Genomic DNA, 70,775 nt, shown 5'->3' with positions numbered 1-70,775 from the left:
GCTGGACTTGCGGATCTCCTGAGCGGAGCGTTCAGCAGCTTCTGAGGCCACAGCCTCCTCAATGGCTTTCTGTAGCGTGAGGTCTGGCTTGGCTAGGAGACGCCGTTGCAGATGGATGTCCCGGACCCCGCAGACGATTCGATCCATCAGGGCATCGTCTAAGTCTCGGAACTCACAGTGCATTGCAGCCTGTCGCAGGGCGGTGGTGTAGTTGTTGATTGACTCCCCCTCTGCCTGGTTCCTGTGGTAGAACGCATGGCGGGCAGCAATCTTGGACGGCTTTGGTGCGTAGTGGTTGCGGAGCTTCTCTTGGATCGTGTCCCATGGTGATGCCTGGACTGCTTCAGGCGCAACCAACGCTCGGGCCGTCTCAAACACCTCAGGCCCACAGAGGCTGAGGAATAGGCCCCGCTTCCGATCCTGTGATACTGCTGTCAGTTCGTTGGCTTGGAGGTAGCAGTCGAACCGAGCGAGGTAGGAGTCCCATGATTCAGAGGCTGGCGCAAACGGCGGTAGAGGCACAAGTGAAGCCATGATTCCGATGCCGGCGTGAAGGGCGATGGATGGAACACAGTGCTCTAGCCAGAACAGTCAGCTCTGAACTGGTTCTGCCCAGTGATTTCGCTCAGTGATTTCGCTCTGTGATTCAGCTCAGTGATTCAGCTCAGTTCAGAGGCTGGCCGCATCTGGCTGTGCTCTGATGTCCATCAATCCCATCCTCGTCGCCAGTGTTAAGTCGTGGGTTGACATAGCAGCCGGCACAGCGATCTCTTCAAGTAGCTCTTTATTATGGTAAGCTGGAATAGAACTGACAGTGAACAGCTCAGCCGGCCTGTATTTATAGGCAGCCGGCTGTCACATTGTAACCACAACAGCCCAGAGTTCCCGCCTAAAATAACTGCCGCGGACCTGAGTGAAAACTATCTACAGACCTGAGTGAAAACTATATACAGTATCCCCCTGTTGGCCCAGGGTGAAACTACACTACATAACACAAACCATAATAAAGCATTAAACATTAAAAAGTTTCCCTAGACAGGGCTTCCTTCAGATGTCTTCTAAAGGTGCTATAGAAGAGCTTGATCCAGCAGGTGCTGCTTATGTTCTTCAAGTAGGTGGTCCTCCATTGTGACGTCTTTTCCGGTTGCTCTGAGACAGCATCATGTGCCGTGTGTAACTCACATTTCCCTGACATGATCTAAATGAAGCCATGCCGGGAGGCAGACTGTGGAGCAGGCAGTGGCCAGGCAGGCACGGGGCTTAGCTGCCTTCCCGCTGCTCTTTCCCTCTCTCATCTGCTTGACGAAACTTGCCTTGCCAGAGGCCACCCTTCCCTGGAATTGCAAGTGTTGTTCAAGGCTGCTTGATCTTGGTGGCCATCTTTTCTTTTTCTTGGACAGCTGGTTTAAGTTAAGGTTACCAGATTTTTTTTCCAGTGAATCCGGGGACACTTTTCAACTTCAATGGATTTTGTATGGGGACTGGTCTGCAAATCCGGGGACTGTCCCTGGGAAACGGGGACGTCTGGTAACCTTAGTTTAAGTACAACAGAGGAGAAACAGCAGAAGCTTTGGTTCCCGGTCTGCATGCCACTAATCCTCAAGTTGGGGCAGTTCATGCGATTCTGCTTCTTTCCAAGGGTACCCAAAACCACCCTAGTCCCCCCCCCCATTTCGAATGCTCATCTCTCATCTCACCTCAGCTAAGAATGCCTGAGCTTGCCATGAGGAGCCAATGTTGCCTCAACTCCTCCATGTACAGCCTGGAAAATGGGGAGCATTTTAGGCATGTCCATTTTGGGCAGATGATGCACAGAGGCCCTTGTGTCCTGGAACTGCTCTAAGCTGCCCCTCCAAGGAGACACCACCTGGCCCACCCATGCTTGAGGGAGCCCCTGTTGCTTCTCTTCGACTTGCACAAGCTTCCTTTCCTTGACTTCTAAACATTTTTCTTCTGAAAGGGAAAAATCAAAGCTTATCCTAGCCTCAGGTTATTATTTTATTAGTAATATTTATTGCATTTATTACAGGTTGCCATAATTTTTCCCATTTGCTGATTAGATTAGGACTTCCACTCACCTGTAAAGTGATTATGATAAACTGGCTGATATACTACCACAAAGTGATTAAATTGCAATAAAAAGTTTAGTTAAGAGGTTGCCAGGTCCAAATGTTCTGTTTAAAATGCCCATAAACTATCATGTTGTTTTAGAGTTGTGGTCCAGCAGCCTGCAGGTGGTCATTTTGGGACCTGCGCTCCTCAGGCAACCAAGCTTAAAACTGGCCAAGGATGCCATCTGGGAAGGACATTTCCATGGCATGGAAAAAGTAGATAAAAAGTAGATAAAAACTTTTCTCCCTCTCTCTTAACACTAGAACTCATGGACACCTAATGAAGCCAGATGTTGGAAGATTCAGGACAGGTAAAATAAAGTACAGTCATACCTTGGAAGTCAAACAGCTGAGTTCCCAAACATTTTGGCTCCCGAATGTCACAACCCTGAAAGTGACTGTTCCAGTTTGTGAACTGTTTTTGGAAGCCAAACGTCCGATGGGGCTTCCACGGCTTCCGATTGTGTCCTGGAACACAATAAGAAGCCATGCTTTGGTTTTCGAACATTTTGGAAGTCGAACAGACTTCTGGAACAGATCGCATTTGACTTCCAAGGAACGACTGTACTTTTTCACACAGAGCATACAGGGAAGTAGCGCTGTCTGCAGGTGCCTGGGGCGGGCGCATGCATGCGCCCCCCCCAGGCGGAGCCGGAGCATGTTACCCCAGGCCATGCTGCTGCCACTGGGTGGGGGTAGGGCGTGGAGGGTGCTCTTCAGGCAGGCAGGAGTGGGGAGAGCATGGAGGGTGAAGAGCACCCTCTGCGCTCTTTGGGCGGTTGCATGTCAGGTGCATGTGGGAGGGTGCCTGGTTTGTGGCTCCCCAAGGTTCTGCACCCAGGCCTATAAGCCCCCCCCCCCCCGGGGCCCCACTATGCCACTGAGTGCATAGTTTAACTTCCCTGCTTGCCTCTTCTGCCCTTTGGCGAGTGACTGTGCCGTTGGGGTGGCGATGAGATCGCACTGGCCTATCTATTCTGAATGTATTCTGAATGTTCTTATGTGATGCCAATAGAGGTTACTTGACTTGACTTGACTTCCCTGCCCTACTCTAGTCCAGGCTTCCTCAACCTTGGTCCTCCAGATGTTTTCAGACTACAATTCCCATCATCCCTGACCACTGGTCCTGCTAGCTAGGGATCATGGGAGTTGTAGGCCAAAAACATCTGGAGGACCGAGGTTGAGCAAGCCTGCTCTAGTCCATAAGAACCTAGAAGATCCTGCTGGATCAGCCAATGGCCCATCTAGTCCAGCATCTTGTTCCCACCATGGCCAGCTACATGCATGTAGGAAACACACAAGCAGGATTTGTGCACAAGAGCACTCTCCTCTCCTGCCATTTCCAGCAACTGATGCTTAGAAGTATTGTGGAGGCAGAACAGAGCCACTGGGGCTAGGAGCCACCAAGAGCCCTGTCTCCTCTGTGAATTTGCCCAACCCTCTTTCAAAGCCATCTTTAAAAGTGGCTGTCACTGCCTCCTGTAGAAGTGAGTTCCATAGGTTAATTCTGCGCTGCGTGAAGAAGTGCTTCCTTTTATCCACCCGGAGTCTTGCAGGATTCTGAATCATTGGATTACCACCAGTTCTCGTGTTATGCTGCAGGGAGCAACACTTTCCCCTATCCACTTTCTCCAGGCCATGCAGAATTTTATACGCCTCTATTATGTTGCCTCTTAGCCTTTTTTGTCTACACTAAAAAGTCCCGAACACTGTTTCATATAACCGCCGTATCCTTCTCCAGGGGGCCTCTCTGGTCCTTGCAGGCCCCTTTAGCCACAGAGGTTCAGCAGCGTCACTTCAGCTGCTGAGACCCACAGGCTACCCAGCTGGTATGACGCTTGTGCCCTCTATGGGAGGTCGTTTTGGGACAAAGCCCTATTTTCTGTGTTGCTGTTCCCGCTGCTTGCAGTGGTGGCAGTCTATAGAGCCTCCCTCTGGCTGAATTAACAGTGCACCATCACCGCTGCTTTAAACCTCTTTTCTTTTCGCTGCCCATTCCGTTGCAACACAAGGAGGAAGCCGCCAGGCTTGTGCGTGTGTGTGTGCCTGGGATCACGTACTTAGCAGAGTGAATGAAAGGCAAATGGACTCAGCTGGGGTGTTGCCAAGAAACCCAGGCAGCATCACTGCTGCTGCTTGCTCTCTCTTTCTTCTGTTGGCATTGCTCCCCCCCCCCCCGTCTGCTTCTGCTGATGGGTAAGCCAGGAGAGAGAGAGAGAGAGAGAGAGAGAGAGAGAGAGAGAGAGAGAGACTCTGCATAAGCTGTCATGTGAGATCCAGAGCTGATGATCCTGCTTTAGAGGGCACCCAGTTAGGGAACCATCCACATGTCCACACACGTGGGTCAGGCACACATACCCTTCCCACTCCCCCCTGCCACATGGCCATGAGATGGCAAGAGAATCGGAATGGCAGATCAAGGCTTGGCCAAGGGTGCGTATTCGACACAACTGTGCATGTGTGTGTGCATGCATGTTAGGTGCGGATGGGAAGAGCATGCAGCCAACAAAGGTCCTTAGCCAGGACACTGTAGTGGTGAGATGGGAGTTGTAGTTCAAAATGTCTGGAGAGTCCCAGGCTGGGCAAGGCTGGTCTGACACATCTGCAAAAGAAGAACCATCTATAGAATTACATAAGTGAACATAGGGGCACAGTTAAAAAGCAACAACAACACATTCAGAGCCTTCATTGTTGCCAAAATTCTAGTTATGTCTATTTCAGAGCCCAGTCAGCTGGCTCAGCTATTAAAATGTGCCTTATTCAAGGTTGATTCTGATCCTGAAAGAGCCCAGAGCAGCATCATACAACATAATTAAAAACATTACGAAAATGCAAAACAAACAAAAACTCCTATATATATACACACACACACATCAGTTTCCAAACTGCTAAAAATACCCCACCCCGCAAGGACTGGACACAGGGGTCAACAGGGAAGCTTTCATGCTACATCTAAGTGCTAGTGACATAGTGACGCACTTCATGGGGGTGTGTGTGTCCCAAAATTGGAGTGCTGCTGCAGAGAAGCCCTGCTGCAGGTCTCCACTACAGCCCCACCCCCCAGATCATTCCCCTTGGTACAACCACAGCAAGGAGAAAGGTGGTGAACACTCCTTCGCTGGAGGTTTTAAAACAGAATTTGGGTGGCCTCATCTCAGGGATTCTTTAGCTGGGATTCCTGCACTGAAGGGGGTTGGACTAGATGACTCTTGGGGTCCCTTCCAACTTGAAAACACCATGACTCTATGCTTCTTAAGGGCTGGTCAGTAATGGGAGAGACCATCTTTTAAGTACTTGGGCCCCAAATTCTTTAGGGTTTTATGCACTAGTGCCAGCACCTTGAAGGTCCCAGGCCCTGCAGTGCTCTTGGGAGCAGGGACACATGGCCTCACCTTGCTGTCCCCTTCAACAGCCTGGCAGCCGGCTGCAGCTTCCAGAAAGTCTTCAAGGGCAGCCCCAGATAACGAGTCCATCTATTACTGCCTTATGCTTAGTCGGATCATTAGTCCTGTCCCAGGCAGAGATAGGTTCCTTCCCAGGTCTGCTAGGTGAGACCCTTTTAACTGGAGACACCAGAGATTGAGCTTGAAAACTTCATCATGCAAGGCAGGTGCTGCAGCAGTGAGCTGTGGACTCAGAACTATCTACTCCTTTTAGTAAGACAGAGATAATAGTATTGGCCTTTCTTAATGCCTAGATGTTGTAAAATGACAGAGATAAGGTTTGTGAAGCCTTCTGATATGCTTATCAAAGGATGAGCAGTTGGAAGGGGCAGTCAAGCAACTTACTCAAGACTGCCTTTTGTTAGTGAGTAGCATATAAACTTTGGAATTAGACAGATTTTTTAAATTGGGTTTCCACCTTCTGCTGGCAGAAGAGGCAAAGTAAAAGTGCTCTCCTTCCTCCTCTCTTAAACTCTGGAAGCAGTTGCAGATATAGAAGCCAATTCCTAGGCCTTCTCTGTGGAATGAGAACTGCTGTGAACAGAAACTTATACGCACAGAAAATGAGCATCCACAACACCACTGCTGTGTGCTTTATTTTGGGCTATTTGCACTTAAGAACATATAGTTTGGCAGTGATTCCTGTACTGGACTAGATGAGCCTTGTGGTCCTTTCCAACTATAATTCTATGATCTTGTTACCAACTCTGCTGGTCAGTAATGAGGAGCTGCTACCAGTGGCGTAGCTCGCGCTCGCAGCTCTCTGCCCCTACCTGGCTCACTCTCTCTCTCTCTCTCTCTCTCTCTCTCACTGCAGTGCTGGCTGTGCGAATCCGATCCAAGCCGCCGGGTCGCTGCCCACTGTGGGGGGGGGGGAGTGCCAGGCATGCCGTGCGGTGCGGAGAGAGAGCGAGGGTTAGGGGGCACAAATTACTTGCCTTGCCCCGGGTGCTGACAACCCATGCTACGCCACTGGCTGCTACCAAGGAAAAAACTGGCAGGCTCCCTCTGTTCTTTGTTACCAGCACCTGCTACTCAGAGGTAGACTGCTTCCTGAAGGGAAGTTCCATCTAGTAACTGACTAATAGCCAATAGAGCAAATCCAGTTCTTTGGGGGATCTGTTTCACTGAATTACAGGGACAATAAGAACAGGAGAAAAGCCTGGCTCCTGGATCAGGCCAAAGGCTGATCTAATCCAGCATTAGGTTCTCACAGTGGCCAACTAAATGCCTCGGGGAACTCTGCAAGCAGGACCAGAGGGTGCCTTTGAGTTGTCGTGATTTTCGGATGGGGTTCAATCCCTTACTGAACATAAGGCAAGCCTGCTGGCTCCGGCCAATGGTCCATCTAGTCCAGGATTCTGATCTCACAGTGCCTATGGGAAGCCTGCAAGCAGGACAGGAGGACAGCAGCACCCTACTCACTGGAGATTACCACCAACTGGTATTCAGAGGCATGCACCCGCTACTAGCCCGTGTTGCCAGTAGCCATCGATAGCCCTTTCCTCCATGAATTTGTCTAATCCTCTTTTAAAGCACCCATGTTGGTGCCTCCTGTCTCAGTGAGTTCCATAGTTTGTGATGTGAAGAAGCTTCCAACCTTCAGCTTCACTGGGTGTCCACAAGTTTCAGTGTTAGGAGAGAGGGGGAAGAAAACTTTTCTCTGTCCACTTCCTCCATGCCATGCCTGCATGCATCATCTTGGAAACTTCCATCATGTACTCACCTTTTCCCTAGGCCTATAAATGCTGCAACCTCTCTTCATACGTGAGCCACTCCATCCCCTTGTTCATTTTGCCAGCCCTTTCTCAACCTTTTCCAACTCTACAATATCCTTTCAGAGCTGAGGCGACCAGCGCTTGTACACAGCATTCAAACTGCAGTTGCACCATAGACTTGTATAACAGAATTATTGCATTGCATTCTTTGCATTCATATCCCACCTTTTCTCCAATGAGCTCAAGGTGGGGTACATGATTCTCCTCTTCCTCATTTAATCTCCACAACTACCCTGTGAGGTACTGTATTTTTCGCTCTATAAGACGCACCTTTTCCCTCCTAAAAAGTAAGGGGAAATGTGTGTGCATCTTATGGAGTGAATGCAGGCTGCACAGCTATCCCAGAAGCCAGAACAGCAAGAGGGATCGCTGCGCAGCAATCCCTCTTGCTGTTCTGGCTTCTGGGATTCAGAATATTTCTTCCCTTGTTTTCCTCCTCCAAAAACTAGGTGCGTCTTATGGTCTGGTGCATCTTATATAGCGAAAAAAGGTAGTTTAGGCTGGGAGGCAGTGACTGGCCCAAGGTCACTCAGTGACCTTCATGGCTGAGTAGGGATTTGAACCGTGGTCTCCCAGGTCCTGGTCTGACACTCTAACCACTACACCACACTGATTATGGTACTGGCAAATTCATGTCACACTGTTATAGCTGGTTTGCTTTCCTTGCCCTGTCTGCCACCCTGCTTCCCCAAAAGACTAGAACCTTTGCAAATTTTGCAAATGCCTTGGGAAGTCTGGGGAAAGCCTCGTTTTGACACGTCATCCAAGCTCCCTGCAGACAAATAAAGGGAAATGCTCAGCGTATACTTGGTCTGGAAGCAACTTGACTTTGTTTAACACTGCCCCGAAAAGCTCTTTAGTGCTTCAGCGTGTTTAATTGTAACTATTGAGTCCTTATCTGATAACACAATGAGGAAAACCTTCTGGTTTCAGGGCAACTGAGCTTGTTCCGGCTTGGCTCCTGCTCAGGTCAGCCAAGGGGAAATGTAAATGCCAGTCACACTAATTTGTATATTTGCATAGGCAAGGAGTGGTTCATATGACTACAACAATCGACCTTTTCAGGCACTCTATCCTCTCCTGCAGTTAGGGTTCCCTCAGAAGTTGGTAGATTCTCCTTCATTGTTTTTGTTTTTTAAAAAAGAGAGGTTGGATGGCCATCTGTCAGTGATTCTTAAGATGTGATTGAAAAGAGGGCTGGACTAGATGACCCTTGGAGATCCCTTCCAGCTCTACGATCTATGATCACATGAGGGGAAGGGGGGGCATTCTCCTCGCTTGCTCCAAACCCTTAGGCATGCTCTGATCATCCAGCCCCACCCTTTCCACCCTTGGAGGCCCCCGGGCGCTTTCACAGGGAGCCTGGGGCTGTATGGTGGCTCCCGGTGCCATCTAGAACCCAGATTGTGCAGGGTTCCCAATTGTGGGGTGACCCTAATTGTCCAGAGTTGGCTCCCTGCTCCAGACCTTCCACACCTGTGGATGGTGGAGGGCTGACATGACAGCAGGGGTCATTAATGAAATTCTATTTTACGGTGGGTTGCCAGTTACTAGAAACTGTGTTGAAAATCTTTGCCAGTGAAGTGGTCTCCCAGATGCTTCATGGAGTAGCGATATGGGGCATGGATCCAAATGCTAACAAAGCCTTAGAAATAGTGCAGAGCAAATTCCTCAGGAAAGTGAAGCGGACGTGACAACAATACGGGCTAGAACTGACTATCTGTGTCTAAACTATGTGAAAAGACTTCAATCTCTCTCGGAGGAGAGATTCCCCACTTATGGCCCACACAGAAGGGGAACAGACCAAATGTTGGAAGGATGGCACCCAATGCCTCTTGACCCAATATCAATTACAAGATCTCCAGGTGATCATGAAGATGGATAAGAGGCACTTAAGAGATTGTCTCTTCAGGTCTGGTGCAGAAAGGGATTTAACCATGATTGCCTCTACCAAACGTTCACCATGGTTCCCACTTATCAAAACAGAGCACACCCAAGCTAGTTATTTGACAAAACTCCCACTTGCCGTACTAAGAATCGCTTTTACAGAATTACGATTCCAATTGATGGAATCCACGCCACCAATTGGTGGTGGATGGTCAGTACGGCAAAGTACAGTACAAGGAGAGACTTTGCCTGTGTGGGCAACCTTGCGTAGAGGACCTGCACCACTATTTATTGCAATGCCCGCTATATATAGAACCAAGAGACCGATTTATAAAACCCCTGCTCACGAATGGACCACACTCGAACAGGGCGGAAAAGGTGAAATGGCTGCTGAGTGATACTGATGACTTTGTAACTTATAAAGTAGCACTATATGCGTTGACAGCTAAGAAGATCAGGAGAAAAGAACTACAGTGGTGCCCCGCAAGACGAATGCCTCGCAAGACGGAAAACCCGCTAAATGAAAGGGTTTTCCGTTTTGGAGGTGCTTCGCAAAACGAATTTCCTATGGGCTTGCTTCGCAAGACGAAAATGTCTTGCGAGTTCCTGCAGGGTTCCCCCCCCCTTTTTCCCAAGCCGCTAAGCCGCTTATCAGCTGATCCGCTAAGCCACTAAGCCGCTTAACAGCTGATCCGCTAAGCCGCTTAACAGCTGATCGCTAAGCCGCTTATCAGCTGACCCGCTAAGCCGCTTAACAGCTGATCCGCTAAGCCGCTAAGCCGCTTATCAGCTGATCTGCTAAGCCGCTAAGCCGCTTATCAGCTGATCCGCTAAGCCCGCTAAGCCACGAATAGCGCTAATCCGCTAAACTGCTAATGGGCTTGCTTCGCAAGACGAAAAAACCGCAAGACGAAGAGGGACTGAGCAACAGGAGCTCACCCTGTCGCGGGGATTCGAACCGCCAACCTTCTGATTGGCAAGCCCTAGATTCTGTGGTTTAACCCATAGCGCTACCCGCATCCCTAAACAACCATGGCTTTGCCCAAAGAATCCTGGGCTGTAGTTTGTTAAGGGTGCTGAGAACTGTTAGGAGACTCCTGTTCCCCTCCCAGAACTACTATTCCCAGAGTGGCTTAACAGTTAATCCCTCTTCCCAGGGAACTCCAGGAATCGCAGCTCTGGGAGAACAACTCTCAGCACCCGTAGCAAACTACAGTTCCCAGGATTCTGTGCAGTTTACAGTGGTTTCATGCTGTGTACAGGGGCCACAGTCTTAATACCAGATAATTTTCTAGTATTCAAACTAGCAATGTTTAAATGCACCTAAATGGATGAATAAGCAAGCCTCCCTCCCCATCCCCAGTCTGATGTCCTCCAGATGTTTTGAATTATGACCTCCATCAGCACAGCTGTGTCATGCCAGCACTGGTGGGAGCCCAGCTGTTCTGGCTGAGACTGATGGGAGTTGTAGTCCAAACCATCCTGAAGGGACATCGCGGAATGGCAGAAACTCTCCAGGGTCTCACAGACAGACAGACAGACACACACACACACATACACACACACACACACACACACACACACAGAGAGAGAGAGAGAGAGAGAGAGAGAGAGCTTTTCTAACAGAGAGAACCTTAAGAAAAACTGGAGATTGAACCTGGCTGGGACCCCCCACACACACCTCTGCACACAAAAGGGGATTCAGTGACTGAGCTGCTGCCCCCATGTTTTCAGCGCAGTTGCAGGAATGTCCCTCAGCTGCTTTGTGAAATCAAAATGAATAAGTTGCATTGAACCTCCTGCGTTACTCCCTCCTGCCTGCCACGTGCCAGTTTTACCCTGGAGCAGAGCAGAGCAGGGCTGCGAGCAAAACTCTCAGCGCCCCAAAGATTCTGGCTTTTTACATCCACAGACAAGCCTTTTGACAGCAGAGGGGTGAATTATTTATTTATTTGGCTGCTCATCATCGCTCAGCTCTGGGATTAAACTGCTTCCTGCTACAATCCCGTATTTCTCTGCCTCAAGCCCAGGCAGTGACCTCCCTCCGTGAGTCTCGTAGATGCTAGCGCTCTCTCTCTCTCTCTCTCTCTCTCTCTCTCTCTCTCTCTCTCTCTCTCCCCACCCACTCAGTCCGTGTTGAGCAAGTCTTTAAAGAGGGAACTCCAGAGCAGGCACCACATCGTTCTAAGTTGCTTCCACACAACTGAGAGAGAGGATGGCTGGCAGGGACCTTGATGCCATGGACCAGGAAATCTTCAACCAGGTAAGAGCACTCTCTTTTCACTTCTAAGCACCTCACCTTATCTGTTTTGGCGAGAGGGAGAAGCAAGCCAGGCTTCAGTTTTTACAGCCCACTTCAAAATAAGGTATCTTTAATAGGAATACACCTTAGGCAGGTGTGTAATTTTCAGCTTCCTCGAGCAAACAGGTAGCTCATCCTTCAGATGAACTGGGTGCAACCCTTTTCACCACAGGTTTAAATACTAACGTTCCAATCTAGTGTTTCCTAGTCACTTGCAGTGTTTATAATCCTGAAAAGTTCAGGATGAACACAGCTTGCCTTGCTCCATGGTGAATTTTCAGCTGGTGTGTTTTTCTCTGTGTGTCTTCTCTGTCTGATTCCTCCAAAGCCTGATAGGAAGGAAACACTGTATAGAAAACATAGCGATCAGGGAAGGGAGATGTTCAGCAACAGGAAAGATAAAATCTAGATGGACAATGCAAATATCTTGCTTTGTCCGGGATGTATGTTGACACCCCTTATGTTGAAACTAGTTTCTTATTATGCATGATTCTGTTGACTTTACAGGGCAACATAAACTGATAAACTAGAGTTGTGCAGATAATTGAGGCTGGAAGCAGAGAATGGTTTTTAAAGAAAGCAGAGTGTGATTGGACTATATGCAAGGATGGGGAAGATGTAGACCTCCAGAAACTGGAGGTCCATTGACCATGGTGGTCATGACTGATGGGAGTTCATGACTGATGGGAGGTCATGACTGATGGGAGTCCAATGACACCTGCAGGACATCTGGAACTGTATTCCTGGAGTAAATATATTAAGTGGGCATAAGGCCTCTAGGAAGAAGACTTAGAGAAGCATCTTCTGTTAACAGAACCCAGTGTCAAACCCATTATGTTTTCTGGTTGGATTTTGCTTCCAGTGTAACTGAACTGGCTTGGTTCTGGTTGAAGTTTGCTGCCCTTAGTTTAATTCTACAGGCAGGTGTTTCCCCAAAAATCTTGCTGTTGGTAGTAAGTGATGCAAGGTTCAGAACAGCATTTTCCCCACAAACACTGAGGTTTAAAATAAGCATGTAGCTCTGTCTGGAGGAAGAGAGCACTCAGACAACAGACAAGATTTTATTAAATATGACCATGGCACACATTTACTGGTTGCTGGGAAAGGAATAACATGTTCTCCCTTTTTTGGAAAAAAAAATGCCTGCAAAAGAAACAGTTCAGAAGTTTAAGCAGAAAGATGTATTGGTAATAATTAGCTTTGATTGCAAGATTGATTGGTTAATTAACTAATATACATGTTACCGGTGGACTTTTAAATTGGAGCTGCCCCCATGAAAGAGGGATCAGGGCTAATTGCATTGTTCTGTTACAAGTCATTCTGCTTCAACTCTTGATTCGAGCCAAGTATTGAAGAGGGTTTGCCAAAGAATGCATTAATTGTCTCTGTGTTAATTAACTAAATCTACATGAAATCGTTTCAGAATCTTCTCTTTACTGAGATACAACAATATTTGTTTTAATTGTGTGATTGAGCATTTAGATAAAAATGAGAAGAGTCAGTCAAGCAAACACATCCGACCTGATGGGCAAACTGAGCTTTCTCTCTGCTCAGTGCAGACTGCTTGGGTTCAGCCAGAGAGTAAATGCCTACAGTTCAACACTGTTCCTCCTATCTGTATGTGTTCAGGTTCAGGCTCAGCCCTGGCATTTACCTGAGCAAGGCCCCCTGCCCCCACTTCCCCCCCATGAGTCCTGTAACCTGCCCTGCTGCCCTCAGGAATGGGGGTGAATGTGGCTCCATTGCTGCAATTGCAATAGGATTCACCTGCCAAGCTGGTTGGGTTCTGTCTGGTGGGAGCATCACCTTTTACTTTGCCTTCATTGATTTGTTTCATAAAATTTATATACTGCTGGTTTGTTGAAGGTCTCAAAGTGGACCAAATGCCTTGGTCCAGCCCTGTGTGTGTGTGTGTGTGTTTTGATTTCAAAACACTTAAAGCACTTAAGTGTTTCACTTAAAGCACATTACTTCTGCCAAAGAATCCTGGGAACTGTAGTTTTCCCATAACAGAGTTACAACTCCAAGCATCCTTAGCATTCCACAGTTCTCAGATGGACGAAGGGCTTTCCTATTGGGGCTGACGTAGTGACAGCCCAGTCAATCACATGCATTTTCTTCTTAGAGACCTCTTTGCCATAGCTAGTCTTTTGGAACGGCTGAGTTGCGCAGAGATTGGCAGAAATGCCTCTGTAGGTTCAAGGAAGAATAATGTGTGAGAGAGACGGGAGAGAGTGTGTGGCTTTGAAATTTTGAGCGGGTAATGTTAATGGGGCTCGTGGCTGGTGACATGCTCTGAGGAGGGAGATCCCCAGCTCGGGTGCCACCAGCGAAAAGGCCCTGCCTATAGCCTCCATGCTCAGTACCTCCACGAGTGGAGCATTCAGAACAGAGCCTCTATAGGCACATGACAATCAGGCAGATTCCTAAGGGATCAGACCATACCATGGTGAGTCTAGCACTTTGAGCTAGGCTTGGAAACAAACCTGTACAGGTATTTTAGCATTGGTGAAAATGCTCAATCCTGCTTGTTTAATGTTTCTCTAGGAAGGGGAGCTGCTGGTGCAACATCTGTAGTTGATGGGGGGGGGGTATGAACCAGGTGGACATTTATTCGAGGCTGCATTTAAAAATACTCCCAAGCTACAAATCTAGAGTTAAAGAATGGGATAGTGGTCTTGTAGGCCATTTCATCAAACCTGTTGCTCAGTGCAAGGGATCCAGATCTAACAGCATTCCAAGCAGAGGGCTGCCTAAAGACCTCCATTGAGGGAGGGCCCACCACTCACCTCCTGCAGCCCCACCCAGAAGCCTCCATCCTGACATGCTAGCTTTTTCTGAACAGCTTTGAACACGGTTTGTCATTAGCACGGAACTCGCTTCCTGACGGTGATGTTGTGTGACGATAACAGACGTGTACATAATTGAAACAAAACCCCCAAAATGAAAATGCATTTACTGCGTTGAAGAGAACTATAAATAACTGAGCTCTAGTGATTCAACTAGACTCCACAAAAGTGGGACGTGCTTTTCCCACCTGCTGGGGGAAGGAACATGCAGAAGTCCCAGGTTCAGCCCCTGCTAACATCTCCAGGTATTGCTGGGAGAGGTACAGCTAGGAGCCACTGCCAGTCAGAGCAGACAATACTGAGCTTGGTGGGTTCATGATCTGACTCAATATGTCACAGTTTCCTGCAGTGCACCATTAATATGGCAAGAGAGGGGGAGGAGATAGATATGCTACTTTGACAGCATAGGAAGCTGCCTTATATTGAATCAGACCTTGAATCCAACTAGCTCAGTGTTGTCTGTTCTGACTGGCAGTCGCTCTCCAGCACTTCTTGCAGGAGTTTTCCCCAGCCCTACCTGCAAGCTTTGAGGGTATTGAACCTGGAAACTTCTGCAAGCAAGGCATGTGCATCAAGGCGGGTGGCCATTCCCTGACCTGTTCTCCTAAGTGGGGTATGTGGAATGCACATGTGTGGCAGTTTGGGGTCCAGCTTTTGACAGAGCCTTGGGCAAAACACCTTCCCTAGCCCCACACTCAGTGTGCCTACCTCCTCATTGAAGCAGAACCAGGGGACTCTTATCTGCACCCCCCCCCCACAGCAGGAGCCCCACCTGGCATCTAGGCCTGGTGACACAAGACCTGGTGTGCTCTGTTATGTGTGCAACCCAGATTTGCCACCTGACTGTCTTGGGTCCTTTCTCAACGTATTTTCATTTTCAAAGAACTGACACAATTTAGCTTCCCTTCTTGCATAGTGTCAGTTTCAACATGCTGCAACAAATCATTTAGAAACCACCACATATTGCACTAGCCGCTGTTCAGGTAATCGTGTTGCATCCATTATGCTCTACAGAGGACAGTCCTCTATTTAAAGTGCTTTTCCAGTCCAAGTTTGTTTTGAAGAGAAAGAACCATAAAGACGAAGATCAGTGGGCCTTGAAGTTGCCCATTAGCAGTGAACAGCTGAGGTCACCTGGTCTTTATGATGAGATGCATTTTATTTAAAAATTGTAGCAATTATTTCTAAATTTGCACCTGTGCCTATAAACTTCTAGCACATGCAAAGTTTATGCATATGTCTCTTTTGCCCGCTTCCTTTTTGGAGCAATGCATCTCCTCTGTTTCGATAAGGCATAAGTGGTCATTCTGTGGAGCTCTCAGTGTGCAAATGGTACTTCAGAAAGTGTGCATTGGGATGTCTGGAGAGACAGGAGGGGCTGCATCTGGGTACGGACAGGAAGCCTGTATGTATATGTAGCTCAGGAGAGGCATTGCATGATCAGAGGGATGAGAGAGTTGCAGCAGAGTTCTGGACAGAGGTGATGGGGGCTGACATAAGGCCCTGGAGGTGGACACTGCATTATCTTTATTTGCTGTTTTCTATCGATCATTTGACATATTGCTTTGTGGGCTGCTATTCTGCCACTATTGCACTATGCTGTGTGGGGAATGTGGGTTGCAAATATTAAATGAAATTAAACAAAAACAAGGCAACAACAGGGCACAGAATTGTATGCCAAGGGGGCAGAGAGGAAGGGACATGTTTTTGCCATGCTGGAATGGGAGACGTAACATGACTCTTGAGGAGGAAGATAATAATTTCGGTGGTCTTGGGCCCATTGAGTTTAGATCAGCCTTCCCTAGCCTGGTGCCCTCCAGATGTTTTGGCCTAACAACTGTAATCAGTCCTAGCCAGCACAGCAATGGACCTGGGAGACCAGGGTTTGAATTCTGCCACTCAGCCATGAAGCTCACCTTGAGCTAGTCACTGCCTCTCAGTCTAACCTAGCTCACAGGGTTGTTGTGGGGATTAAATTGAGGGGGAATACCATGTATGCTAAAAAGCAGAGACATCACCTTGTCAACAAAGGTCCGTATAGTTAAGCTATGGTTTTCCCAGTAGTGATGTATGGAAGTGAGAGCTGGACCATAAAGAAGGCTGATCGCTGAAGAATTGATGCTTTTGAATTATGGTGCTGGAGAAGACTCTTGAGAGTCCCATGGACTGCAAGAAGATCCAACCTTTCCATTCTTAAGGAAATCAGCCCTGAGTGCTCGCTGGAAGGACAGATCGTGAAGCTGAGGCTCCAAGACTTTGGCCACCTCATGAGAAGAGAAGACTCCCTGGAAAAGACCCTGATGTTGGGAAAGATGGAGAGCACAAGGAGAAGGGGACGACAGAGGACGAGATGGTTGGACAGTGTTCTCGAAGCTACCAGCATGAGTTTGACCAAACTGCGGGAGGCAGTGGAAGACAGGAGTGCCTGGCGTGCTCTGGTCCATGGGGTCACGAAGAGTCGGACACGACTAAATGACTAAGCAACAACACCATGTACCCTACCTTGAGCTTCTGGGAGAAAAAGATGGGCTAGAAATGCATAAACAAACAAGTAAGAGGGTTGCTCAGCCTCACAACACTTCAGGCAAAACTCATCATCGGCAACAACAAATGTGTTTACACATTCCAAATCAGTGGGGTATGTATAGTAAATATGAGCCAAGTACATTTTCCATCCAGGATCCCTTGTAAATCACTGCTATGAATTGCTGGACTGTCACCTTAATCTCCTGGATTCTTCTTGGCAGAAACACAGCTCAAGTCCAGCTCTATGATATCAGTTTGGAAGACTTTTTTATTTATTTAAAGTAACTAGCAAGAAGCAATCCATGTAAGTGATGCCGACAGATGAATATATGCTATTATGAATGACATTCATATCCTTTGCTCTGTGCTTTATATATCCTGCTTGCAATGCAAACTGCCCTCTGGATGAAGAAGCCAGCTTTTGACAGCTCTGGTTGTGACAAGCACACTTGAGTAGCACTTGAGGAGGAGGAAAGTGGAAAATAAGCAACATAGGGGAGAGGAGAGGAGAGGAGAGGCAGTCACTCAAAATCTGCATTTCTCCGGATGTTGTGATGCAGTATTCCAACTTGCAAAGGATCCATTGGAATGAGTACATTAGTGTACTTACTCCATCTTTTGACATGTCATGATGCAGCCATGGGTAATACGAACCCAACGACTTCTTGCCATCAGAAAGCTCTTCCTAAGGTTTAATCAGAATGTCCTTTCTTGTCATTTGAATCCATTGGCTCCATCTTCCATGTAAACAGGTACTGTCTCTGTGTCTCTCTCTCTCTCTGTGTAGGGGAAAGACTTTCAGTGGGACAGTGGGATCTTAAGTACCACCTCCTCCCTTGCAAATCGTTTCTTCCTGAGGAGGTGCTTTGCAGCCGTGCCTGGGCTAAAGTTATGCTTGGCTGGGTCAACCTGGAGCATATGGTTCTGCAAGGCAGGAGCTTAGATGGAAAAAGGCAAGTGGAGGTCACTGGAGGAGTGAAGAGCGGTGGGTTTGAAGTAGAAGCACCAAGACCCCTGAACCTTCTTCCTTTGTGGCAGTGTGGCAGCTGGCACATGGGGAGAATGGCTGGCCAGAGCTTCCTGCTCCCCTGATATGGCCAGAAATGGGATCTTAAGGATCCAGGAGGGGCCCCTCTGGTCTTATGTAGCTGCTGCACCTCTTATGTGCACCTCTCACCTTTCATTCTACATCATAGGTGTAGCACCCCTGGTTGCAACCATAGGTTGTGCTCCCCTAAATCTGCCTCTGGCTGCTGCCTCTTGCTTGGCTCTTGCGGACTCTGCATGGAGGGCGGTGGGGAGCTTTGTGCATTACTTCAGTTGCAAAGCACACAAATCACACTTCTCTCCCATTCAGCCATTATATGCTTTGCAACTGCATCTGCCTTCCTGATAATCTGGAGCAAAAAGCAAGAAAACAGCTGGCCAACACAGACTGCAAAAAGAAATACTCTGAGCATATGCAGTTTCACATTGATAAAAAACTCACAGCATCAACATGACTATGGGAATAAAATGGAGTTTTCTGCTGCTGTATTGTTTCCTGCTGCCAAACATTTGGGAATAAGTACTAGAAAAGCTTTAATAAAATGAGCATTTGCAACCATGTTCATGTCTCCTTGGCCATTCCTCGGCTACATGGTTTTTAAAAAAAGAAGAAGGAAGGAGCGATGCTGCAGCAACCAGCATCTGACCTGGTGGACCCTGGTATGTGTAGAACACCTCAGGTGCTGATGCTGGGCCTGTCTACTGATGCCTCCTCCAATCCCTGCTGCTTTCTTGGTCATTGGGGGCCACAGGACCCTGCACTTTGAGGTTCAACCCAAGCTGGAGCACCGGGGTCTGACCAGTGGTCAGTCTCAGAGGACAAATGTTTCCACACCATTTTGATGGGGCATCTTGGCAGGCATGTGGCAGCTTCTATTCCAGACCAGCATGCTCAGGTTACAAGGGACAGGGAGGTTTCTGACCCGGCCTTGCAGTTCTGCCCACGTGCTCTTTCAGGGAGGCCTCCTGCACAACCAATGGTTGGTGTGGTGCACAAATCCCAGGTGAATTGCATTATAGGGTATAGGGTGTGTTATGTACTGAGTTGAATAGGATCCAAACTGCAGCAGTCTGATTGGTCCTAGAACAATAGGATCCAAATTGCAGCAGTCTGATTGGTCCTAGAACAATGCAGCAGTATGATTGGTTGGCAGGAACCACCCAATCATGCTCCAGATATAAGGGAATCCACAACCTGATTGGCTTACAGTAGAATTCCAGAATTAGCCAATCATGTGCAGCCCGTTGTGTAAATAATGTATATAAAGCAGATACTCTGAGGGGACTTTCATTCATTCCTCCTCACCACTATGAGCTGAATAAAGAGCATGAAATCACTTTGCGACTCTGAGTATATTTCAGGGTGTGAAGGAGCAAGACTGGATGGTTTTAAAAGTCACTCCAGTCCTCTTCTCTCAAATACGAAGCCATTGTGGGCAACCGCGAGTCCTTTTCACACAGCTGAGCCCCTGGAAAGGGGCCTCTACCCACTCACTTGCTCTGAAATGCAAGCACGGCTCTTCCGCTCACCCACATTTGCACCCTCTCACCTGGGTGCAAAAGGGCTGTCACATGGAAGATGGAGCAGGGTTGATTTTGCTGCTACGAAGGGTTGGACCAAAACCACTGGATTCATATTACAAGGAAGGGGAATCCCACTAAACTTTTGGACATCCTCAGAAGCTGAATGTTGGAAGATTCAGGGCAGATAAAACAAGGTTTTTCTTCACACAGCGCATATTAAGCTGTGAAACTCCTCGCACAGGAGGCAGTGATGGCCACTAATCTGGATGGCTTTAAAAGAGGTGCAGACAGATTCATGAAGGACAAGGCTGTTAATGGTGGCTACTACTACTACTACTACTACTACTACTAATTTATTATTTGTACCCCGCCCATCTGGCTGGATTTCCCCAGCCACTCTGGGCGGCTTCCAACAAAGATGAAAGATACACTAAAATGTCACATATTAAAAACTTCCCTGAACAGGGCTGCTTTCAGATGTCTTCTGAATGTCAGGTAGATGTTTATCGCTTTGACATCTGATGGGAGGGTGTTCCACAGGGCGGGTGCCACTACTGAGAAGGCCCTCTGCCTGGTTCCCTGTAACTTGGCCTCTCGCAGTGAGGGAACCGCCAGAAGGCCCTCGGAGCTGGACCTCAGTGTCCGGGCAGTGTGGTGTAGTGGTTAAGAGCGGTAGTCTCGTAATCTGGGGAACTGGGTTCGATTCCCCGCTCCTCCACATGCAGCTGCTGGGTGACCTTGGGCCAGTCACACTTCTCTGAAGTCTCTCAGCCCCACTCACCTCACAGAGTGTTTGTTGTGGGGGAGGAAGGGAAAGGAGAACGTTAGCCGCTTTGAGACTCCTTAAAGGGAGTGAAAGGCGGGATATCAAATCCAAATCCAAACGATGGGGGAGGAGACGCTCCTTCAGATATACTGGACCGAGGCCGTTTAGGGCTTTAAAGGTCAGCACCAACACTTTGAATTGTGCTCGGAAACGTACTGGGAGCCAATGTAGGTCTTTCAAGACCGGTGTTATATGGTCTCGGCGGCTGCTCCCAGTCACCAGTCTAGCTGCCGCATTCTGGATTAGTTGTAGTTTCCAGGTCACCTTCAAAGGTAGCCCCACGTAGAGCGCATTGCAGTAGTCCAAGCGGGAGATAACCAGAGCATGTACCACTCCGGCGAGACAGTCTGCAGGCAGATAGGGTCTCAGCCTACGTACCAGATGGAGCTGGTAGACAGCTGCCCTGGATACAGATTTGACCTGTGCCTCCATGGACAGCTGTGAGTCCAAAATGACTCCCAGGCTGTGCACCTGGTCCTTCAGGGGCACAGTTACCCCATTCAGGACCAGGGAATCCTCCACACCTGCTCGCCTCCTATCCCCCAAAACAGTACTTCTGTCTTGTCAGGATTCAACCTCAATCTGTTAGCCGCCATCCATCCTCCAACCACTTCCAGATACTCACACAGGACCTTCACCACCTTCACTGGTTCTGATTTAAAAGAGAGGTAGAGCTGGTACTAGCCATGAAGGCTACATTGTCCACGGCTGGAGGCAGCAATGCTTTTGAATACCAGTCTCTGGAAATCACAGAAGGAGAGAGTTCATCTTGCACCCTGTTTATGGGGTCTTCCACAGGCATCTGGTTGGCCACTGTGATGTGAGGATGCTGGACTAGATGGGCCATTGGCCTGATCCAGCCATCTCTTATGTTCTTAGTGGGTACTGCAGTCAGGGTGTGTAGGGGGCCACTGCTGTGTGCTTAGTTTCAGGTCATTCTTGCCCTGATGATTCAAGTGGGCTTTCGTTTTTTTACTGGCTTATCCCTTTGCACACACAGACACGCACTGTCGAAAAAACACATTTTGTCTACTTCTCTGTGGAAAGGGGGAAGTAACTTTCTGACTGATGCAAAGTCCAGCCAAGTGACACTGTCCACAGCCATCCTCCCAGAAAAGGGAGAGCCCTCATGACTGACACAAAGGATAGGCAGTCAGCTGTGTGCAAAGCTGGAAAAACCGGCTCCCTCTGAGCCCTGTATGGGCAAGGAAATGTTGGGTGTGTTTTCACGCCAAGATTGCTGGCATCTGGATTCACGTTTATGTAAGTGCCTCTTGTCCGAGCCTTTCTCCCATCTGCAACAAGGGAGATCATAATATTAGCCTACCTTACAAGGCTGTTGTAAAATAATTATGGAGACAAATGCCTGTGAAAATGCTATAGTGTGGTAAATGCTAAAAGGCAGTAGCAGGAGCCAATGATGGAAGTTGCCTTGTATCAAGTCAGACTATTCGTTCATCCGGATTCTTGTTGAGTATTCTCTATGGTTCTCCAGGGACTCGGACAGAGAAGCACCTTCTCCATCACTAGCTGGATGGACTGGAAATGCTTGGGACCTTCTTGGGACATATGCAACATATGTGCTCTGCCAGTGAGCTGTGATCCCTAGTTTTGTCCCTAGTTGTCAGTATTCTTCATCATGAACCCCTGCAGCAATATTGATCTGTCATATATATGTGTACACACACACACACACACACACACACTGCTGTGTCCTTGCTCACTCTACTCACCAATCCCCCACCATTTCCCCCACATTAACCCTCTAGAACTTCCCCTCCCCACCCCAGTGCAACTACTAAGTGCCCCTTTCATTTTCCCAACACCATTTCCAAGATTGTGATGTGACACTGCAAATCCTCCAACGGGGGCTGCGTGTGATGAGAGCATTACACTTTTATGTCTATAGGCAGATACCTATACATTGAAATGCTGCCCTCAGATATGAGGGTGGTAGGACTGCTTGTGTTCCTGGAGCCTAGAGCTCTGTCTTCCTGAGCAGCCGAGCAGCAGGAATGCTTTCCTGTGCCCACATCCAGCCCCACGTGCTCTGCCTCTTCTCTACCCTTTGGAAACTGGCCTGACTAACATTGTTTCTATTTCAAGAAACTGTAAAATGACCAGGACACATTCTGTTTCACTGCCTGAGGCGATATGCAAAGGTGCCGTTCTCTCACTGCCGCTGCAGTCCTGCTTACTGGAGTCACACAGCTTCGGCTTCCGGTGAGATCTCGTCAGAACACACAAGCCACTTCTTCTTGCTTCTCTAGTGGCAGCAGTGATGGGGCGGCTCATTGCCATGGGAAAAGTGAGGTGAAGCTGCAGCAGCAGCAGCAGCAGCAGCAGCAGCAGCAGCGAAATCTCACAAGAGTTCAGTTGCCACTACTTCTTCCTGCTTCTCTGGCAGTGGGGTGCATGTGTGTGGTGCCACGCTCGCAGGATTCTACCACCTGAGGCACCTTCAGAGGTTTCTCTGAAGGGATTCTGGGAATTGTGGGCAGACTCTTTTAGTAAAAACATCTCGCTTTCCAACCACAGAACCACAAGTCCCACAGATCCTCAGGTGGAAGCCACAATGAGGCTGCTTTTTATCAAGGGCACGGCAGCCAGAGCTGCCACTGAGATCAGCCACGGGCTGCTGCTCTTACCCATGGCCAGAATGTGCAAAGGCAAAGCTGTATTACAACGGCTGTCACTCTGAGGTTGCTTCCCCTCTTCCCAACTCTCCCCTTTCCCTCCTGCATCATGTCTTTCGAATGTGAGCCTGAGAGGAGGAACCATCTTAGTGCTGGCAAAGCAAAAGGTTGGGCAGCTGGCTTGCTTCGTTAACAATAACACATCCAGATTTGGGGATGGATAAAAGATAGCACGTCTTCATATCATGCATAGCTATGCTATGGAGCTCACTCCCACCATCCTAGGTGGCTTTAAGAGAGGATGAGACAAATTCATGGAGGAGAAGGCTATCAGGGGCTACTAGCCAGGACAGCTCTTCTCTGCCTTCATGCTCAGGGGCAGCAATGCCCCTGAATCCCAGTTGCTGGAAACCAGAGGAAGGGAGAGTTGCTCTTGTGCTCACCTCCTACTTGTGGGCCTCCCATTTGGGCATCTGGTTGGCCAAGGTGAGAACAGGATGCTGGGCTAGATGGACCGGGAGTGAGAATGCCGTTCATATTTTATCTGTGCAAACCTACCAAGATGCTCACCTCCTGACCACTGGTCCCATCACCTCCTGGCAAATAGATGGGGAAGAAATGGAGGCAGTGAGAGATTTTACTTTCTTGGGCTCCATGATCACTGCAGATGGTGACAGCAGCCACGAAATTAAAAGACGCCTGCTTCTTGGGAGAAGGGCAATGACAGGCCTAGACAGCATCTTGAGAAGTAGAGACGTCACCTTGCCAACAAAGGTCCGTATAGTTAAAGCCATGGTTTTCCCAGTAGTGATGTATGGAAGTGAGAGCTGGACCATCAAGAAGGCTGATCGCCGAAGAATCGATGCTTTTGAATTCTGGTGCTGGAGGAGACTCTTGAGAGTCCCATGGACTGCAAGAAGATCAAACGCATCCATTCTTAAGGAAATCAGCCCTGAGTGCTCACTGGAAGGACAGATCGTGAAGTTGAGGCTCCAATACTTTGGCCACCTCATGAGAAGAGAAGACTCCCTGGAAAAGACCCTGATGTTGGGAAAGATGGAGGGCACAAGGAGAAGGGGACGACAGAGGATGAGATGGTTGGATAGTGTTCTCGAAGCTACAAACATGAGCCTGACCAAACTGCGGGAGGCGGTGGAAGACAGGAGTGCCTGGCATGCTCTGGTCCATGGGGTCACGAAGAGTCGGACACGACTAAACGACTAAACAACAACAACAACCAAGATGCTTGAGGAAAGGGCTTAGCTATCCACTGTTTGCATGTATCTTATTTGAAATGGGTTTTTAAAAAGTCATTTACAAGCAAAGGGCAGATGTTCTCCATTCTATTGAGCCTGAGTCACGCATTCATTTTGCCTGGGGTTTAGCAGGAGTCAGTGAATGACGTAGTGTCATGCTGAAAAGATTAAACAGCACCAGCATCTGTGACAGTAGCAGGCTTGACTTCCAAGGTTCCTTCCCTATATAAGGGCTAGATAAGTATCTGGATCATCTAAGAACAGGATGCTGAACTGAATGGACCACTGTCTGGTGCTCTTCTGGCAATAAATCTCTGCTTGGATTTGGCCCACATTAGATTCTGAGGAACTTCACATAAGAACGTGCCTCTTTCCACATCAAAAAGGGTTCCAGCCTAGAACCTTTTTATTTAAAAAAATGTGGCAATAACTCCCACTCCCAACTCTTCTCCTAAATAGTTTTTTTTGGGCAGGGGTCTTGTTTTTTCGTGGAGTGGCTTCCAACCGTATCAGCCCACCCCTGTACCTGTGTGGTTCAGACACACCTCTAATGTCCTCTGGGAGAACAAAGTCTCCCTCTCAGTTCTGTGCTAAATGACTTGCCTTAGAGAGCGATTGCGAGGGATTGTAAAACCCAGTCAAGGTGCTGTTGTACAGAAGGCTCCCCAGGAAGTATTAATTCTTCCGTGCCCTTTACAGCATTCAATAAAACTACATTGAGGCTATATTTAGACAGGACAGATGCCCTGGGAGGGGCTTTTAGATTTGCAGGGCACAGTTCAAGGGAGAGGAAGAAGGCCCTTTAAAAGGGGAGAGCTATAAAATTACAAAGTGAATCTCTATGAAGAAACTAAATATTTATTTCTCTGAAAGCAATCAGGGTGGAAAACGTTTGTTTTTTAAAGCACAAAACACAATTTAACATTTGTAGAAAGAGGCACTTGAACCTTCCAGTGCACACTTTCCAGTTTACAGTGGATCAGGTGTTGCAGAACTTCCTGCCCATGGCCCAAAATTGGTTCACAAGGTCATTTTGTCCAAATCAATGGAAAGTGGCAGCAGTAACGGCCGTGGCCCGTGAGGCCTTGCGTCAGTGATAGAGAGTGCTGGCAGGAGCGGTGGTGGATTGTGAGGACTTGCAGAAGTAGTTGCCAGGACATTGTCCTGTTTGCCTCTGTGTAGTTTCTTATTTCATGATATATATCATATCATGATATATCACAATATATCCTGGACTTCCTAATTTTAAAATGCTGCTTCTTGCCAGCTGCACTTTCCATAGGCACTTGTCTTACTAATAAGCTCTGAGACATTTGCTTTCCAATTAATCGGCACCAGTTATATAAGGTAATTCTATGTTTATTCTGAAACAAGCTCCATTGAGTTCAATGGGGCTTACTCCCATGCAGCTGTGTACAGAACCACAGCCTTAATCAACTAACTAACTGGTTAAACATTGTGGCCCTAGGATATAGTGAAACCACACTCGAGCTCCACCTTCCATGGTATTTTTAACATCTTAAATTGCTGCTAGCTTCTTGTTCCCTAATTAAATGCATCCATCTTTGTAGATTATTTCCATAGGTCAAAACCCCATAACTGGCCATCAAAATTGGGTAATCATTTCAAAGTACTGCAGCTGCTGATTTAGCTGGGCTGGTTTCATCCTCTTCAACCCCCCCCCCCAAAAAAAACCCACCCTAACACATTTTATTTATTTATTTCATTTCTACCCCAGCTCTTCCTCCAAGGAGCTCAAAGTGACGCATGTGGTTGCCCCCCCTCCTTGCTTAATCCCCCACAACCAGCCCTGAGAGGCAGGCTAGGCTGAGAGGCAGTGACTGGTCCAGGGTGACACCCGGTGAGCTTCATGGCTGAGTGGGGGATTTGAACCTCAGTTTCCCAGGACCTGGCCCAACACTCTAACCACTATCTCTCTTGCCCAAGAGTGGTAGGATGTTACACAGATGAGCAGAGCAGGTTTACGCTCAGAATTTCAAAGTCTTGCGGCTACACCACCTGTACCTATTCAGCTTTGCAGGGAAGGAAGAAAACACAGTGACTGGCCACAGTGGCTGGCACCCATCTGGACTCACGGGGCGGAAGGCAGGGAGCCGAAACAGTAATTAGAGCCAGTCAGTGCCAAGAGGAGAGGCAGAGCCAACTAGTTTTGTCCCCATCTCCCCCTCCCTGCTGACTTTCCAAGGGCAACCCCAGGAGCAGACACCCTTGGCCAGTGCCACCCCCTAGGCTGGTTGAAGTAAGAAGGCAGGCAGATAGGTGGGGGCTGGATGAGGGCGATGCTGCAATGGACCAGCCACCACGGCCAGCAATACTTTAGATCAGATTCTTTAAATAATAGCACATAGTTAGAATTATGGATCTCGCTCCCACAAGAGGTAATGTGGCCACCAACCACAAAGATGACTTTAAAAGAGAATTGGCTCCCTCCTCCAAGAATTTGTCTATCGATGGCTGCTAGCCATGTGACTTCACAGTCGCATGTGACTTCACAGTCGCAGGCAGAAATGCTTCTGAATATCAGTTGCTGGAAACTGCAAGAGTGCTCCAGTGCTCGAATCCCGCTTGTGGGTTCTCCACGGGGCTCTGGGTGGCCTGATCCAGCATGCTCCCTTCATGTTCATAATATTGCATGGTGTTATTGGGGGTTCAATGTGATAAAGCACTTTGTGAAGCATGTTATGTAAGAAGCAATTGCATAATATTTTAAATGGATATATACATACAAATAAGAAACGACGTAAAAACAGCAGCTGTGTCCCTGGCATTACTTGAACCTATGCCATGGTTTCCCAGTCAGGGACTACACTGTCCACAAACACTGCATGTGGAGGCAGCCAATGACATTGCCATGATCAACTTATGAGCCACCAGCTGCAGATCCACTGTAAAGAGCCACTGTTATTGCTGGCATGCTGCTGGTGTGATAGAGATTAGAGTGTGGCAAAACTAGGCTGTGCCCACTCTCTGCCCTGTGGGCGCAACTTGCCAGCATAAATCTACATTGGGGGAGTTTAGCATCAGCATGGGGCAGGGTGTCCAGTAGTGTAAATGGAGTTATTTTGGTAGAATGACACATGGCTTCTTAATGCTACTCAGCTAGTAGATCTTCAGTTTCCTCCTTCGTTTCATTGGAGGAGAGACTACAGGCAATGCCGTAGAATCACTTCCGGACAACCTGTTTGTTCAGCATTCACTCTGAATTGATTGTACAAAGAATGCAGGGTGGGAGGTTCTACAATGTTGTGTGTCTAATAATAATAATAATAATAATAATAATAATAATTTATTATTTGTACCCCGCCCATCTGGCTGGGTTTCCCCAGCCACTCTGGGCGGCTTCCAACAAAGATGAAAGATACACTAAAATGTCACATATTAAAAACTTCCCTGAACAGGGCTGCCTTCAGATGTCTTCTGAATGTCAGGTAGATGTTTATCGCTTTGACATCTGATGGGAGGGCGTTCCACAGGGCGGGCGCCACTACCGAGAAGGCCCTCTGCCTGGTTCCCTGTAACTTGGCCTCTTGCAGTGAGGGAACTGCCAGAAGGCCCTCGGAGCTGGACCTCAGTGTCCGGGCAGAATGATGGGGGAGGAGACGCTCCTTCAGATATACTGGACCGAGGCCGTTTAGGGCTTTAAAGGTCAGCACCAACACTTTGAATTGTGCTCGGAAACGTACTGTGAGCCAATGTAGGTCTTTCAAGACCGGTGTTATATGGTCTCGGCGGCAGCTCCCAGTCACCAGTCTAGCTGCCGCATTCTGGATTAGTTGTAGTTTCCGGGTCACCTTCAAAGGTAGCCCCACGTAGAGCGCATTGCAGTAGTCCAAGCGGGAGATAACCAGAGCATGTACCACTCTGGCGAGACAGTCTGCAGGCAGATAGGGTCTCAGCCTACGTACCAGATGGAGCTGGTAAACAGCTGCCCTGGATACAGATTTGACCTGTGCCTCCATGGACAGCTGTGAGTCCAAAATGACTCCCAGGCTGCGCACCTGGTCCTTCAGGGGCACAGTTACCCCATTCAGGACCAGGGAATCCTCCACACCTGCCCACCTCCTGTCCCCCCAAAACAGTACTTCTGTCTTGTCAGGATTCAACCTCAATCTGTTAGCCGCCATCCATCCTCCAACTGCTTCCAGACACTGATTTGTTAGTTTAGAAGCTAAGGTGGCATACATATTTCTCTGCCACAATAACCCTACGGGGGCAGGTTAGGCTGAGAGGCAGCGACCGGCCCAGGCAGTCACATCCAGTGGGCTAAGTGGGGGATTTGAACCCTGGTCTCCCAGGTACCAGTCCAGCATGCTATCCACTACACCGTACTGGTTCTCAATTATACAACTGTGACTATACAATGAGGTTATACGACATTACTTCAAGCAATCATTATTTCAGATATTCAGTGCATCTTCCCCTTCACGGTCCTTACTGCAAACTGTCTGGGGTGGAGGGGTTTTTTGGATATAGGTTTTGTTGCACAAGAAGGCCAAATATGCTATTGTTGTTGCTATTATTAAAATTTGTATACCACCCTTCAACTGTAGATCTCAGGGTGGTTCGCAACATAAAAATACAATATAAAAAAATACAAAATACATGATAAAAATAAAAATCACACAACCTGCATTTGACAGCATGTGAATGAATCCACCCTGGAATGTATTGGTGGTGTGGAAGTCTTCTGTGTCTCTGACTGAATCTGCCAGGTATGTGGTTCAATCCCACTTGCAAAATAACTGACAGCCTAATTGACAGCTCTGTTTGAGTGGATTGCTTGTCCATCCTGTAGAAGAGGAGTGGGAAATTTGTGGGGGTCCCCAAATACTACGCTTGATTGCACGCAAGCTCCTCTGGGCTTGCAGGACAGGGCACAAATGCCCTGACCATCATCCCTGACCACCAGCCATGCTGTTGGAGTCCAACAATCTCTGCAGGGCCACAGGTTCCCCATCTTTGCCAAAGAACGTGACAGCATCATAAAGCTTTCTATTTGGAAGTCTTTTCTCAAAGGGCAGCAAAAGCACTTTCAGCTTTCCTTATATAAGCCATTTTTAATGGAGAATCCATCACGACCCTCAGGGTGCATACTGGAATTTAAAATGGCTTTCTGTCCCGATAAGAACTATTTCGCTCGTCCGCCCTTTGGGCTCCGCAGGGTAGTAAGCTTCGCGTCCCCTTCAGTGTTCTGCCCGCGCCTGCCTGCCGCCAACTCAGAAGCAGCGCGTCTAGCCCCGGCGCCGCACTCCGCACGCGCTCAGGAACCCGACGTCGCAGCGCGTCTCCGGCAGGCGGCGATCCTTGCGCCAGCCCCTCCCGGTTCAGGCGAGCGTCGTGCGGTTCTGCACGCCCGCCAGCCCGCGGCGGAGTGACGACGCCGGCGGAGGCGGGGCAGCGCAGGGCAGGGCGGCGCGTCGAAGTCCTCAGCTCAACCTGGGAGCCGGAGCGCCATGTGCGCGGCGCGTCAGAGCGGGATGCGGTGCCTGGAGGGGCGCCGACTCCATGCACAACGGGGGCGCAGCTAGTTTCCGATGTTGCACTTGCAGGACAATAAAGAGCCCCAACCCCCAAACTGGCCTCTCTTTAGGGCTCCTTTTGCTCAGCCCAGATGCCCAGACCGAGAAAGCGCCCTCGTGGCCAGGGAGGTGCAAAGGGAAGGGCCGGATGGGGCATTGGACCCATTCGGATACCCGAGGCTATGCCCAGGCGGGCGCTTGTGTTGTTTTCAGAGCCTGGGCACGGATCCTTGGACTTGGGTCCGAGCAGTGGCGTAGCGTGGGTTGTCAGCACCCGGGGCAAGGCAAGTAATTTGCACCCCCTAACCCGTGGATTTGCGCCCCCTAACCCTAACCCCCAGATGTTGCGCCCGTGCGGCTGGCCCCCACTGCACCCCCCACGCTACGCCACTGGGTCCGAGTAGAAGCGCCTCGCGTGGGGGACAAACAGAGCCACAACCTCCCGGGCGCGTTTTTCCTTGGGGAGCCTCGGCTGTGGGCGGGGCGGGCGCTGCACTCTGCACTCGCTCAGGAGCCTGCTGCCGCCTGGGTGGGCCGCTGAGATTTCCGAGCAGCCGCCTTCCTCCTCCTCCTGCTTCGAGGCTGAGGCTCCACACACCCTCCGGCCGGGGCCAATGGGAGGCGCCGGGCAGGGCACGTCACGCGGGAGCCGGCAGGGGAGGATGGCATCGCTGGCGAGCCTCAAGAAGCCACTTTGTTTCCGCGCCGGGTAGCCAGGCAGGGCCGCCTCCGCCTCGTCCTCGTCCTCGCCGCCCTCTCCCGGCTCCGGGGCTCCGGGCCCCCGTCTCGCCGCGCCATGATCGCCTCCCACTTGCTGGCGTACTTCTTCACCGAGCTCAACCACAGCCAAGTGCAGCGGGTGAGGGCGCGCCGGGGCCACGCCGAGGGACCGGCCGGGCTGGGCGAGGGAGCGGGGCGAGCACGTGGGGGCAGCTCGGGGCCCTTTCGGGAAACGGGGGCGCGATTATGGGGTGGGGGGCGCCGCTCTGCACGCGCTCAGAGGGACGCGCAAGGAACGTTTGCGTGCTTTTTAAGTTGGAGCTTAAAAGCGGGGAATTCCCTTCTGCGCAGGAGACGCGGAGATCTCGTGAAAGGGAACCCAGGGACCCTCTCGTCTTAGGTGGGTTGGGCGGCGCTGGGCGCCCCGTTTCCCGGGACAGGGGGAAGAAGGGGCGGCGGCGCCTGCCGCCAAGATCTGACCACTGCCCGGGGAGAAATAGGATTATATTAGCTGCAGTAGGAGATGCGAGGCGCTCTTTTCCGCTTCCACGTGGAATGCAGATGGGACCTTTTCTCCCCTCCCGTTTGTGGGGGCTGGACTATGGCCTCCCCCCCCCCCCAATACTCAAGTCTTTTCCGTTCTCCAAACTTTCCCTGTATTGCAGAGGAGAGCGCCGCCCCCCTCCATGACTATCTGGAAGAGATGGGGTCCCAATCCTGCTTTTTCCTTCTCGATAGTTGCTCCCTTCAGTGGTTCAGGACGGAGGGGGGAAAGTCCATGCCGTGATACGATTGGAAGAAAGCCGCCCCCCCCCCCCGACAGCATTTTGGGGCTGCTCCTTCCCCGGCCTCTTCCAGCCTTTATGATGCCATGAGCGGGTAGTGGTGATGGAGGGATCCCGGATGATCTCCCCCCCCCCCCCCCCGCAGACAACAAAGGAATGTTTTCACTTAAAAATTACGCCCCGCCTCCTTGTGGCATCCGCTTCCGTGGACCTCAGCCTCGAGGCAGTGACTTTTTTAAACCTACTTTTTTAGAAGCTTGCTTAGTTCTGAGAACTTTAGGCATTGGGAAAACTTCTTTTTTTAGCCTAGCAACTCTGTGGGAGAGACTGGTGTGTGTGGCTGGAGCCTCAGGAGCAAGATTAATTGTATTTAAATACAGATGACTTGAGTTTGCAGTAGCTTAAAATAATAACATGCCACATGAAGATTTATAGATGTGGGCATGCTTCTGCAGAGCCTATTCTGATGCAAAGCTTTTGTGTGGTATTTCTTGAGTAAAGCTGCACAGGATTGCCACCTGGTTCTGTGCTGGCTTTTCGTTTCCAATGCCCAGGCTTAATCTTGGCAAGGGGCATGTGCAGAGTGGAGTGCAGCTGCCTGCAATGATGCAATATGCATCCATTTGGGGGTTTTAGGTGCCTTTAAGGTTCCATGTCAGCCGGATCGTGACCTCTTGGCTATCAAATCTTGCAAATGCCTTTCTGACACTGAGCAGCAGATGGCCACAGAAGGCAACCTCTTTCATTATAGCTTGCTAGTGGCTTCAATGTGCCAACACTGTGAGTGCCCAGAGCAGCAGCGCTTGGACGTGGGTGACCTGCTGCTGCCAGCAGGACCAGCCCAAACCCTCTGATCCTCAAGGCAGAACATCCAAATGGCCTCTTTGACCAAGCAGCGTAGAGTGACTGCTGTGCATGCAGAAGGTGCCAGGTGCAATCTCTGGCATCTCCCAGTCTGAGGCCCTGAATAGTCACTGCCAATCAGTGTCCACAGTGATCTGATTGCTATTTTGCAGGGAGACATTTTCCTCAGCCTCTTCCCCATCAAGTAAGTGGGGGGGGGGACTTGTATGCAGGAGGATGTCCTGTGGGGGTTGTGCTCAGATCGGCCTGCCCCCCACGACTCTACTTCACAGTGTCCCAGATGTGCTGCCTGCAGAAGCCACTTTGTCCTACCTGCTGGCAAGCCTTGCTGGCTTGTGTGCAAACAGAGCTGAAGCAAAGCAGCTGCTGCCTCCCAACAGGAACTGATGCAAGTGGGACACTTCTGCTTTTGGATGGATTACTATCTAGATCAGGGCAGTCTTAACTTTTCATACCAAATGAGAGTACTTGGATACAAAACCCACGGCCGCACTCTGCCTTGTTGCATGGTGGTGGTGGTGGTGGGGAAGCAAGGCCAGAATTTGATGCCTGCATGCTGCCTTCCCAAAGCTGGGGAAGCACTAACTAGGCTTTGGGAAGGTGGCCTGAGGGCTAGGAGGGGCATAAGATGTGCTGAGGACTGCCAAAAAATGCCTCTGCTGCATGGACTACCATGATCTAGATGATCCCTCAGACACACACACACACACAGCCTGTCAAAGTCACACAGGGAAAGGGCTGCCTCTGCTGCGCTTTTGATCTCGGGGAAAACCTTTCCCACTCCTCTCTGCTCCATTCCCTTCATTCCAGCTGTTGGACTGTTCCAGCTTTCCTCCTTCCTGTGACTCCAGAGTTGCAGAGGGGAAAAAGAGCTGCTGGCATCTCCCTTTTTTCCTTGTGGCCCAGGGCTGACTTAAGTTACGAAATCTTAGTGAGAATTACAGTAGTACCTCTGGTTACGTACTTAATTCGTTCCGGAGGTCCGTTCTTAACCTGAAACTGTTCTTAACCTGAAGCACCACTTTAGCTAATGGGGCCTCCCACTGCTGCCACGCCGCTGCTGCACAATTTCTGTTCTCATCCTGAAGCAAAGTTCTTAACCCGAGGTACTATTTCTGGGTTAGCGGAGTCTGTAACCTGAAGCGTATGTAACCCGAGGTACCACTGTATCAGGGTTTCTGAGGAGGAAAAGATCCTTTTTGCAAAGCAAGGGGCAGGGCAGCGAAGGTTTGCCCTCTGTGCCAGGGACTTCCGAAAAGCTGTTTTGATATTTTCTTCCCTCTTCTCTAGGTTTGGGGTGTGGGAACGGCCTGCCGTGATGGGAGGGGAAGCTCCATCCCTCCACATGTGCAGAAGGTTATTTGACACCAGGCTAAAGGGGTTCCTCTGCTTCCTTTCATTATTTGCTCTAATTCTTTCTCTCCTCCCTTTTCTTGTGCAAGTCTCTAAAATGTTACGCTGGTTTTAATTTCTGTCTCTGGAGGAATGTGACTGCAAATATGCCAACACTGCATAACTCGTGTCTCCTTTTCTGACCTTGGGTTGAGAAATAACAAATGGAGATCTCATGTGATCTCTTTCTATTGCTATGAAAGTCCCTGCTGTTATGACAAAGATCACAGATAGCATCAGAGTTGGCTCCCTCTCATTACAGCGCCCTTTGCCCACCTGCTGACCTCCAGATGTTTCAGACTGCAACTTGCATCAGCACCAGGGGACACATCAACATCATGCAACCATGTTGACTGGTGGGAATTGTATTCTGACCAGGAGGTTGGGGAACCCTCGAACCTTATCAAGAGACGATGCCTTCTGCTTTGGTTGAGTGCTCATTGACTCCCTCCTCCCTCCTCCCTCCTCATCTGCCCATCCAAACCTGCACAGGCCCTACATGTGGATGAGGTTGATGGGAATTATAGTCCAAGAGCATTTGGAGGTCACCAGTTGGTGAAGGATGTTCTATGCAGATGAAGATGTAACAGAGGGAATGTAGCACAATTGGCATTCTTCTTTTTGATGGTTTACTTAGTTGCAACCTGGGAACAGCCTGTATGCCACAGCCTGGCCATTCCTTTGATCTTGTTAATTGCTGCTCCCTGTGAAATAATAGTTTGTCCCTCCTTGTGGAGAAGAGAAGGGTCTGAGCTCTTAACTATTTTCTGTCCAAAGTGGGTCACTTTTGGAAGTGATTCTTCCACTTAAAATGGACCATGCCTGCAGCAACCAGATCTCATTTGGATAGGTGTAGTTTGGGACCCAGAAAATAAGGAGGCAGGAAAGAATTGGGGGCGGGAAGGTTGGGGGAAGACACCCCCTTTCTTTTTCTTCAGGACACACCCTGGCAAACCAAACTGCTTGGACCTCCGTGGTGTTGCCTACCTTCCATGCAGCACACGGTGTGGAAGAAACTTTGGAAAAGTATTGCATGCACTTTGTAGAGCCCTTAGTGCAGTCAGAGACATAGTACCCCCAAAGGGCATCCTTTTGAGGTAGCCCCTGCATCCTTGTTGGTGCATTAGAAAAGGTTGGAGAGCACTTGATGATGTCAAGTGAGTAACTGTTCTTATGTAATGTGGGATGAAAAATCCCAGATTCTTAAAATTCTAATCCATTGGGTTAGGAATGTGGGTGGCACTGTGATCTAAACCACTGAGCCTCTTGGGCTTGCCGATCAGAAGGTAGGTGGTTTAAATCCCTGTGATGGGGTGAGCTCCCGTTGCTCTGTCCCAGCTCCTTCCAGCCTAGCAGTTTGAAAGCACGCCAGTGCAAGTAGATAAATAGGTATCGCTGTGGCAGGAAGGTAAACAGTGTTTCTGTGCACTCTGCTTTCTGTCATGGTGTTCTTTTGTGCCAGAAGCGGTTTAGTCATGCTGGCCACATGACCCGGAAAGCTGTCTGTGGACAAACGTCGGCTCCCTCGGCCGGAAAGTGAGATGAGTGCCGCAACCCCATAGTCGCCTTTGACTGGACTTAGCCGTCCAGGGGTCCTTTACCTTACCTTTTACCTTAATCCATTGTGTTATTCAGACTTGACCTAGAAGCATCTTGGAAGTATGAGAAATGGGTGAGGCTATTCCATAGGGACCTGATTGGCCAATTGCAGTTTTATTGTGGTTGGTGGAAACCAGCAATGTGCTGCTTCCAAAGAAAGAGGTGGGCAGGTAAAAATCTCCAGAGGGTTCCAAAGCTGTAAACACAAATCTCAGCTCAGTTGGTGGAACATGAGACTCTTAATCCCAGGGTCCTGAGTTCGAGCCCCAGGTTGGGTAAAAATGCCCTTCATTGCAGGGGGTTGGGCTAGATGACCCTCATGGCCTCTTCCAATTCTATGATTCTATTTTCCAGCTTTCCCCAGGATCTTTCCAGTTCAGAATCCCAGCTCCTCATGAACTGCCCTTGGGACATGCCTGTTGAAACACTGCAGCCATGTTATATAAGTCACTGACTTTTGTTGTTGAGCTATAAACTCAGTTTTTCTGTAATCAAGGGATTCTGTAATGTTTTCCCTCTTTTCTTAATACTTGCCAGCGTTTAGGAAAAGGAACTTCCCCAGCCCTTACTTATGAATGTGACTCATGGACATTTATGCTCTTGCAGAAGTTGCACCGTAAACTGAAGCAATTTGAGGTGGAGGAGATGCAAAGGAAAGTCAGTGGGAGAGCTCCTTTGGCTTATAATTTCTAGCAATTCAGGGCATCCATTTGTGTTTACATTGCTGGGATATTCCCAAAGAGGGCACTTGCATTGGCATACCTTGATCACTCTCAAAGTTGAGTTTCATTGCCAAGAACTTTAGCATCATTGAGCAGAGTCTGCGGAAAGGGCCTGTGAATGAAGTCATCTATCCACAGAATAGTTTCCATAATTAGAAGCACACTTACTAGTGAGTAAACCCCTGAACTTTGTGTGAATTTGAGGGTAAATGTGCATAGGGTTGTGCAGTGAAGCAGCAATCGTATGCAGACTTAGCTTTGGAGCAAGCCCAATTGAACTCAGTGATATTTACTTCTGAGTAAACGTGCATAGAGGTGGACAATAATAGATCCTTGCTGTGCCTCAATCTTTGCCTGTTCTCTCTAAAGCTAGTGATTTTGGTTGAGGGAATCAAGCAAGCCAGCAAGTTGAAACAGGATCGGAATCCAAGTCTTTCAAAATCTAAACCCTTCCTGGCAGAACCCAACCAAAACCTACAAAGATGCTGACTAAGATGATGTTTGTGGGTCTATAGCAGGTTGATTAGTTTGTCAGGGTAGTTCTTAAGTTCAAATCTGCTACAGTGGTACCTCGGGTTAAGTACTTAATTCGTTCCGGAGGTCCGTACTTAACCTGAAACTGTTCTTCACCTGAAGCACCACTTTAGCTAATGGGGCTTCCTGCTGCTGCCACGCCGCCGGAGCACGATTTCTGTTCTCATCCTGAAGCAAAGTTCTTAACCTGAAGCACTATTTCTGGGTTAGCGGAGTCTGTAACCTGAAGCGTATGTAACCTGAAGCGTATGTAACCTGAGGTACCACTGTACTTAACTTGGTAAGTCTATCTACGTTTGATAAAGAAGCACATAAACTTATTTTTGGAAAACCAAAGAATTTTAATTTTACCTTCTGGAAATATTAGGTAATGCTAAACAACAACAACAACAACTGCATGTAATTAACAATCATTTTTAATGATTTCTATGCAATTTTACACACATTGCACCTACCAAGCAAAACTAAATTATATTAATTGAACCAAAATATCTTTTGAATTCCCAAGTCATGTTACAACTTTTTAGCACCCCTCATTTCTGGAAGCTGAAAAATTCCACATGCCCTATTCATGCAGGGTTGTCTCCTGGGCTGACCTGGAGATGATGGGGACCTGCATGCAGAGCAGATGCTCTGCTGCTGAGCTACAGCCCTTCCCCTTTCATTATTGGCAGTGGCTGCTCTCCCTGCCGAAGGTGTGTCTGAATGTCATGAGGCTGCAGCAGGAGGGCACAGGCTTCTGCTTGGTAATTGGTTGCTAACTCTGTCCCAGCTAAGAGTTCAGACACAGGCTGTGGTGCTAACTGAGGGTGGAGATGAACCAGGGGAGGGAGGAACCCGATATGCAGGAAAGTGACTCATGTTCTGCTGTGAAAGGGCTTTGGGTAACTGTCATGCTTCATTCATGAAGCCACAAGCAGGCCCAGTTTCTTCAGCCCTTGCTGCAGTAGGAAGTGATCTAAAGGCCTGTGGCTCCCCCTCCAAGGCTCTCTGTGCTTCTTGGGATTGATCCTAAATCTTAGCTTGCTCACCTATGCTTAATGTGTGGACCGTGGTGGGGCAACCGCCAGGAAAGTACCGTAACTGTCAGAGCTCCTCCTCTTTAGCATTTTAAGGATAGTGTGAAACATTAATATGCCAGGATATATTGGTTGTTTGGGGTCAATTTATCTTTCAGAGGGTGCAGAGGATTACTACTACTACTACTATTATTATTATTATTATTATTATTATTATTATTATTATTATTATTTTATTATATGAGGCTCCAGAGAGCTCAAATTAACCTGAAGCCAAAGAGCTGTGTGGCTCTCCAAGCAACAGCAGTTCTCAGATGGGGTTTTAGCTGTGACTACAACTGTGCCAGCCCCACTTTTACCAGCCCACAATATCGAATGTTGATTGGGCTGCAGTCAGCTTTCAGCCACATGGGACACATGGCTCTGGGATCCAGTTGTTCTCAGGGTGTGGGTGTGCAATGTGTTTCTCCACATGGTTTCCCTAATTGCTGGCCACTGACTTCTGCAGGACAGTGGGTTGGTGGCTGCATCCGAAGGACCGGGCGAGTGACGCATGGCTTGTTTTGCCGTCTTTCTCCATACTTATCCCATGAGCATTTCTGCGGCGTTTCCAAATGGGTATTCTTACATAAGGGCTTTGGGAGGTTGCTCCGCAAACCTGGGATGCATTTGAGAGGCGGCAGCACAAAGTTAACAAGCACACTATTGTTCATCTTTGCCGTTTAATAGCAGAGCCACAAGCACCACATGTGATTCCTGTGTTTTTAATTTGGCAATGTTTCCTTGATTTTGCACAGAACAGCAGAAGGCCAGATTTACAAGAAGAATATGACACACTTCTTCCCCCTTGAGTTGGCACTGTGGAAATACTCTATAACTCCTAGCATGGGACAGGCTGGTTGCCTTGAAAGATATGTGAATGGGAGGAGGCAAGACTTACAGGAAGCAGCCTGTCTTCCAATAGGTGTACAACCCCTTCATACTCAAACCGGCAGAGGATTGTGAAAGCCACGCCCAAAGTTCCTGTTCTGTGTCATTTTTGCTCCTACATGTGTAGAGAAATGTGGGTTGTTCTGCAAGCACGTCTTGCCCTGCCCCTCGGTTGTTTGCGTCATCACTGAGATGGGGTGGCAGCAGCTGTGCATTTGGAATTTTTGCATTGTATTGCGTAGAGAAAGTAGAGGAAAGTTTTTCTCCCTCTCATAACAGTAGCATCTGACTAGCCCCTCCAGCTTTCTTAGGCAGTTAAGCAGAAGAATTTGTTTATTGCATTTATAGCCCTCCTTTTTCTCCAAGGAGTACATGGTTCACCCCCTCCACATTTAATCCCTACAACAACCCAGTGAGGTAGATTAAGAGGCTGTAACTGGCCCAGGGCCACTCAGTGAGTTTCATGACTGAGTAGGGATTTGAACCCTGATCTCCCAGGTCCTAGTCTGACACTCTAACCACTACTCCACACTGGCTTCCTGGAGTACCTCTGCTATGGGGCAGCTATATGAATTAATTAAGTAAATAAATATCGGAAAAGCAAAATGTAACTCAGAGAAGGATCTGAAATATTTTCCTTGAAGCTTGAATTTGTTTTATTCTGGATTGCTTTGTTGGTGTTTCAATGTGTTGTGAACCACTTTGAGATTCTTTCCTGAAAACATAAAGCAGTATAGAAATTAAATGAATAAAAATAACAATAATAAATATCACGGGGGGGGGGGGGAATGGTGCCTTGAGATTCCTAGGTTTAAGGTGCTATTTGGCAACTAGATTATATATCTGAGTTTCTAACACTGCTTATGTTCTTATGGAAGCCTCAGGTGCTGGTGGGCTGCTCTTCCAGCTCACACCAGTGTGATGCCCTCTCATTGCTTCAACTTGTGTGCTATGACACACACTTGTGGCCGAGAAGGCTCTCTAAGAGGCAGCCATTGCACAGGCTGCACCTGTTCGAATTTCTTCCTTGGGAGAGGGAGACTTTCCGCTCCCTGGGTGTCAGTTGACCATTCATGTCTCCCTTTCCCTCCTGCGCAGGGCAGCTTTTTCTAAGCCTTGCCTTGTGTTTGCTTAACCTGGCAGGCTCCGGGGTTTTTCTGCGTTCAATAATTTCCTCCTTGGAAGTTGCCCAGACTAAGCCGCAGCAAGGACAGAGTTTCCCCTTTCATTGACATATATTGTGTCTCTGTGGAGTTGCAGCATATGGAATTTGAGATCTGGATGACCTCAACCTCTAGCTTAGCTTTGAGCTCTTTCAGCGGTGGGGATCTTTTCTGTAAAACTAAACATTGCTACCTTGTGTCATGAGGGAGGAATTCAGAAGCCGAGGCCTGGGCAAGATCTGGCATTCCTTGACCCGCCTTCCCTGTGAGTCCTGCTTTCTGGACTCTTGCCTCGTAGCCCTCCAACTTCCATGCTCTTGCCCTCATCTTCTGCCCTGACTCGTGATCCCCAATGGCTCTCTTTTGTGGAAACCCGGATCTGTGAGGCAGAATGCACGGTGCAATTATTAAGCAAATATTTGCACGGCTGTTTAATGACTAGCCCTGATATGAAATCAGACAAGCAAGCTGGATCAGTTCCTCTGTGAACCACATGCAGTGGTGCGGTCATTAATTTCCATGAATCTATACTGAATAGGAGGGACGCGGGTGGCGCTGTGGGTTAAACCTCAGCGCCTAGGACTTGCCGATCGCATGGTCGGCGGTTCGAATCCCCGCGGCGGGGTGCGCTCCCGTTGCTCGGTCCCAGCGCCTGCCAACCTGGCAGTTCGAAAGCACCCCCGGGTGCAAGTAGATAAATAGGGATCGCTTACTAGCGGGAAGGTAAACGGTGTTTCCGTGTGCTGCGCTGGCTCGCCAGATGCAGCTTGTCACGCTGGCCACGTGACCTGGAAGTGTCTGCGGACAGCGTTGGCTCCTGGCCTCTAGAGTGAGATGAGCACACAACCCTAGAGTCTGTCAAGACTGGCCCGTATGGGCAGGGGTACCTTTACCTTTACCTATACTGAATAGAGCCTAGCTGTATGCAACAAAGGCAATCTGCACCTGCCTTCTGCAACCTGGCGCCCTCCAGATACTTTGAACTACAACTCCCATCCGCCCCAGTGCTATATGGCCCTGCTAACTTGTAGTGGCTTTCTGGGTGCCCTCCGGATGCTGTTTGTTACTTCCCATCATCCTTGAGCACTGGCCATGCTAGATGAGATTGGACCTGGGACCTTCTACATGCGAAGCAGGTGTTCTGCCACTGAGCTACAGCCCTTCCTCTCATACTTCTGTTCCTTTACCCGCTTCTGTTCCCCACTCAGCCTCTGCCAAGCTGGTGGGCCAGACAAGATGTGGCCAATTGTCCACATTGCCCAATACCTTTTGTAAGAAGAACAGTTTGTTTTTCAATGTTTTGTTGTTAGAACAGGAAAAATTCTCAGTGCTCAACAGGCTCTTTTGCTAACTGTAGAGACAAATGGATCAACACTCGCCCCTACTGCTGAGACTTCAGATGGTGCAGATAGGCATGGTTTTATTCTGAGGGCTCACTTTAAAAACACAAGCCTGTCTAGTGCAGAACCCTGCTGTTGCAGTGTGCAACCACTTGCTGTTTCTGGGAAGCCAGAGTCAAGCCCCACAGCAGCGTTTGCCCCTGCTGTGCTTGTCGGCAGCTGGTCTTCAAAGACATGCCGCCTCCTCCAGTAAGGGAGGCAGAATGTAGTTGTGTAAAACATTGGCCACTTTCCTAGAGGCATATACGGTAGATCCCATTCTCAGCTTTCCAGCTTCCACTATCTTTTGACGTGGGCAATAAAATGCATCGTGCCCTTTTCTCCTCAGGCAAGATGGCCCCTGGCACACCCAGAGGCTCCCAACCAGATTCCAACCAAGCAGCGGCTTCTTGCAGAGCTGATGGGCAGCTCTAGGTTTCGTCAGTCTCTGAAAGGTTCCGTCTTTATAGCGTAGCACATAAAAGGACAAGCTCATTGGAAACACAGGCCCATGTATAACAGCAGACCTGTTGCAACAAGCTTTCCTTGGATTCGGGGAAAAGGGTCAGACTTGCCTTGTGGCTCTCTCACGGCATCTCTGAGGGGGGGGTCTGTGGTGGACTGAGATCACCCAAGACTCGAGGATTAGTGCTGTCGAGATGTCTCTTTCAAATGCCAAACTGACTTGGCTTTCCCCTCTCCTCCCCCAGATTGACAAATACCTCTACCACATGCGGCTTTCAGATGAAACCCTGCAGGAGATCTCAAATCGGTTCCGGAAAGACATGGAGAAGGGCCTTGGGGCGGATACCAACCCTACAGCCTCCGTGAAAATGCTGCCGACGTTTGTGAGGTCTACCCCAGATGGAACAGGTAAACAGCCACCACCCAGGAAAGGGTTAAATTCCTGAGCTCTGGGACCCGTCTTGATTGACAACGCTCAGCTATGAAAGATCATAGAACCATGGCCTTGGAAAGGACCCACAGGGTCATCTAGTCCAACTCCCTGCAATGCAATGGGAGGTGACGATTAAACAGGAGAGTGTCTCTGAGCACGTGCCAAGTGTTTTTTCTTCCCTGTAACTGAGATGGTTGGCAGACAGGCTTCTCTGCAACCACTGGCCACTTTCTAAAGAGACAAGCCTGACCTTCAGCATCTGAAGCCTGCTGTCCACAGAGGGTGGCGTGAGCTTCCAAATAACTCTCTTCCTTTCCGGCCTCCATTGCTGGTCTCTTGGCTCTCGTCCACTTAATAGTTTCAAGTTCAAGAAAGAAAACAGTTTTTAGGGAACTAAAAGTAATTTAGGAGGTTTTTATTGATGTGTTTGTTTTATGCCCCACCTTTCCTCAAGTTCAAGGTGGCAGACATGGTTTCCCCCTCCCCATTTTTTCCTCACAACAATCCTGCAAGGTAGGTTAGGGTAAGAGAAGGGGACTGGCTCAGGGTCAGCTGGTAAGTAGGGGAATTCCCAAACCGCGGTGTCTCCCAAGTCTTAGCCTAACACTCTAACCACTACACCATGTCTTTTGCCTATGTGTTTGTGTATGCACACATATATTATACATAGACACACTGGATTTGCTCACTGTTGCCTCTGGTCTGACAGGTTTTGCAAGTTTTTGAAACGATGGGGAAATGTGCAGAGCCTCTTCACCTAGAGGCGAGAGGGCAGTGAGCCTGCGCAGTCTGAGCAGATGTCCTACTATTCTGTGTCCCCTTCAGCCCTGCAGAAAAGCCCCCCGCCTCCCCCCCCCCCGCCATGGTCTCTCGTGGACTGCACCTCTGGGATGTTAGGTCTGAATTACTCTCAGGCAACAGGGGAACAGAAAGCCTTTCAGTCAGCACCAAAGCTGGCTTCAGTCAGGGAAGTTGGATTGTTTGATGGTTAGCAGCCAAACTGACCCCCTGAAGTTCAGGAAGTCATGGGCTGGGAGCCTCCAGCTTATCTGCCAGCTCTTTAGTGGGACGTTTCCTGTAAACATCCTTTCTTGGCTTTCTGCTGTTTCCTCAACCTGGTGTCTTCCCAATGCTTTGGGCTTCCATTCCCATCAGCCCTGGCAGTGTTGCTGTGCTTCCCAAGTCATAGGATTGTAGAGTCGGAAGGGAGCCCCAGGTCATGTAATTGAACCCCCCTGCAATGCAGGAATCACAGCTGGTCACTCCTTGTTTTCATGGCTGGGGTGGGAGAGATTTGTCACTCAATACTTCAAAGGTTTGCACATGCGCTTAGGTCCAGTAAAGAGACCATTAGGGACCTTTGCCCGTCTCACAAGGACAGAGAGCAGAAATAAAAACTGTTAAAGCAGGTTGAATGTGGTATGAGGCAGGGCGCGATCACTGAACTTGTTAGAATCAAAGAATTGTTGAGTTGGAAGAGACCTCGAGGACAAACCGATTTCTGGCTTATATGTATTCTTTTGTAGTAAGTTAGCTTAATCATTGTTACTGGGGACCAGATATACAGCGGACGCTTGGGTTGTGAACGTGATCCGTGCGGAAAGCATGTTTGCAACCCGCAGCACCGCATCTGCGCATGTGTGGGTTGCGATTCAGCACTTCTGCGCATGTGCAAAGCTTGATTTAGTGCTTCTGTGCATGCGCAAGTGCCGAAACCCTTAAGTAACCCATTCCAGTACTTCCGGGTTCAGTGCTGTGCGCAATCCGAAATCACGCAACCCGAAGCGTCTGTAATCCAAGGTATGAACTGTAGTAGGAGATATGTGCCAAAACCCCCCCCCCATTTTTAGCTATTATAATATTTGCAGCAGTCATAAGGTTAGACACTGTTTCATGACCATTTCCCAGAATAACATCTTTTCGATAAACAAGCAGAAATATTTCAGGTGCCAAGGGTATATGAGCTCCTAAGGTGCCGGAGATATTGGCCTGAGCCGATTTCCATAATATTTCTATTTGAGAACAATTCCAAGAGATGTGTATGTAATCTGCATTATTCAGTTCACATCTCCCACCCTAATTTAGATATTAAGTTCCGTTTATAAGGCGTTGAATACCATTGATGAAGGGCTGCAAAATAGTTTTCCTTTAGGTCTGCTGGAGTTAGAATAGATGTGGGGCAGGGGCATTTTGCAAGTGTGAGAAGGTGAGCTGAGCATCCTAAGGAAAACGGGAGAATTACAAGGCTTGGGGCTGAAGAGCAGGCTGGGATATTTTCGTCTTGCCAACTTGGCACCAGGATCTTGACTTGGCACTGGGCTCTTGTGTTCTCGGAAAGGGGCTGACGGCTGGTCAGAAATGTCCCCTGCATTTGACCCCTCCACATGTTTCTGCTGCTACCCTCCACCCTCAAAACAAGGCCTGGGGAGCCTGGGTTTGGGGCCAGCTGGCTCCTAAGAATTGCCTGGATGAGAACCCTGAAGAGAGGCAGCTCCCTGTCTGGCTGGAGGAGCAGGCTGCCCACGTGAATTGTTGCAACACTGGAACCTCCTCTTGAGTTGGCAGAGAGACCGGCCCAGAAATGGGGAAGGGTCATCTGGAGGTGGACGGGCCAAGGAATGTGCTGCTTCTGCAAGGCGCTCCAGATGGTTATCTAGGCTTGCAAAGCAAGAAGGGAGAATTTCCCCTCGGGAAACCAAGCTGGGAAGTTTTTGTAAATGGGGTGGGGTGTGGGATGGTGGAACAGGCTGATGACCACCACCACCCAGAAAAGGGCTCACTGAGCCAGGTCTGAGCTCCATAACCTGTGTGGATCACCAAAGCTCAGCTTTGAAAGATCACAGAATTGTTGAACTGATGAGTCAGAAGGGAGCGAAAGGGTCATCTAGTTCAACCCCCTGCAACGCAATGGGAGGCGACAATAAAAAGGGAGAGTCTCTTTGAGCATGCACCAAGTGCTTTCTCGACATGTAACTCAGACTTGTCAGCTGACACGTATCCCTCAGCTGCTTTCTAAAGAGAGGGGCCTCTGAAGCCTCCTGTCCCAAAAAGATGGAAAGGACTTCTTTCAAATAATCTTGTTCCTTTCCAGTCCCCTTCGCTGGTCTCTCGTCCCACTTGATTGCTTCATGTCTGAGACAGAAAATAGTTTCAGGGAGTTGAGTTGGGCCTTGAGTTGGCAGGGGAACAGTCCCACGCATGAGGAATGGTTGTTTTAAGACAGACGAGGATCAAGGAATTTGCTATTTCTGCAAGGAGTGTCAGGTGCCTATCTAGGCTTTTAAACAGCAAGGGAGAATTTGCCTCAAGAAACCAAACTGGGAAGTTTTTGTAAATAGGGGTTAGGGAAATATGTCTCTCTCTCTCTCTGCTCTCATTTGAGGGCATTTTCAGCCATATCATAGAATTGTAGAATTAGAAGGGACCCCAGGGGTCATCTAGTCCAACCCCCTGCATTGCAGGAATCTCAACTAAAGGCCATCCAACCTTTGCATAAAAACCTCCCATGAAGGAGATTACACAACCTCCCGAGGAGACCGTTCCACTGTTGAACAGCTCTTACTGTCAGAAAGTTCTTCCTGATACTTTCTTGTAACTTGAATCCATTGATTCGAGTCCTATCCTCTAGAGCAGGCATAGGCAAACTCCGGCCCTCCAGATGTTTTGAGACTACAATTCCCATCATCCCTGACCACTGGTCCTGTTAGCTAGGGATGATGGGAATTGTAGTTCCAAAACATCTGGAGGGCCAGAGTTTGCCTATGCCTGCTCTAGAGCAGGAGATAAACAAGCTCGCTCCATCTTCCATGTGACAGCCCTTCAGATATTTGAAGATAACTACAGCATCATTTCTCAGTCTTCTCATCTGCAGGCTACACATTCCCAACTCCCGCAACCATTCCTCACAAGGCTTGGTTTCCAGACCCTTGATAATCTTAGTTGCCCTTCTCTGCACACCTTCCAGCCTGTCAATATCCTCCCTAAAACTGAACACAATACTCCAGGTGTGGTCTGACCAAGGCAGAATAGAGCAGGACTATTGTTTCCCTTAACTGGGACACTAGACGTCTGTTGATGTGTATGGATATTTATTTATTTATTACATTTCTACCCTACATTTCCTCCCAGGAGCCCAAGGTGGTGTATATATAGTTCTCCTCCTCCTCATTTTATCCTCACAAGAATCCTGTCAGGTAGGTTAGGCTGAGAGTGAGTGACCAGCCCAATATCACCCAGTGAGCTTCATGTCTGAGTGGGGATTTGAAGCCTGGTCTCTCCTACTGCCTCCAGCTGGGGGCCTATTTGCTGCCTGGGGTGAAGAATGGGCCAGTGGCCCATCTGGTCCAGCGTCCTGCTCTCAAAATCCCTACAAGATCCCCTACAAGCCCACAGGCAAGGCTGCGGTTTAGCTAACTTTATGGTGCTGCTGCAGGAAAAAGCAGGCCCATGATATCTCCCATGGGGAAAGCAGAGCGGATCTCTGCGAAAACACAGCCCTAATTCTGCACTTTCCAAGAAGATGACAGACATGCAGCGGGCAGGGGGCTTAATCCCTCCTATGCCTGCCAGGCCTCCTTGGCAAAAAGTCTCTTGATGTCATCTGCTGCCCACACCCAGCAGGATCCACTTTCAGTTTAAGAATCTGGCTGTGTGTGTGTGAGAGAGAGATAAAATGGCAAAGGGGGATGATTTGCTGGGGGGCAACTGTTTGGGGAAGGGTTAAGCAATTCTCCCACCTCATATCTAGCCCACTAGTTCTCCCTGGCACCAGCCCCTGTTTCTCCTTTGCAGTCTCGAGTTCTTCTCTCAGAGACCAGGGACACACTGAGCCTGGGTGCTTGGACATTGTCATAGGAGATCTTGCCAACACGATGAGGGTGATCCCCATAGGAAGCTGAACTTATCTACGGCGGGAATCCTTGCCATGAGAAGGGCTGTTTTGATGCTTTCCTTGCCAGCTGGCCTGCAACTCTGAAGCAGGAAGGCGGTGGGAGAACTCTGCATGGATTCAGCCCAGGCTTGGGGCCAACAGGGTTCTTCCTCTCCCCTCCCTGATCTGGGGTGGGTTGCCGAGGCCCCTGGTCAGAGAGTATTAATTTCGTATCTCCTGCTTGCCCTCTTCTCTTCTGCCTTCCTTTCATAACTTGCATGCTGTGGTCGGAATGCAGAGTGACTCTCTGGTGTATCGGTTTCTGGGCCCCCACATTGATTCCTAGGAGCAAGATCCTTTGCAGGATTTCTTAAATCGAGGATTGCAGAAAACACTGAAAGAGATGTTGATACGTACATCAGATGGGTTTCTAAGCTTTAGCAGGGTGCAGTCTGTACATGTCATAGAATCATAGAATTGTCGGGCTGGAAGGGGAGTCTAGTCCAACCCCCCACAGTGCAGGAATAACAGGTAAAGAGCCCCCGACAGTCCCATTTCTCATGGATGCAAGCCCCCCCATGTACAGTGGATTGATGTCAGTGAGGAATGGGGTCATGGCAGCCTCTAACTGATGTCTGTTTGGTCTATTGTCTGCACGAACACCATATGGCTAGAGCCCTCTTCACAAGACCTGGACCTTCAGAATCACAGAGTTCCTGGACTTGCCAACTTCCCTTTTCTGCAAGGAGAAGTGGATGCTGAGAGAGGCTCTTGAGAAGCCAAAATGACCCTGCTGGATCAGACCAGCGGCGCACCTAGTCCACCATCCTGTTCTCACAGTGGCCAGTCAGATGCCTATGAGAAACCCACAAGCAAGATTCAAGCACAAGAGTCCTCTCCTCTCTTTGGTTTACAGCAGCTGGTATTCAGAAGCTCTGCAGCCTCTGCCTGTAGAGGCACAGCCCAGGCCTCATGGCTGGTAGCTTCTCAATAAATGTCTTCCGGCAGATGCCCAGCCAAATCTAGTTCACCATCCAGGGCTTCTTACGTCAGTGAGTGAAACAATCCCTATCTTTTCTTTTTTTCTTTTCCCCTGCAGAGGAAGGTAACTTCTTGGCCTTGGACCTCGGTGGCACAAACTTCCGGGTCCTGAGAGTCAAGGTGGCTGATAATGGCAGCAAGAAAGTAGAGATGGAGAACCAGATCTATGCTATCCCTGAGGATCTTATGCGGGGCAGCGGAGTGCAGGTGAGTTGAGCTGCCTCCTCTTGACCATCTCAGGAACCTTTTGGCACCATTGCTCTTTCCTCTTAAAAAAGGAAGCTAAATCAGGGACGGTCATACTTCCAACGATGGGGAAGCCGTGACGAAGGACTGCAGAGAAAGGACCTCAGCAACCACGCTTAAGTGGCTGTTTAGATCTCCTGGGCCCAGGACAATTTGGCTTTAAATGGGAAAAGCAGCACCTTGACTTGAGCTTGGAAACAAGCTTGTCATTTGAGGGTACAAAATTGTCACCTGGTCCAGTCACCTGCTCAGACACTTTGCTTGCCTTCTCGTTAATTTCACACGATTTGTGATGGCTTCTTGGTCATTGTGCAAATTCTCAACTCTTAGGGAAGCTGTTTAGAAACAGAGGGAGTTCTTAAATCGCACTGTTTCCTTGTGATAAAATGTTTTTGGGGAAGCTGATAGGATCCAGATTCATTTTCGAATCCTTTGACAAACGATTTCCAAGTCATTCAGGTTGAGCGGCAGTACAAAAAAACAAAACAAAAATAGTGTTTGCAAATTTTCTGCTCCAAAAAAGGGTCCAGAATTCTGCAGTTTAGAATGAATGTTTTATCGTTAGACTCCAGCTGCCAAGTTCTGGTTTCAATGGATGTATATACTGTGTGTGTAGTATAGAAATAAATAAATCCTTTTTTTTTATAATAATATTTATTAAAGTTTTACAGTAGTACAAAAGAAACAAAAAGAAAAAAGAAAAAATAAGATACAAAAAAACAGAAAAAATAGAATAACAATTAAAAACAAATCAGTATTTCCATATCTTAACTGTTGTTCACTTGTTTCCCGGACCTCCTCACACCTCCCTTTTTTGCATCCCAAATCAATTAATTAATTCAGCAAATCCTTTCCTTCTTTGTTCTTATCCTAATCCTTTTTCTTAGTATATTTTTACTTCAAATTCCCATCTATTAACAATCCATTTTTACATAAACCTTAATAACATTACTGCTAAAACCACTTAACTTCATTCCAACATCATTCTAACATTCATTAATTTTGCAATATTTCTGTAAATAGTCTTTAAATTTCTTCCAATCTTTTTCCACCAACTCTTCTCCCTGGTCTCGGATTCTGCCAGTCATCTCCGCCAGTTCCATATAGTCCATCACCTTCATCTGCCATTCTTCCAGTGTGGGTTAGAAATAAATAAATCCTGATGCCACCATTGTCTGACTACAGCCAGCCTTCCTAAGTGTGTGTCTCCTTCTCTGCCCCTCAGCTCTTTGATCACATTGCTGAATGTTTAGCTAACTTCATGGAGCAACTGGAAATCAAGGACCAGAAGCTCCCTCTGGGCTTCACTTTCTCCTTTCCTTGCTCCCAGACCAAACTGGATGAGGTAAGCTTGCGACTCAAGTTCTCCTGGGATTTGTGAGAGAGATGGTAAAGGCTCCAGGAATTCTGGAGGATTTCCTGCTTTAAACTTTGCCTCCTCCATGAATTCAATTAGGAGGCTTTGGAGAAGCTAATTTCTTGGCACCTGATTTGCAACATATGCGGGTAATAATTCTGGTCTGCCCCGTAGGTCCATTGTAAGAACTTACTAAGATGATGTACATGGAATACTTTCAACATTCATGATATTAAGAATAGTTAACCCATGAGGAGGGTGTGTCAGGCACTTTTTGGAGCTCGGGACTTTTGTGTAGAGGAGAAATGGCTGTTTTGGCTGATAGAAACTGGGCTGGCTTCCCATTAGCAAATGGAAATGTTACGATGATTATTTTATTTATTTAATAGAATTCAGTACATCACTTGATTGTAAAAAAACCCAACCAACCCTCAAAGCAATTTACAAAGAAAATAAAACAATACAGCTATCAGTAAAAACAACTCTTTAAAACATTTAAAAGATAGAAACAGTAATAAACTAAAAACAGATTAAAACCTACATTAAGCTTGCCTAAGCAAAAACGTTTTTCTCAAGTGCTGTAAAGAGTGCACTGAAGGATGTCAAGAGGCAGGGAGTTCCAGAGGACAGGTGCTGCTACACTGAAGGTTTGAGTTTTTACAAATGCAGAACAGGTATTAGGTGGCACCTAGAGCACTCCCAGCTCTGCCAGTTGAAGTGGCTGAGTGGGCATATGCGGAGCAAGGTGATCTCACAGGTTTTTATTGTGATCTTTACCCACTCTTCCCAGGGCTGGTCCCAGGGCAGGTTTGAAATTCAGTATTCAAAAGTTGAAACAAATTACAGTCCCAGGAGTTGGGTGGCGCAGGTAAGTCCCATCTTGCTTGGGGATTATGTTCCAGGGAAGGCACATGTACACAGAAACATGTATACTCAAGCCATTCCCTTGGAACTGCCTCCTTCTTTATGGGAAAACCCCACGCAAAAAGTGCTTCTAAGCTCTCTGCCTTCCATGCATTTAATCTGAGCTATTTCAACCGGCCAGCCTGCCTTCAACTGTGTAAAGCTGAAATGGCACAAGTTAAAGGTGCATTAAGTTGTGAGGTCCCTGTGTTACAACTACGGTGTGGGAAAGTTCTCTCTGCTTTGGAGCCTGAACCTCTGTTTCTCTCCCCTGGCTGGCCTGCAGTTCCTTATTTCCTTTCCTCTTATTCTCAAACAGAGCGTCCTCGTGACGTGGACCAAGGGATTCAAATCCAGTGGTGTGGAAGGCCGGGACGTTGTGGGCCTCTTACGGGAAGCCATAAGAAGACGAGGGGTAAGCTAAGCCTGTTGCTGTCTCTAAGATAGTTTTTGTGTGTGTTGTTAATATTATTACATTTACCGTGTATACTCGAGTATAAGCCAACTCGAATATAAGCCGAGGCACCTAATTTTACCACAAAAAACTGGGAAAACTTACTGACTCGAGTATAAGCCGGTTCACCACACCACAAATCTCCTGGTGGGCCGGAGTGCGTGTGTGTGTGTGTGCACGCATGCGCACACGGCAGAGGGGGCTTCTCTCTCCCCTCAAGCCCCTCCTCTCTCCCTGCCCCTCTGCTGCCGAGAGGCAGAGGCTGGTGACAGCAAAGGCAGCGGAGGAGGAAGGGGCAGCCCAAAAGGGACTCTCACTCAAGTATAAGCCCAGGGGGGCTTTTTCAGCATAAAAAAATGTGCTGAAAAAGTCGGCTTATACTCGAGTATATACAGTATACCCCCCATTTTCCTCCAAAGAGCTAAAAGGTGGCATACATGCCCCTCCTCATTTAATCCACACGACAACCCTGTGAGGTAGATTAGGCTGAGAAACTGTGACTGGCCCAGGGTCACCCAGTGAGCTTCAGGGTTAAGTGGGGATTTGAGCCCTGATCTCCCGGGTCTCGGGTGGCGCTGTGGGTAAAAGCCTCAGCGCCTAGGGCTTGCCGATCGAAAGGTCGGCGGTTCGAATCCCCGCGGCGGGGTGCGCTCCCGTTGTTCGGTCCCAGCGCCTGCCAACCTAGCAGTTCGAAAGCACCCCCGGGTGCAAGTAGATAAATAGGGACCGCTTACTAGCGGGAAGGTAAACGGCGTTCCGTGTGTGGCTCTGGCTTGCCAGAACAGCGATGTCACGCTGGCCACGTGACCCGGAAGTGTCTCCGGACAGCGCTGGCCCCCGGCCTCTTGAGTGAGATGAGCGCACAACCCTAGAGTCTGGCAAGACTGGCCCGTACGGGCAGGGGTACCTTTTACCTATGACCACCTCACTTTGCCCGCTCTAGAGCCAGGCAGCTGAATTCCTTTCATTTCCCCCAGTGTGTTGGAGGTGGCAGAGTGCATCCATGGTTGCCTATGGCATTGATGGCCAGGAGATGGTCGCTGGATGAGCAGGAGCGATATGCTCAGTTCTTCGGCCATGCCCACTCCTTGGTCCTCTCTGGCTTCTCCAGGGAGGGCTTGACCTGCAACCTGGAGAGCCACTGCGGGTCAGTGTTGACACTCGCTCAGCTAGATGGGCCATTTCCACAGGAAGCTGCCTTCTCCCGAGTCTGAGCATTGGTCCCTCAAGGTCGGTGTTCTCCTCACTGGCTCTGCAGGATTCCACACAAGAGTCTGTCCCTGCACCACCTGGAGATGCCAGGTGGACACAGACAGTGAACCGTACCATGTCATAACAGACACCAACATGGCGGCTACTCCATACGCCTCTCGTATCAGGCAGCTGCCACTGAATACCAGTTTCTGGGGGGCACAAGTGGGCAACTGCCTCTGCCCTCCAGCCCTGCTTATGGGCTTCCCAAGGGACTAAAGGGGCCTCTGGCCTGATCCAGTTGCAAAGCTCTTCTTGCCTCCTCCTGAGCTTGTCAGCTTGGTGGAGTTCCAGTTTCTCCTTGCACGGGGTGGGGTGGAGGCCCCCATTGCCTTCCAGATGCCACATTTTCTTCTTACTTTTTTGGAGCCAGGACATCCCTAGATGTTCATGGTGCCTCAGCCTCCCTTGTGCAAGGTGCCTTGGGGGCTGGGGACTGTGGTGCAGTGTGAGCAGGGCCTGGGACTGACCCATCCAGACAACCAGCTCTTTCCCCACCCAGTTTCTGGAGCCTCATCCTGGAGGGGTAAAGTGAGTGGGTGTTTCTGTTTGCGTGGGTGTGAATGAAGTGAAAAGCAGCACAGTATATGCAGAAGAGATTTAAATAAGAAAGAAGAAAACCTGAGACACTTAGGAAAACCAAATCACACATTGCACAGTGGAGAGGGGGTTCTATGTGCCTGTATCTGTGGTATAGAAGTTAAAATCCCACCAAAGAGCATATAATTCTTTGGAATCCTCTGAGTCTTTGTGTTAATTTATGAGTTAATTTTTTTTCAGCTAATGCCAAACTCCACATATTTTAATACCAAAGCAAAAGTTGCACATCCTGTAAGGTTTTCCATTTTGGGGCAGCTGAGGTTCTGGCAGCCACCGGCCTCCAGGTCAGGAGTCCTTGAGAACTGAAATATTTCAGTTGATCACCCCCCCCCCCACACACACACACAGAAGCTGGAATAGAATATTTGAGTATTTTGGACATTTCTTGACAAACCATTGTTCAGAATTTGCATCAACGGTGGCCTTTTCCAACTTCCTGCTCTGTAGGACTTTGAGATTGATGTTGTGGCTGTGGTGAATGACACCGTTGGGACAATGATGACCTGCGGCTACGACGATCACAACTGTGAAATCGGGCTGATTGTTGGTAAGAAGTCTGCAGGGAGAGGAGGGCAGTGACATTTTCCCCACCATTGGAAAGCACCTGAATTTCCTGCGTACCTGAGGCCAGCCTGCTTCTTACGTTATAAGTAATATTTGTACACTACTTGTCTGTAAAACAAAACAAAACAAACCTCAAAGTGGCTTACAATTAAGATAAAACAATAAAATTAACATTCAGAAGAATTAACAACAATAATTTAAGACTTTCAGAAAATAACAATAGACTAAAAAGAGGTTAAAATGCAAATAAACTTTCAAAACATCTGAATAGGCTTGTCTGAACAAAAATGTTTTTAGGACACACTGAAAATAGTACAGTCAAGGTGCCTATCTGGTATCAATAGGCAGGGAGTTCCAAAGTGTAACTACTGTCAGACTAAAAGATTGAGTTCTTACAAATGCAGAATGGGCATTTTGTGGCACCTGTTGCATTGCCAGTTCCAACGATCAAAGCAGTTGAGGGGGCACATGTGAGGTAAGGTGATCTCATAGCTCAAGTGGCCCCAAGTTGTTAAGGGCTTTGTATACTAATTGTAACACCTTGGACTTGATCCAGAAGCAAGCCAGCAACCAGGGCTGATCTCTGAGCACAGGGGTTCAATGCTGACACGGCCACACTCCTGTCAGCAATTGCGTTGCAGCATTCTGCATTAACTGCAGCTTCCAGATCCAAGTGCGAGGGAAGCCCCACACAGAGCGCATTGCAGCAGTCCAGATAGTTTGATCCCTCCATCTCACACACTGTCTTTTGACCTGCCAAAAATATGTCTTAGAAAGTAGTGGCGGCTTTTATTTAGTCTCTTCTGGCACTTTGCTTGCAGTCGCAGAGCCCCATGAGTGTTCCGGGCCAGAAAGGCCAGGAAATAAAGCAGGGGCAGAGGAATCATAGAATCATAGAGTTGGAAGAGACCACAAGGGCCATCGAGTCCAACCCCCTGCCAAGCAGGAAACACCATCAGAGCACTCCTGACATATGGTTGTCAAGCCTCTGCTTAAAGACCTCCAAAGAAGGAGACTCCACCACACTCCTTGGCAGCAAATTCCACTGTCGAACAGCTCTTACTGTCAGGAAGTTCTTCCTAATGTTTAGGTGGAATCTTCTTTCTTGTAGTTTGGATCCATTGCTCCGTGTCCGCTTCTCTGGAGCAGCAGAAAACAACCTTTCTCCCTCCTCTATGTGACATCCTTTTATATATTTAAACATGGCTATCATATCACCCCTTAACCTCCTCTTCTCCAGGCTAAACATGCCCAGCTCCCTTAGCCGTTCCTCATAAGGCATCGTTTCCAGGCCTTTGACACCGTCCAGCCTCCAGAAGCCAACCTGGCCAACAGCCAGGGACGGTGGGGGCTGTCACTCAGCGGCACCTGGAGAGCACTGTACTGGCTGCCCTTGAAAGTAGGAAAAGGGTGGGAGGCTCCAGCTGCAGGTTTTCCACTCTCACAGAGTCTCCTAATCTCTCTCTCTCTCCCTCCCTTTAGGTACAGGTAGCAATGCATGCTACATGGAGGAGATGCACCACATTGACCTCGTGGAGGGCGACGAGGGGCGCATGTGCATCAACATGGAGTGGGGAGCTTTTGGCGACGATGGGGCCCTGAATGACATCAGGACCGAGTTTGACCGGGAGATTGACATGGGCTCCCTGAACCCGGGAAAGCAGCTGTAAGTCCTGTGCCTCAGCTGCGGTTTTTTTTTAAAAAAATATGAACCCTGGGTAGCATCAGCAGGGCCTGTTGGGTCAGGGAGAAAGGGCCCCTTTTGCCCAGCGTCCTGTTCTCACAAATGCCTGTTGTAGGAAACCAGCAAGCGGGCTTTGAGCACAAGAGCTTCTCCCCTCCTGTGGTTTCTGTCAACTGCAGTGGGGCAGGAGAGCTGAAAAATAATCCACATCTGGCAACCAAAACGGCCCTTGGGTTTCAGCTAGAACGTGGGTAGACAAGTCTAAAAAGCAGGGACACAAATTTTCATAGCGGCTCATTAATCAGAACTAATGTATCTCGCATTGGCCCTGGAAGTGTATGCTCCATTCTGACTAAACTAAGGCTCCTGATGTGTATTTAGCTCTAGGAAGGCTTGCCTAAATAAAAAAGGTTTTCAACATGCACTGAAAAGAGTACAGTGAAGGCACCTGCCTGGTATCAATAGGCAGGGAGTTCCGAAGTGTAGTGCTGCCACATGAAGAGATTGCTTGCTTGCAGGTGTGGAATGAGTCTTGTGTGGTAGCTGTAACAGTGCCAATTCTGCAGATCAAAGCAGTTGAGAGGGCGTGTCTGAAGTAAGGCAATACCGCAAGTAAACTAGTCCCAATTTGATTTTAGGAATATGCTTGCTGGCTTAAAGCAGGATATTTAGCTGGTACCAAACAAGAACCTGGGAAGTGCAGTGAAAGTTCTGCAGAGGGTTACATGGTTGTTGAGCACTTCCCCTGTCCAAGGGCTCCATTTTCCTTGCCGGGGGGAGAGGCACAGGATGTATGGAGGGGCTGTCATTTTCACAACTCCTTTGAGGGCTGAGCTCCTGCCCTACGCATTCTTGCCACCATATGCAACCCAAACTATCCATCAAACCCCTTTTCAAGTTTATGGTGTGTTGGAGCTTCAGTTTCTGCTGCTGCCCAAACTCAGTCTCTCGCTCTCTCACCTTGGGGTATGTCACAGGTTTGAGAAGATGATCAGCGGGATGTACATGGGTGAACTGGTTAGGCTCATCCTGGTGAAGATGGCCAAGGAAGACCTCCTCTTCGATGGGAGACTCACCTCAGACTTATTGACGACGGGACACTTTGAGACCAGATACGTCTCTGCAATTGAAAAGTGAGTGAATGGGCCTTGCCTTGTGTCTTCCGTGCTCCTAAATCTGTAGCTTTGGAATAGCCAGAACAAATCCCCCTTGGTGTTTTCCCCATGTGCCTTCTCCGGAAGTGGCTGACTCACTTTTTCTCTGATTGACTGCAATCAGCACAAGGGCTGAGACAGGCGTCTCAGTGGCTGAAAAGCTCCCCTTTCACGCTGACTGGGTGGCCCTGGGATGCTGGGGACAGGGAGCCTGTTTCAGAAATAGTAAAGGACCTTTGACTCCCCACGACCCCAGAGCACCCCCCCCCTCTGCCGTGCAGGAACTGCTGCCTCTTACAGAACCCCTTTGCTTGCTCTCCTGGATTTGCAGGGAGAAGGAAGGCCTCCTGAAAGCCCAGGAGATCCTCACGAAGCTGGGCCTGGAACCCTCCCACGAAGACTGTGTCGCCACCCAGCGCATCTGCGAGATTGTCTCCACGCGCTCGGCCAACCTCTGTGGCGCTGCCCTGGTGGCTGTGCTCCGGCGCATCAAGGAGAACAAGCGCGTCGAGCGCCTGCGCTCCACTGTTGGAGTGGACGGGACGGTCTACAAGAAGCATCCTCAGTAAGTGGAGCAAGCAAAGCAGCCTTCATAGCAATGGGGTGTGGGGTTAATCGAAAGCAAGTCCCTTGCGTGCCAATCCTAGAAGGAGAAGCTATCCCAGAATGCTCCCTCAAACATTCCTCGTAAAGTGCTTGGTTTGCAGCAAGGGCAGACTTTTGGTCTTTCAAATTTCACCAGCGAGGCCAAAATCCAGCTGCCCCCACCTCTCACCTTTCATTCTGCATGTGCGCAACATGATAGTTGTTGCACCCTGTGGCACCCAGTGCTGGGGAACTGGTCTCACTGCCCTAAATCTGCCTCTGTTTCCACACCCCCCCTTTTTTTTAAGAGATATTTATTCAAGTTTTACAAAAAGAAAACGTAAGTTTACAAAATAGAGAAAATTATAACAACAATTAACAAACTAAAATTATAACAACAATTAACAAACTAAAAAACACACATAGGAAAAAGAATAAAAAAGGTACAAAATACAAAAAACAGGTAGCTGAAAAGAAGAAATTTAAAAAGAAAATATATCCATTTTTCAATATCTTTGAGCTCATTTACTTGTTTCCTTGACCTCCTCACACCTCCCCTTTTTGTATTCCCATTTACAAAGACATTTCAGCAAATCCTTACCCTCTTTCATTTATCTTTACTCTATATCTTAACTTATTATAACTGTATATTTTCATCCATTATCCATCCGTATTTACGTGTTCTTATTAATCTTGTAGCCAATACCACTTATTTTCAATCCAACATCATTTTAACATTCATTAATTTTACAGTATTTCTGCAAATAGTCTTTAAATTTCTTCCAATCTTCTTCCACCGACTCTTCTCCCTGGTCTCGGATTCTGCCAGTCATTTCTGCCAGTTCCATATAGTCCATCACCTTCATCTGCCACTCTTCCAGTGTGGGTAAATCTTGTGTCTTCCAATACTTTGCAATCAGTATTCTTGCAATCAGTTATCTTGCTCTGTTTCCACACCCTTGATCACCTTGGCCCCCGTCCTTTTCACACCCCCAGCTTATCCAGATGCTCCTTCAACTTTGCTCTTCGCTGGCTGTGCTCAGGGAGTTCATCCTTCGGGGAGGGAATCCATGGTCCTCCAGATGATGCTTTCCCTGTCTGTGATTTCTGGATGTGCCATGGATGTGTTTGTAATGGTCCTGTTCTACTCCCTTGCCTTGCACAGCTTTGCCCGCCGCCTTCAGAAGATGGTGCGCCGCTTCCTGCCCGATTGCGACATCCGATTCATCCGCTCGGAGGACGGGAGCGGGAAAGGCGCGGCCATGGTCACCGCGGTGGCTTACCGGCTGGCAGCCCAACACAAAGCGCGCCAGAAGATCTTGGATCCTCTGAGACTCAGCCGGGAGCAGCTCCTGGAGATAAAGAAGAGGATGAAGGAAGAGATGGAGCGGGGCCTGGGCCACGAGACGCACGAGGAGGCCACCGTGAAGATGCTGCCCTCTTATGTCTGCTCCATCCCAGACGGAACAGGTAACGTGGGTTGAAGATCGTGGACAGTGTCCTTGGCCAAATCCGGTTGGCCACTTGTGTGCATCACTTGTACTGGAGCAGGACTTGGGAGACACGGTTTCAAATCCCCACTGAGCCATGAGCAAGTCGCAGCCTCTCATTCTAGCCTACCTCACAGGGCCATTTTGCGGATGAAATGGGCAGGAGAACTATGCGCACCACATTGGTCTCCTTGGAGGAAAGGTGGGACCTAATAATAAAAGTAATTAATAATATGACCCCTTTTGGCTTATGGCATCAAACCGTGGGGGTGTCAATATGTGGCACAGTGGTTGTGGCGGCGGCAATTCTGGCCTCTTTTAATGGGGTGGGAAATTATGCTGTTTTTCCAGAGTGCCATTAATTTACCGCCGCCTTTCAAAAGAGGACTGGAGGATTCCTGGAGGACAAGGCTATCAAAGGCTGCTTGTGGCTCTGCCCAGCCACTGCAGTTGGAGGTAGCTTCTGAATACCAGTTGCTGGAAGCCACAGGAGAGGAATATTGTGCTGGCATCCTGCTTGCAGGAGTTCGAAAAAGTCTCTGCCAGACACCTTTAGGGAGCAGATCACTACTAAGTCTTGTGTCTGAATTTGCTGGTGTCAGAAAGCTTTCTGTTCTGTCGACCTATTTCCCTCCCTCTTCCCCCTCCTCCTCAGCAAATCCTTTTTCTATGGACCCCGTGAAACTGTTGGAATAAGAGACATGACTTTGCACGGGGCAAATCTGGAGCGCAATAACATTTTGCTTTAGAAGCTCTTGTTCTTAAGAACGTAAGAAGAGCCTACTGGACCAGGTCGATGAGCCATGCAGTCCAGCACCCTGTTCTCAGAGTGACCAGCCAGATGCTTCTTATGGGATGCCAGCAAGCAGGGGCCAAGCACAGAGCGCTCTCTCCTCCTGTGGTTTCCAGCGACTGATATTCAGAAGTGTTGCTGCCTCCAAGACATGGCCATCCTGGCTAGTAGCTCTGTCCTCCATGAGGTTGTCTAATCCTCTTAAAGCCATCCCGGTTGGTGGCCATCACAGCCTCCTGTGGGAGGGAGTTCCCTAGTTTAACTCTGCAGTGTGTGAAGACATACTTTCTTCTGTCTGTCCTGAATCTTCCAACATTAGCTTCATTAGAAGCCCACAAGTTCAAATATTTATGAGAGAAGAAGCAAAACTTTTCTCTATCCACTTGCATAATTTTATAAACTTCTACCGAGTCATCTCTTACTTGCCTTTTCTCTAAACTAACAAATCACAAGCGCTGCAACCTATCATTTCCCTTTTCTCCACTGCCCTTTCTGGAGTCAGAAAGGAATTTTCACTTGTGCCAGGTTAGCCAGAGCAGCCTCTGCCAACCTGGTGCCCTGCAGATGGTATCTATCTCAACACCCATACGTATCTAGAAGGCAGGTCTAACACATCCTACCCAACTTAAAGAGACCACAAATAGTCCTCTGGGTTCAAGTGTCCTTGGAAGATGGAGGGGAGAGGAGTGCTGATGGCAAGTGTGTCTGTTTTTGGTTCAGAAAAGGGGGAGTTCCTGGCCTTGGATCTCGGGGGCACAAACTTCCGGGTGCTGCTTGTGCGCGTGCGGAATGGGATGCGGCGAAGTGTGGAGATGCACAACAAGATCTATTCGATCCCTCAGGACATCATGCAGGGGACAGGAGATGAGGTGAGCAAATCAGTGCAACACTGACAGGGATCAAAATGGGGGCTTTGACTTCTGAGAGGGTCAGAGAAAACTGTAGCTGAGCAGGAGAGCTCTTGGTTTGCGTGCAGAAGGTCCCCGTCAACCACAAGATCTTGTTCCACATGGCTGGGAACACCCATGGCAGTCAGAAGAGATGGTGCAATGATAAATGTCCAACCTGGTGGACCAGGGATGGGGATCCTTTTCTGGCCAAAGCACTGCCTTCAGGGCCTGTTATATCAGAACTCCTTTTTGCAGAGTCCCTTTTCTTCAGATAGTAAAGGCCCTGAGTGGTGTTTTTACAGACAACCCTAACCATTCAAGCTCAGTGCCTGCAATCTATGTGTCATTATTTACTTGAGACATTATTTGTTACATTGGATTTGCACTGTGACAAAGGCTGGGTCCCTTAGGCTGGGTCCACTTTCCCTGGAACGTCTCTCTTCACCAAGAAAAAAAGACATTTCTGCCTGAAGTGTTTCCTTGAGCACTTTGGGCAATGAACCTTATTCTAAGCCCTTGCTGCAATGGGGTTGTGCGGGCCGAATTAACTATGACATAAAATATGGTTTATTCAGAGAAGGGCCTCAGCCACACCCTGGAGCTTGTGCCTTAGTGCAGCGATGTGCATGCACTCCATGGAGACCGAGGCCATCCTAGCCTTTGCAAACATGGTGTCCTCCAGATGTTTTGGACTACAAGTTCCATCAGACAGCACAACTAATGGGAGTCGTAGTCCAAAAGCACCTGGAGGGCATCAGGTTGCTGGAGACTGGCTTATCCTCTTCCCTCTGCTGATCTCCCTCAAGAGCCCCCCACTGCCCTGTCCAGAATGCAGCCCTTATCCCATGATGAGGAAGTTAGTGGCTGCATTCCCAAGATTGCTTTAAATGATGTTGGTAGTTTGCAGAAGAACTTTAAATGCAAGATGGCGTCAAATGATGCTGGTAGTTTGGTTCAGGATAGAGAGCAGCTCGGTCCTGCTCACTTTGTGATGCCAGCAAGACCCACCTGAGCTGCTCAGCTGCTCTGAGCCGTTTTCTCCCGACTCCATTTTGCACTTCTGCCTTTCAGCTCTTTGATCACATTGTCCACTGCATTGCTGACTTCTTGGAGTACATGGGGATGAAAGGCGTGTCGCTGCCTCTCGGATTCACTTTCTCTTTCCCTTGTCACCAGAACAGCCTGGATGAGGTGAGCTTCGTTTGTCTTCTCCCTCCACCGTAAGTCATTCCTGCAAAAAGGACAAGACAATGTGTTTTACAACAAAGCTGGCTTGTTAGGCTAAGTGGAGCTATCAAATGCAATCTCTGGCAGAGATTTGGGGGAAAGGAAACTAAATGCTGGCAAAGTTTTCCTGCTAGCACACATCACGCTAAATCAGCCTTCCTCAATCTGGTGCCTTCCAGATGTTTTGCACTATTGTCACATTGGTCCCTGCATCGTACAGGCCTGGGTTGATGGAAGCTGTAATACAATCAGGAGGGCACCAAGATGACCCTAGGATACAGTTCTTGAATTGCATCCTTTTGCTTCACTGTACCCTTGACAATTTTGTGTTTGCATAACTTCTTTCTTCTCCTCCTTCTTCCTCCTCCTCTTCCTCCTCTTCTTCTTGTCTTAAGGCAATTCTCCTGAAATGGACCAAAGGTTTCAATGCTTCTGGATGTGAAGGGGAAGATGTGGTTAGCCTGCTGAAGGAGGCCATTCACCGGAGAGAGGTGCGTTCCTGTCAGACAAGTGTGACAAAATATGTAACTTGTGCCTCAGATCAGCCTCCATACCTGAGGATGGGGAAGCAGCCAATGTAACACTGGTTTTGAAAAGAGATCCTGGAAGTATCGGGCTGGTTAGCTTAACATCTGCCCAGGGAAAACTGGTGGAAAGTGTTGATAAAATAACCAGGCATATATAAGAACAAGCCCTACAGAAGCAGAGCCAGCATGGCTTCTGCAAAGGCAAGGCCTGTCTCACAAACCTATCAGAGACCCTAAAAATCTAATAAAATAATTTATTGGTTGTGATCAGAGGAGTACTGACCCAACAAGCAGGGACTGTGCCGTTGGAATGGCCTCTGCATGCCTAGTTTATTTTGTGTACTTGATCCTTGTTTTTGTGTTGGTGGACGTCACCCGCCCCCTCCCCCCCCCCGCTGAATTTTAGAAAGATTCTGGCTTTCATTCAGCACCTGAGACCAAACTCTTTGCTCCCTCTTTCTCAGGAGTTTGACCTGGATGTGGTGGCCGTGGTGAATGACACAGTGGGCACCATGATGGCCTGTGCGTACGAAGACCCCTTTTGTGAAGTTGGGCTCATTGTTGGTAAGGTTTCGTTTATTCATTTATTTAATGCATGGGACACGGGTGGCGCTGTGGGTAAAAGCCTCAGCGCCTAGAGCTTGCCGATCGAAAGGTCGGCGGTTCGAATCCCCGCGGCGGGGTGCGCTCCCGTTGTTCGGTCCTAGCGCCTGCCAACCTAGCAGTTCGAAAGCACTCCCGGGTGCAAGTAGATAAATAGGGACCGCTTACTAGCGGGAAGGTAAACGGCGTTTCCGTGTGCTGCGCTGGCTCGCCAGATGCAGCTTGTCACGCTGGCCACGTGACCCAGAAGTGTCTGCAGACAGCGCTGGCCCCCGGCCTCTTAAGTGAGATGAGCGCACAACCCTAGAGTCTGTCAAGACTGGCCCGTACGGGCAGGGGTACCTTTACCTTTTACCTTTATAAGTATGCATAAGAAATGTATAAGAAACACACAAATATGAATGTGTGTGCATGTGTGTTCACATGTGTGGTAGCCAGACCTGCTTTTGGCAACACCCACAGCTGTCTTGTGAGCACCATGCGGCTGGCAGAGGGTGAATGCAGCCCTCAGGCCCCAGAGGTTTGGCTGTCGCTGCTCTGGTCCTTGTTTAGTACCCTGCCCGCTTGCAGCAGGGTGTCCCGTCCCGTCCCGCCCCCCCCCCCCCCCGTGTGTGATGCTGACCTGTGTTGTGGCTTCCCAGGCACAGGCAGCAATGCCTGCTACATGGAGGAGATGAAGAATGTGGAGCTGGTGGACGGGGACGAGGGCCGGATGTGCATTAACATGGAGTGGGGGGCCTTTGGCGACAGTGGCTGCTTGGATGACTTCCGTACGGAGTTTGACGCCGCCGTGGATGAAAACTCTCTCAATCCTGGGAAGCAAAGGTGGGTGGGAGGTTTCCCCTCCTTCTCCTATGTGTCTAATACATACCAGCCTCCCATCAAGGACTCTCTGTAGGGGATGTTTCAGGTTTGCTAAAGTCCTTGTTGGCTAAGCTCCTCCCGATGTTCTTATGGAGGGAGGGTAAATTGCCTCTCCATGCTGATCATGTTTACCTCTAAACTGAATTTCCCTCGCAGCAAAAAAATAAAAATGAAATAAAAACCCCTTTCCCTTTACTGTCTTAGGTTCGAGAAAATGATCAGCGGGATGTACTTGGGTGAAATTGTCCGAAACATCCTGATCGATTTCACCAAGCGGGGCCTGTTGTTTCGTGGGCGGATCTCCGAGCGGCTGAAGACCAGGGGAATCTTTGAGACCAAGTTCTTGTCTCAGATTGAGAGGTAGGTTGGGGGCAAAATGGCGGGGGGGGGGACAACCTAAAGGCAAGAGCGGTTTGGAAGTAGAGCCAGTGGCCTCTCCCACCCTCTGGAGGTATTTAAGCAGAGGACGGACAGGCTGTCTGCTGGGGTTGTGGCCATTGGGGCTAGAGGACCTCCTGCAAACCCTTTGTCCTCTGAGGCCACGTTCACACGATACGTGTAAAGTTAAACCGTTACGGCTTCCCCAAAAGAGCTTGGGGAGCTGCTGTTTGTTACGGTGGGTGAGAGTTGTGAGGGGGCCCATATTCCCCTCCCCAAGTTACAATTCCTGGAGTGGTTTAACAACCAGTGGCGTAGCGTGGGTTGTCAGCACCCGGGGCAAGGCAAGTAATTTGCGCCCCCTATCCCGTGGATTTGCGCCCCCTAACCTATGGATTTGCCCTAACCCCAGATGTTGCGCCTGGTGCGGCCGGCCCCCCCTGCACCCCCCACGCTACGCCACTGTTAACAACCAGTCCCTCTTCCCAAGGAACTCTGAGAATTGTGGTTCTGGGAGGAGAATAGGGGCCTCTTAGCACTTATCTGTACCCTTAAGAAACTACAGTGTCCAGAATTCTTTGTGGGAGGTTGTGGCTGGTTAAAGTGGTATCATAGCGCTTTAAATGTATTGTGTAAATGTGGTCTGAGTCTTGTAGGAACTTTTCTGTGGAAGAGATTCCTTATGAGTCTTTTGGGTGCTGGACATCAGCACTGGCCAAAGTGTAGGTGGGAATGACAAGGCTCTGCAGGGCAAGGCGGAAGAGGAAGCAGTGTGTGAGATGATCCTTTGGGGAGCCTGCCGGGGCCATTGTAGAGCTGCATGGCTTGTTGGCGTAGCCTGAGAATCAAACATTGCACTGCACCATTACCAGCATCATGTGTTTGATTATATTTATTTCACAAGATTTATGCATACTTGATTGTTAAAAACCCACACCTCCAAACAGTTTGTGAAAAAGATAAAACAGCAAAATTATCAAGGAGAAAAATGAACAAAAATAAATTTAAACTTTTAAAAAGTTGAAATCAGATTAAAACTTTCTGAGCATCCGGGCAGGTTTGTCTAAACACAAAGGTTTTTAGCAGACACCTGCCTGATGTCCGGAGGCAGGGAGTTCCAAAGTGTAGGTAAGAGACCGAGTCCTTACAAATGCAGAATGGGAATTTTGAAGCACCTGAAGTGGTCAGGAGGGCATACGTAGGCTCAGGTTATCTTGCCGATAAACAGATCCCAAGTTGCCAAGGACTTTGTATACTAATAATAACACCTTGAACTTGGCATGGGAGCAAGTCAGCATTAAGGGCAGATCTCTGAGCACAGGTGTTCTGCGCAGACAGGGTCTCCCTCCTGCCAGCAATTGTGTTGCATCATTCTGCACTGACTGCAACTTCCCACCTATGTGGCTCTCGGTGTGAGATTTGCTGCCACCTGGTGGCTAGTGAACCTACTGCATAGCATTCTCTAACCGGCACCCGAATTCCAGTGGTATCTCCCTTTGGGCACAACTGGGCAAGACCTTGACCCCGTGGCCAAAGCCTCTTCCCACAAACATTAGCAAAGGAAATATGTGATAGGATGTCTTTGTGATGTTTTCTCTCGATTAGCAGCAAGGCTGAAAAAAGAGCCAGGGTGATACAGTGGGACTAGGAATGTTGGACGAGGGACTGGGAGACCAGAGTTGTTGTGGTGATTAAGTGAAGAGGGGGCGAACCCTGTACGCCACCCTGAGCTCCTTGGAGAAAAAGGAATAAGTGTGAATGCAGTGGCACTGCAAAGCATAGTGATATCACCACAGAGCCCACTTTTCTGAAGGGGTGTGATGGGCAGAACTGGACTGCCATGCTCAGCATTGCAGGGTCTGTTGCTGCGTCTCACTAAATATTTGAAATATTTGAATGAGGGGCTAGCAGGATTCTGCATGGTGTATTCCTTCGGAAGCAACTCTCCAGGAGTCTTCAAGTTTTGGCCAACCAAAGTGCAAGTGCAAGTTCTTCCTGGCCGTACCTCCAAAATGCAGGCAGGGTCTGGGACAGCCCTCAACTCTAAGCAGGGAGGGGGACCCTGCATGCTCCACCACTAGTCTTGGGTGGTCCAGGAAGAAAAGGCTCTGTTTTTACCTGGTTTGGTGCTTCTGCACAGCGCCTCCTAGCTTCAGGTGCCTGGAACTGTGGTGCCCCTTCCTGCTCTACAGCTGGGGCAACTGGACCGCCTTCTGTCCATCCTGGCGAAGCTGTCAAGAAGCGCCTGCCTCTGCCCCTCCCAACTTTCTCTCTCTCTCTTGGCCCCTCCAGCGACCGCCTCGCCCTCCTCCAGGTCCGCTCCATCCTCCAGCATCTTGGACTAGAGAGCACCTGTGATGACAGCATCATCGTGAAAGAAGTGTGCACAGTGATTGCCCGGCGTGCCGCCCAGCTGTGTGGGGCAGGGATGGCTGCGGTGGTGGACAAGATCCGAGAGAACCGTGGGCTAGACTCCCTGAAAATCACTGTTGGCGTGGATGGGACCCTGTACAAGCTCCATCCTCAGTAAGTCTCTCCTCTTTCCGCAAGACCTTGCCTCTGGGAGGGCTGGAGGGAGCGCGTTGGACCTGCAGTGTTGCTGCTTCTGCACAGAATTGGGAGGGGCGCGCGCGCATATGTGTTAATCAGGCTCTCTCTGGTTCTAGGACTTTAACCCATTCACCCAGAGTTGAGTGTATGCTTTTTGCAATAATATTCCTGCACCAAAGTCACCCCATCCTGAGACCTGATTCTGTGCAAAGTTTTGGGCAAGCGTGCTCTGAGCTCCTGGCATCTCCTGATCCCAGCGTGGCCTAGTTTGGCCCCCCTGCTTTTGTTTGCAAGCAGACCTGCAGCAAAAATAACGTCCAAACTCTTGTATGATTTCAACCAGCCTTCCTTCCTCTGTGTACAGTTGAAATTGTGCAAGTTAAATGTGCGTAAGATGTGGTCTAACTGTACAGTGTTTTGCATGAAATTAAGTGTGGGGCAGGGGCGGGGGGAGGAGATCAAAACTCCTTTACTTCCCATGTCTGCAAATACTTAAGATTAGAACTGATGGTACTTTTATTATTAATGGTAGGGCAAAGAAAATTAAGTCATAAGCAGCTTAAAATATAAAAGGGAGGGAGGAATGAGTGGGGTGACCAGGATAAGAGAGGAGCGGGGTGCTTAGCTATAAGCTCTGCCTGCAATGGGGTGTCTGACTGGCTGGTCAGACAAATTCATAGAGAAGAGAGCTATTGGTAGCTCCCAGCAGCATTGGCTATACTCTGCCTCCATGAGATGCCAATTGAATTAAATATTGGGGGGGGGGGCAGGTAAGCCCCACCCTGCATAATTGATCACAAGACACGGCACACACAAGCCATTTGAATGGCAATGCCCATCAGCTTTTTTGGGGGGGTGGCCCCCTCAAATATTTTATCGGGGGGGGGGGGGAGGAACCTTGTTCCCTAGGGCTGACTCCTATGCCAGAGACAGCACCACTTCTGAATGCCAGATGCTGGAAGCCACAGGAGGGGAGAAGGAGGCTCTTGTGATCAAATACTGTTTTGGGCATCTTCTTTGGCGACCGAGAAAAACAAACCCCTGTGTTGCAGTGAGAACCAATCACAGCAATAAAGACACAACACTTAGGCTAATAACTGTTAGAGCATATACAATAGAATAATGATATCATTCAAAAAGTAGAAATAAATCTATTAGAGTTCATATATGCAATGTAACAGACTAGTGGCGCAGAACGTTGAGCCATGCATTCAAGATAGGTGTCAAAGGTCAGTCTCACAATGGTTATTCAAAGGTTTCAACAGAAGACGTCTCAAAAGTCTAAAAAGTAAAGTTTTCTCAATAGTTTTTCAAAAGTTTCAACGGACGTTTTCTCAGCACCTATCTTGAACACATGGCTTGACGTTCTGCGCCGCTAGTCTGTTGCACTGCATATATGAGCTCTAATAGATTTATTTCTACTTTTTTGAATGATATCATTATTCTATTATATATGCTCTAACACGTTATTAGCCTACGTGTTGTGTCTTTATTTCTGTGACTGGCCACTGTGAGAGCAGGATCCAGAAGAGCTCTCCTCCTGGCCCCATCTTAATCTACTCTCCCTTTTCCCGGCAGCTTCTCTACCGTCATGCGCGAAACCGTGAAGCAGCTCTCTCCTAAGTGCGAGGTGACCTTCCTCCAGTCGGAAGATGGCAGCGGCAAGGGCGCAGCACTCATCACTGCTGTGGCGTGCAGGATCCGGGAGGCGGGCCAGCACTAGGCCCCCAGGTCAGGAGAGCTGGGCCCAGCGGATCCCCAGCTGCGCCTGCCCCTCACTCCGCTCGAGCCCTTGATCGCCGCTGGCCGGATCCTCGCTTTACTTCTTCTCCAAAGATGCCACTCCTGTGACCCAAGGCCCTACATTCCCCATGCAAAAAGTGTCCCCTTTGCCCCTCTGCATGCCATACGAGCACATATCGAGTCAAGCATCCCGTGGTGTCTGCGTGTCTCCCTCACACCACTGCTGGTTCAAACCCAAAACCTCTCTCTATCTTGCGTACACAGTGTTGGTGTTAGATCTCACCTGTTCACCTCCCCACAACCTGTGTCTTCCGTAAAAAAAGGTGGGCAACCGGGACACCCACGTTGCCACTTTGCAACCTGTGGTCTCTGTCTGTGTCTGTTTCCAAACTGCAGGATCAGTCCTAGCAGAAGAATACAAAAGAAGGGTAAACCTGGCTTGAATATTGGGCTTGAAGGATCAAGGTGTTGCTGTTTCCATGAAAGCCACGGCATCTCATTGTTATTAGTAGTGTTGTTACGTTTAAAAGCACAGGGTATACCCATTTCAAGAGTAGAATGTCCGTGGAAGGGTGCTGAGTCCGGGGAACGTGGGAGCATTCTGCTGTCAAAAACGCCTGTTTGCATTGCATTTCAAGGTGAAGACGCAAGCATGTGCCTGGGAATGTTTCAGGGCTCCTGGGATGGTCTTGTCTTCCAGCCTGCTCTTCCTCCGTTAGCACTGCAGCTTGGTGGATAGCGTGTGTGGAGGGGCTTGCCTGCACATCTGGGGGTTTGGTGACTGGGATTGCATTGTCCCTGCTTTCTGCTGCTACTCCTGTAAATAGAGCAGTCGCCAAACAGAAGCTTGTTTACCCCCCCTCCCTCAAAAGTTTTGCATTGCACTATCTTTTTACCTGGGTTGGGGAATAACTTATTATATTTTGTCTGTGAAAATAGCACCTTCACCTTACCTCACAACTGGCTCGACACTTTGGAACAAATGTCTTGCGAGCTGTACCTCTCTTTCTGTATATAGTTGGGGGCTGGGGGGGGCGTTCTTGCGTGAATAATAGTGTTGGCAGGAGTGCAGGGCTGAAGAGCATTTCGGGGGTTCCGGCAAGCAAAAACGTTTCCGAGGGTGGGGTTGGTGGGTGGAGGGGTGGACAGGAGCAGTGGATCAAGACAGGGAGAAAAAAGGAGGCTTGAGACAGTTCAGGGCTGATCAGAGGAATAGGAAAATGTGAAGCCTATCCGTTAGCAGAAGGCGGAAACTGGCCACGTTCTTATCACCACTACTGGAACTTCGTTCTCTCTCTTTCTCTTTGGGCTCAGTCCTGCAAACACGTTTTCTGGGGCCTCTGTTCCTTTCAGAGGCGCATGGGTTTGTTGCAATGAATCGAGGCTGTGCAGCTGTGGTGCAAACTTGGGCTGTCTCTTTCACCTGCTACTCGGTTAGCTTTGGTGGAGCAGGATAAGGGCTTAACCTGTTTGGGAATGGCAATGTTCTGCATCTCTTAAGCATGCCATAAATCCACTAGTGGCCAAGTTTAGCCCCGAGGCCACGAGAGATACAGTGGGAAATGAATGGTTGAATGTAGAATGTGCTCTTTTTTTGGATTCTCATTTTAACTGGCAAAAGCCATCACTGAGCCCTTCTTATTGACTTCCAGTTGCTCACCAGTTTGGTTGTTACTGAAAGGAGGAAATAGATGGTTTGCTAGTGGGAAATTGCTATTCTGGGAGAAACCCGCCAAGCAGTGTGTTTGTACTACAATAAAGAAAAGAATATTTTTGGTATCTATTTAATGCAAGACGATGCCTGCCTGCAATGTACACAAGAAATCCTTGGTGAGGCTATGAGTTTGAAGATAGATTTCCCCCCTCTATTTTTTTTATCTTTATATCTGTATCTATATATTTATATGGTTTGGAATAACTAGTACCAAAAGAGCATCTCCACTGGTGAGATCCTGAGACAGATTAAAAGCACATTACTTTCTCCTCTTTTTTTAAATGTTAAATGTTTGCATATTTTATAAAAGTTTCAAAGTTGCAATGAAGATGAAAATTCTGAAAATAACCTCTGGGTAGAAATGGCAGGCTGGGAATCTGAGGAATGTCCCAACATCAAGATAAATCAAGAGTATTTTTGTAATAAAAGAAAAAGAATTGACCAATGCAATACCAAACAGCTTTACGTAACAGTTTTACTGGAAATAGTTATCCCATCCTGCTGAAAGAATTGAAACGCAAGTCTTTGATCTATTGTATAATGGAGAAATTGATCATAATGTATATTTTTTTAACTTGAATATTACGTGGTTGCTGGATTGTACCTCCTCTGGAAAAAAAATGTATTTCACTAGTAGTGAACTTTCTTTGGTGAACAGCAGATTTTTATTTGATGGTGATTGTTTTATGAAAAGGGAAAGCAGTAGCAATAAAATTATGTTTTGTGTGACAATTTGGGTCCAGACTCTCTGCCACAGTTCCATGAGGTGAAACGCAAAGGTCCCTAAATCACTTGGCCAGATTTTGAGAACATAAAAACAATCTTGCCGCTTCAGAGCAGTAGTGGTTCCACCTGGCCCAGTATCCTGTTCCCAACAGTGGTCAGCCTCTGGGAAGCCCACAGTAGCTGCACTCAGGAGGTCCTGGCTAGCTCTTAAGACTAGTAGCCATCAATAGGCTTTTCTGTTGATTTGGCCTAATTTTCCTTAGCTGTGCAAAGGGTCTCCTGCACTCTGCACCTACCAGCTGTTTGGCTCTACCATGAGAGTTTCAGCAAGGAGCAGAATCTCCTTCAAGGCAGCCTCTGGAGAGTTTTTCCAGCAGGCTGGTGGAAGCTGCTATATAGACTATTTTTTAATTCAGAGACAGCTCCTCTGGGGGCTGTGACAGTCCCATCCCTATTCTGTATCAGCCAGAAGAGCAAAAACTCCAAAAAATAAAATTAAGGGCAGTGATTGGTACAGAAAACTAGAAATGTTGCTGCGGGAAAGTGAATTGGAAAAAAGCTCCAAAATACTTCCCCTTTCAGAATTATTGGTGAAATGATGTGAATTGCAATCTAGCAATGTTCATTCTGAAATCTGAATCTGTTCTGTTTTGGTAGGATGATACTGAAGTCTTGAACATTATTTGTAAGGTAAATAATAGCCCTTTTTGGTTGGAGTCATAGGATTGTAGAGTTGTAAGGGACTTGCCCAACCCCTGAAATGCAGGAATCGCAGCAAAAGAATCCCCAACAGATGGTCATCTGACCTCTGTTTGAAAACCTCCAGGGATG

The 70,775-nt window shown here is 48.6% G+C and overlaps 1 protein-coding gene across 3 annotated transcripts; it reads left to right on the top strand.

Annotated features, from left to right (window-relative positions):
* The first annotated feature begins 11,327 nt into the window (after window positions 1-11,327).
* Window positions 11,328-68,003, top strand: HK2 (hexokinase 2). 3 transcript variants are annotated; one of them, XM_077931234.1, is made up of 19 exons: window positions 11,328-11,482; window positions 41,543-41,705; window positions 47,700-47,848; window positions 49,113-49,232; window positions 50,035-50,112; window positions 50,467-50,562; window positions 52,900-52,999; window positions 54,499-54,682; window positions 55,678-55,833; window positions 56,186-56,419; window positions 57,605-57,909; window positions 59,443-59,591; window positions 60,684-60,803; window positions 61,235-61,330; window positions 61,831-61,930; window positions 62,611-62,794; window positions 63,038-63,193; window positions 65,504-65,737; window positions 67,340-68,003. In XM_077931234.1, the coding sequence occupies exons 1-19, from the start codon at window positions 11,435-11,437 to the stop codon at window positions 67,482-67,484; spliced, it is 2,817 nt and encodes a 938-aa protein (XP_077787360.1). In that variant the 5' UTR covers window positions 11,328-11,434; the 3' UTR covers window positions 67,485-68,003. The 3 variants fall into 3 exon arrangements, with proteins under 3 accessions (XP_077787360.1, XP_028596936.2, XP_028596937.2); XM_028741103.2 differs by lacking the exon at window positions 11,328-11,482 and adding an exon at window positions 30,393-30,584; XM_028741104.2 differs by lacking the exons at window positions 11,328-11,482; window positions 50,035-50,112 and adding an exon at window positions 30,394-30,584.
* The last annotated feature ends 2,772 nt before the right edge of the window (window positions 68,004-70,775 follow it).

Source organism: Podarcis muralis, chromosome 7 (assembly GCF_964188315.1).
Source record: "Podarcis muralis chromosome 7, rPodMur119.hap1.1, whole genome shotgun sequence".
Lineage (NCBI taxonomy): Eukaryota > Metazoa > Chordata > Lepidosauria > Squamata > Lacertidae > Podarcis > Podarcis muralis.
Note: the sequence above shows the minus strand (reverse complement) of the source record. Positions and strands in the feature narration are given on the sequence as shown.

What these genes read in the sequence shown, in the direction of transcription:
- HK2 (XM_028741103.2), top strand. Translation starts at nt 30,522, where the DNA reads ATGATCGCCTCCCACTTGCTGGCGTACTTCTTCACCGAGCTCAACCAC. An exon ending in TGCAGGGGACAGGAGATGAG is followed by an intron (nt 59,592 to 60,683) that starts GTGAGCAAATCA and finishes TCTGCCTTTCAG; the next exon opens with CTCTTTGATCACATTGTCCA. An exon ending in CTGTACAAGCTCCATCCTCA is followed by an intron (nt 65,738 to 67,339) that starts GTAAGTCTCTCC and finishes TTTTCCCGGCAG; the next exon opens with CTTCTCTACCGTCATGCGCG.